This window comes from Lepisosteus platostomus, chromosome 15 (assembly GCF_059453375.1).
Source record: "Lepisosteus platostomus isolate fLepPlt1 chromosome 15, fLepPlt1.hap1, whole genome shotgun sequence".
NCBI lineage: Eukaryota > Metazoa > Chordata > Actinopteri > Semionotiformes > Lepisosteidae > Lepisosteus > Lepisosteus platostomus.
The window spans coordinates 27,673,294-27,745,382 of record NC_142625.1 but is presented as its reverse complement, the minus strand read 5'-3'; the positions used below and the strand labels follow the sequence as shown (position 1 = coordinate 27,745,382).

General features: G+C 39.5%; 3 protein-coding genes and 1 long non-coding RNA gene across 5 annotated transcripts; 2 read left to right on the top strand and 2 right to left on the bottom strand.

Annotated features, from left to right (window-relative positions):
- Window positions 1–17,231: 17,231 nt before the first annotated feature.
- Window positions 17,232–26,370, top strand: anxa13l (annexin A13, like). The gene is made up of 11 exons (XM_088608016.1): window positions 17,232–17,388; window positions 20,378–20,453; window positions 20,780–20,874; window positions 20,989–21,159; window positions 21,923–21,956; window positions 22,604–22,683; window positions 23,080–23,148; window positions 23,399–23,500; window positions 23,751–23,826; window positions 24,538–24,650; window positions 25,135–26,370. The coding sequence occupies exons 1-11, from the start codon at window positions 17,374–17,376 to the stop codon at window positions 25,252–25,254; spliced, it is 951 nt and encodes a 316-aa protein (XP_088464142.1). The 5' UTR covers window positions 17,232–17,373; the 3' UTR covers window positions 25,255–26,370.
- Window positions 26,371–29,076: 2,706 nt separating this feature from the next.
- sack1c (scaffolding CK1 anchoring protein C) lies at window positions 29,077–41,883 on the bottom strand. The gene is made up of 5 exons (XM_088608015.1): window positions 39,544–41,883; window positions 38,896–39,419; window positions 37,576–37,743; window positions 36,626–36,750; window positions 29,077–31,971 (listed from the first exon to the last, which is right to left on the bottom strand). The coding sequence occupies exons 2-5, from the start codon at window positions 39,412–39,414 to the stop codon at window positions 31,002–31,004; spliced, it is 1,782 nt and encodes a 593-aa protein (XP_088464141.1). The 5' UTR covers window positions 39,415–39,419; window positions 39,544–41,883; the 3' UTR covers window positions 29,077–31,001.
- A 4,644-nt stretch (window positions 41,884–46,527) lies between these two features.
- LOC148648463 (uncharacterized) lies at window positions 46,528–54,754 on the top strand. The gene is made up of 3 exons (XR_015926761.1): window positions 46,528–46,767; window positions 47,776–47,916; window positions 53,438–54,754. It is a non-coding gene; the product is annotated as an uncharacterized LOC148648463 (long non-coding RNA).
- Window positions 50,288–67,327, bottom strand: uqcc1 (ubiquinol-cytochrome c reductase complex assembly factor 1). Of its 2 annotated transcripts, none has more exons than XM_088608013.1 (9): window positions 67,099–67,327; window positions 65,879–65,992; window positions 65,595–65,702; window positions 64,447–64,519; window positions 63,761–63,818; window positions 60,940–61,048; window positions 54,281–54,358; window positions 53,500–53,613; window positions 50,288–50,823 (listed from the first exon to the last, which is right to left on the bottom strand). In XM_088608013.1, exons 1-9 carry the CDS (start codon window positions 67,171–67,173, stop codon window positions 50,689–50,691), a joined length of 864 nt encoding a protein of 287 aa, XP_088464139.1. In that variant the 5' UTR covers window positions 67,174–67,327; the 3' UTR covers window positions 50,288–50,688. The 2 variants fall into 2 exon arrangements, with proteins under 2 accessions (XP_088464139.1, XP_088464140.1); XM_088608014.1 differs by having other exon boundaries at window positions 65,885–65,992; window positions 67,099–67,326.
- Window positions 67,328–72,089: the final 4,762 nt, after the last annotated feature.

Below are 72,089 nucleotides of genomic sequence, written 5' to 3'. Positions count from 1 at the left end.
CAGCAGGCTCAAAGTTTCTCCTTATTAAAGTCATTTATAAGTTATCATACTCAAACAGGCAAGAATCAACAATATCCTTAAACTATGAAGATTCAAATGCCACAACAATTAATGAGCTATCGTGCTGAAGAGAAGGTATCATGCTACCTCAAATGAGCTCATTACAGCTAAATGAAGTGGCTTTGCCTACTGCTCACAGAAAATAACATGAGAACAAATTTAAATACACTACATAATCATACAAATAATCCGAGAACTGCCTTGCTCACAGAGATCATCCGCCTGGCTGGAAGAAACCTTGAGATCTATAAAACATTAGTGTTAGTGGTTTAGCTTATCAATTAAGTGGAATCTAGACATCTTAATATGAGCTTTTAATATGTCTGGTACTTTTTCAGTGATGCTTTCTTCTTTCTACTAAAATACTGTTGAAATATAGATTGTAACGTCTGGAGGTCTGTACATTTGAATGGAGTAGTAATAACAATAATAAACGTTATTTTATATAGAACCTTTAAAGGTGGCTTCTCAAAGCACTTTACAGAACAAGAACCACAATAAAAATACACAAGATATGCACAATATAGTAGTAAGTTCAAAATTGGACTGGTCTGAATAAGGGAAAAAATGAATGAAATGAAATGAAAAGGGCTGATGAATTGAATTAGAAAACATCTGTCTCTAAAGTTCAATGATATGTACATCTGATCTGGTGTAGGCTGGGGACTCAAAAGCGGGGGTCAGCGATCTGGTTCATTAAACGTCAAGCTTGTCAAACAATGTGAGTCATCTTTTCTATAAGAACAACACACAGATTTACACTAATTAAATGTTGTCTTTAATCAAAATGAAAAGCCAATTTCATATTCTTTTTGTCTTTTATTTGAAGAAAGGTCACTGGCCTGAAGTATGATGAGGAAAAATGTCTCTCTGCGTTAAGAACCCAAAGCCCTTTCTAAGCAGAAGCAAATCCCCTGAACTTGAAAGGCAATCAGTGGGAGTGAGTCATCAATTTACTCTGAACACTGTCTGCTGCATGCGTATTCCTCTGGCCTTCATGTTACTCCTCTATTTCACATCTAGGTATATTAGCTCAAATATATCTAATTAGCACTCCAATCCATTGACAATGCAGAGGTTTAATAGATATATACAAGCAAGGTAACAATATTTGTCTCTGTGTTAAAATGTCTGTAAGTACTTGGCTCAGAGGTCTTCAGTTCAAAACTTCAGTCGGTGAGAATACCTCTCATGTACTGTATATACTGTAGCACATATTAAATTCCTTGAATGGTGCTTTACAGGTGAGTTAAAACCTTTTCCCTAGTGAGATGTGTACAGATTTGTCCATGGTTTTACCTGACAATCACTTAATATACACTCACTAAAGTAACCTTAGACAATATCTCTTATTGCAAAATCCTATGTATTTTAATATGCAGTGGCATGTTTCTGATTCATTTTTCACTAATGATGAGCTGACACTGCCATGGCCCCCAGCACTGGAAGGCCATGGTAAATGGCAGAGATGTTTAAATAATGTGACAAAGCTTCACGAAAATGAAATTGAAAAACACAGAAATGAGTGTAGTCTGAAGCAAGTTCCAGAAGCAATATCTGCAGCATATACTAGAACTACTGCATATAGTCTTTTAAATACTGTTTGAGTATTACAGACCAGTACATAAAAGCTGAAATTAATGCAGAGGAAAACTGCACATCTGATGTACACATTTAATTGTAGAAACTTCTCTTATTTTTGCACTTCTCTAATTTTTTAGGTAAAGACCTCTGCAGCACAATGTGCACAACTGTTGTGTTTGGCTAGCAAAACATTGTGTATATAAAAAGTATTTCTATTCTATTTCACACTTTCCCGCATGTTTCTTTTATTTCCATCTACCTACAGTGTGGTGAGTCATCATGTTGTGATGCTGATGAAGCCTGAATACTGTTAATACAGCCGGACATTGTCTGTCTTGGTTCTTTCGAAGAGTGATCTGTTCTCCTGCTTCTCTGTGATGTTCTGTCTGTATTTCTCTTTTGGGCTGTGGGATGGTGGCGGAATGTGTGGGCGGAGATAATCATATTAAACTGCATATGCAGTTTTCTGGCTCAAGTAGCATGTAGGAAGCAGAAAAAAATATGTTGTAAGCATTCGTTAAGCACTTTGGGATACTTTGGGATGAAAGCTCTATACAAATGCAAGCAATTTAATAAAACTGGAAACATAATGATCTGTCATTCACATTTGCACAAAGTATTGTTAATTTTTTTAATGTAATTTGTCCAGATAAATGCAAAGCCATAGAAGTCTGTAGTGATAAAAGCAAAATCAGCATATGGTACAAAAATACACTTTTAAGAACATATAAAAAATTAAACCTTTTTTGTGTGTGCTAAAAAAAGCTGTTTTACTTTTAAACAATCTAGTTCAGACATTAAACTACTGGTAAATTTGACTGTGACTTCCGCCTGAAACCTGGAAAAAGACAGGTTTCTGACAACTACATACAATGCTGCTTTCCAATGAGACGTCTGTTTTTTCAATTTTAAAAATTCAATATAACAGCATCTCCTTATTTTCTGGAGGGAACATCAACAATTATGCTGAAGTACACAGTACGTTAATATTAATTGAGTATAGTCATTAAAACCGCTAGTTCTGATTTCAAGTCCCTTGAGAGATGACATACAACAGTATGATCTCATTTTGCACAGAGAGAATTTTCATGATTCAATTAATTAAAGTTGAATCTTGATGCAAAAATAAAAAATCATTAGGTGGCATCATCGCAATAATTGGCATTTCCTCCTACAAATGCAATAGTACAATGACAACACTGTAGTTTCATAGACATTATTCATCAATAAAATAATACTTCAGGAATGCGGTGTTGTACAAAAATCCCATTCTGAAGGTATGATGATATTGAGTGGGAAAAAAAGCTCTTAACATACTGTAATTTACAATGTCTAATTTTCCTACTATAATTATATTCCTGAATTGTTCTAAAAAATAATTTAATCTTAAAACTCCAGACTGTAAAACTATGCATTTTACATTGTAAAGACTCAAGACTCATTGTGCATTTCGTATTTCTAGATAAACCTTTTGATTATTTGGAAAAATTTGTGTTTATAATGACAATTTGTACCACATTCTGCAATATTTTGTGAGTATGAGAAACGACCTGTATGTGGGAGGATAGTTAATTATTCAGAATTATTAAAAATAAATTAAAATAAATCTTCATTCAACCATTTCACAATCCTATCCCAATCAACGCTGCCTTTGGTCAAAATAACTGGTGTCAAAAAACCAAAACAGACCTGGTGTCAGACAACCTTATTAATTTAATTGGAATATTAGAGGCAGCATTTAACCAGCATTACTAGGTCCATTTTAATAGCACAACAGTTTAAGATGACTCTTTTGTAATCATGGGAATTAAAATTCTAAAACATTACACTTCTGAGGCTGGGATTAACATGATTAATTACAGTGCAGATATTTGTCATTAGAAAAAAATAACTTTCAAGTGCACCTATCTAAGGTCCCATTTATGATTTATAGAACAACAAGTAAGACACACCCATACTTTCTCAGATCACTGTTTCACAGCTCTCACTCCGCAGGCCCATCTGCAATTTTCAGAGCAAAGTGTTCACAGGCCACAATTTTATATGCAATACAATGCAGAAAGGGACACACATGTAAGATCTAGCCAGTACAAACTGATAGATTTTGTAAACTGAAGATAGAGCAAAGTATTTTTTTTCTTGGTTTAACTCTTTCGTAAATCTCTTCTCAGTTTTACTCTTTGAAAATAAGAAAGGGAAAACGTGTTTCCTAAGAATGCGTATAGAATATTGCCTGTCACTTCACATTTTAAATGGCCTTCAAAGCTTGTTAGGAGAGAATATGCTTCCAGGATGTTTTGTGTTGTAGCCTCAATACTTCTTCAGCTGGATAGTGATGTTTCCAGGATGCTGGCAATGTTGTTTGCATAATTTCTGTTAATTTGGACAGTTTCTTCTGATTGGTTTAATCCTGATGTGGCTCTTTTTAGTTTTGTTCATTTTCTTTCACATGCTGTGAATTTTGGGCATGGCCCTGATATTTCAGGAATAGATACATAATCTTTTTCCAAGTTCTTGGTTTGATATATCTAATCTAAATTTCCACTTTTATAAAAATGACCAAATCACACTTTGATTTTTTGTATGGATCAGTGTAGTCACAGTAAAACAAGCCCCCCAGAATAAAAGGGAATAGCATGACCCTGTGCAATAGTAACTGCATTTGATATGGTCGAGATTTAGAAATGCCTATATAATAACTCTTCTATAACAATGCCTGTATAATAACTCTTCTTATTTCAACCAAAAAATGATAAATACCGACTTAAAAAAGAATAAAAATATAAAATACCTTTTCAGTTTATCATTGATTTTCTCTAAAGGTTATACTGTTTGCAAGCACAGTGAGCCCTTGTATTCCAATTGCAGTGCTTTGCATCCTCTTAAATCATTCCCATTGTCCTAGTGTCTGTCACTGAATTCCAGCTGTTCATGTGCTGGACTGTATTGCTGCAGCACTCCTCCCAGTCTCTTGTAATCTTTACCTGAACAAACTGACAGCTAAGACAGTTCTGGATCAGCCACTTTCTTTCTAATTACTCTGAAACACCTTGGGATTTTCTTCTTTGCATAAATACAAACTGAGCTTGTACTCAGTTTGTTCTTTTACATTCTGCTTGTTTGTAAAATGACAACCCACAATCAACCAAAAGCCCTGTTCTCATTAAGACAAGTAGACTGAAAATACACACTACCCAGCAGATGCAGGCTGAGTCATGTATAAGCTTCTTTTAGTATTGGGAAGCAATGAATTGGCAAACAGAATGTTAGGATGTATTACTAGAAGTGTACGTTTAAATCAAGATATGTTATGTTAAAAATTTACAACACACTAGTAGAACTAAAAATCTCATTTAGAATATTGTGTACATTTGGTTCCAAAAATACATTGCTGCTCTGGAATCAAACTAGGTAAATTCACAGACTTAAAGGAATGTCCTTTAACATCCACAGCATTCTTTAACAGATGAAATGACTAGGGAATATGACTTATTTATATTTCTTCCAAATCTGCAATGAAATACAAACCAAAGGGTGGAAATAGAAATGACAGGGAGAGGCATTTAAAATTTATATTAGGATGTACTTTACACGATGGGTTATGGAGTCAGGAGCAAGGTACCCCACCATGTCGTGAAGCTGATTTTTTTAAAGAAAATGACTAAATGACTATATGAAATCTTCTGGTCAACAACTACTAATGCTAAACATGCTAATTTACTGTCTTGGTTGGAAACAGGGTAAAATCTTCCAAAGCCAGAACTCAAAGAATGTTCCACTAGGATGATATCTTAGAATTTACTGAACTGTAGAAAAATCAAGCACAGTTAAATTGTGTTCACAATCATAAAGATGTTACTTTTTCATAAAAAGTAATACTTTATTCTCTATAAATCTTACAATTCCAACATTACTTACAATATGGATTAGCATTTTCTTTTATCATGAGAATGGCTTCTGTGAAAGTAAATGTTACACACACCAGCAGGTGAGACACAAGCCTGTGTGCAGTGTTTCTGAACTAATGGATACAATGACACTGGCAGGAGTCTGTGTTTGTACCACACCCAGAGGTCATGAATCACATTCACACAACACATATAGTTTATCTGATGGTATTTTTTGCATGAGTCGGGTCAAACACTGGCATTGTGCTTCTCATTGAAGAATGCCTTAAAGCTCCAATTTGGGAGGACAGATATCCCTTAGCCTGGCTTTTCATTGTACACTACTTTCTGCCACAGGACTGCATGAATTCAGTGTACAGTATGTATACAAAATATGCCATAACAAAAATCTGTATTTTGTAAATACTGGGATACAATATTATATACTTTATATGTCAAGATTACATACCATAAAGTCTACACTTACTGTATATCAAAGTGACATATATAAAAGTAAATGTAAACTCGCAAAGTCAAAAATAAAACACTCAGGTTTGGGGAATTTTTACGACGCGTCCCATGTGACTGTTTTATTTTTTCCACTGCAGCGCTATCGTTTTTAATTAAGTGTCCTTGAAAGCAAGTCTGCACAGAGGCTCTTTAGATAATTCCACGTGCAAGGTTACTTATATAATATGCGTATTGATAATATTAGTACAAATTTTCAAAATAAGGAGACCTTAATGGATTTTTGTCTTTGTTTAATTAGAAATTGTGTCAATTAAGTACTGTGTGTTTGCTTTCTCCTAACATTGGCAGTTTTAGTAGTGATATGGGGTGTCTTCACACACCACCTCGGCTCTAGGCTACTGCCAGACTGAAATTGCAGAATTCTTTCAACAGTAGTAAATTGGATGACTGGATTACCTTTTTACATAAACATATTTCAGTTTTGTTAAAATGGGTGTTTTAACCTGAAAGAAGGACAAAAATCTAAAATCTCTGCATATTTAATAGGAGTTTAAGAAGGATTTTCCTTGTTCACAAAACAGTCTCAGTAGACAGCAAAAAAATGAATTAGGTTAAAAAATGGACTTCAGAGTTCTGTCTTGTAATGAGTACTTATAATAAATATGTGTGGTTTGATATCTTTTATGTGATGTTATATTTATTTTTAATGTTTATCTGTGTGGTTTGTGCGTTTTTTGCAAAGCTCTGTGTGTGTGGAACTTAGCGACTTGGATGGCAAAACTATTTTCTGAGACATCAGACGATAAAGCGTTATCATATCATCCTGAATTGTACAGGTCATCTCCACCTGTAAGCTACCCCTGTGCTCTGTATACAGTATATATCTTCAGAAAGCCTTTTTTACAATATATTGATCAGGATCATGATTCATCTTCAGTAAACTGCAGTCTGACAGGCTTTGAGGGGGATGGTGGGGCATACTGGAGAAGAGAAGACTACTGCTAACCCAGCCTTCCTCAGCTTACTGGCAAGATACTCCTCAGGGTACAACACTTCTTATGCAACTCAGGCTGCCAAGAATAGCTTTCCCTGCAATCCACAGAAACTAAACCAGCACACCTTCATTTATCATCTCAGTGTGCTTGGGGGAAATGCTGAGGTGCAAATTTCAATATTTCTTCCCCTGCATTTTTTCCTCTTGGACTAGGCTCTACTGCTAAGTCTCAGCCTCTTGCTTTTACTCCTGGAAACAATTCAGGAATGTGTCATTCAATAGTGCATGTGAGTGTCCTGTCTGAGCTTACTCACTTGAACTTTGTATCCTACATCTATTTATCCCATGTTTTGCTGTCACAGCTCATCACTCACACACACTAGCTCTTGCAAGCACAGACCTTGTGATAGTTTCATCATGCACGGTCATTAAAAATTTAGTAGGGCTGTGCTTTGAAGGCTCTAATAGCTTCCAAGTTGGAAGTATCATATTTGTTCATGTTTGCCTTTTTGATTGAGTAAGTGATTTATTTAGTTTAGTGTACAGGTATGCCAGCTATATTACTTTAATTTCCTTCAGTTTTTCTCTTTCTTGTGTGGATTACTATTGGCATGTACAGTATTATGACACAGATCCAATTTGAATGAATGAATGACTAGTGTGTTTATAATGTCATATATTGTATTTTACAGTATTATCCTTTTTGCAATATTGTTGTTTTGCATAAGAACGATATTACTAATAAACATTTTGCTCTTCAGTTAAAATATTGAATCTGCCAAATATAAGAATTAATGGTCTGTAATGAGCTTTTTAACAACAATGAGGCCAACTGGAAGTGAAATGCTGACTCAGATGACTTCATGTAAACTATGAATACCTATTCCAAATAAATATTATTATTCACGTTCCAAGTAAAATTTAAATCTGATTTTTGCGATCTGTTGCTGAAGTAACTGACAGCCATATTACTTTGTGAACCTAGAATAAAGACAAAAAGGAAAATTTAATATTTCACATTTCAGAGTCTCCAGGTTTAATAATTCAGCAGCTGTGTACACAGTATATCTAAAGCACTTCTATGGATAGGGTCAAATCTCCAAAGAATTGAAGAAATGAGGAATGAGCCAGTCCTATGTATACACGTACAGTATATTTCCAGTGGAGTTCTGTTAGTGGTAGGGTTTTCTCTTCTGCAGGTGTCAGTTCTATAGTGCACCAAAGATTGTATATTACTGAAATGTGCAAAATGTTTTGGAAATTGTTATATCAAAGTGGTCAATCCACAGATAACAGGTGTATTTGTTTTAAACCCCAAGGGTCACGGATTTGTTGAGAAATGTGCACAGGACAACTTGAAGCAATGCATTCTTGAATGAAAATATGAACAGAATAAAACTTGCTTCCAGGTGTTTAGCGAAACATTAGGCTTTAAACCATTTTAAAGCCACCGGGTTGACATTTTACAGAAATGTTTCGGTGAAGATCAACCCTTGCAGCCTGCCTACTGTAGTTTTAGCTCACTACACCCCTGCAGCTCCTCCTCACACCTGCTCCACTGCAGCAGCTCCTCACACCTGCTCCACTGCAGCTCCTCCTCACACCTGCGCCCCTGCAGCGGCTCCTCACATCTGCGCCCCTGCAGCTCCTCCTCACACCTGTGCCCCTGCAGCTCCTCCTCACACCTGCGCCCCTGCAGCTCCTCCTCACACCTGCTCCACTGCAGCGGCTCCTCACACCTGCGCCCATGCAGCTCCTCCTCACACCTGCGCCCCTGCAGTTCCTCCTCACACCTGCTCCACTTCAGCAGCTCCTCACACCTGCGCCCCTGCAGCTCCTCCTCACACCTGTGCCCCTGCAGCTCCTCCTCACACCTGTGCCCCTGCAGCTCCTCCTCACACCTGTGCCCTTGCAGCTCCTCCTCACACCTGCGCCCCTGCAGCTCCTCCTCACACCTGTGCCCCTGCAGCTCCTCCTCACACCTGTGCCCCTGCAGCTCCTCCTCACACCTGTGCCCCTGCAGCTCCTCCTCACACCTGTGCTCTTGCAGCTCCTCCGCACACCTGCGCCCCTGCAGCTCCTCCTCACACCTGCTCCACTGCAGCGGCTCCTCACACCTGCGCCCCTGCAGCGGCTCCTCACACCTGCGCCCCTGCAGCGGCTCCTCACACCTGCTCCACTGCAGCGGCTCCTCACACCTGCTCCACTGCAGCGGCTCCTCACACCTGCACCCCTGCAGCTCCTCCTCACACCTGCGCCCCTGCAGCGGCTCCTCACACCTGCACCCATGCAGCCTGGAAATAAGAGGGTTCAACACCCTCAACCTCTCCAACAACTTGTTCTGTTTGGTGACAGGTGAGTGGAAACAGTAAAGCATTGAATCCAATTACATCTCTACATTAAATTAGGATTTGAAACTACTAAAAAATATCTAAACACTACACTTTCAACAACTTGTGTCAGATGTGTCACATGGCCTCTGTGAATTTCATAATGGCATTCCCTCTTGTTTTTGTCCTTTGTCTATCTTAACCACCTTTTCTGGACCTTTCCTGCACAATGAGAATTGTACACGTCTGCTTTGTATATCAGCCCCATCTTTCCCTTTCGATAGAATGACATCAGATGAAAAAGGGAACTTGGGTTAATCAAACTGCTACAATAGAAACAAAACATGGTAAAGGAGCAATTTTTATTTGGCTTTGCTTTCTGCAGTAATGTTATAATACATAGAATTGTGTTAATACACCTCAATTCAGTCACATGCAGTAGGAAGTACTGCTCTCTGCTGGTCATTGTTAATAAATTACAGTAGTAAAGGCCAATAGCTTGAGTATTAAGCTCCATTTCCTGGAGTGCACGTTGCTCCAAATTCTTTGGCAAAACAAACATCCTAGAAAATAGGAAACCAATATTAGGTAATAAACTTTAAACTTTTTGTAAAGTCAACAACATTGAGCTAAACAAACATCACATGAATACATGACTTATATAGAACTCTTTCTATAAATATACATAGAATAATGGACTAAAGGAATTTACTACTTCTTCTACTGTCTATTTTTTACCATTGTAAAGCAGACAGTGCTTAACATTCTCTGTCACAGGTGGTAGTGTGGCACCTACCAAACAAAGCACCTTTACTCCATCTCATCCCTCTTAATGTCCAGGCAAAGTGGTCAACTCATCCAGCAGAAAGAAGGGGCTGTTCAACTTGTACAGAGCCTGGGCATTACTGCACTTATATATAAAAAGTGAAAAGAATGGATGTGAATTGCCTTGATGGACCAGCTTAGTGCTGTTTGCATTTCCTTCCCTACGGTCCTCTTAACATGAATGTGGGCAGCTGCCACACCATTCAGGATGATATGTGAGGTTGCAAACAGGCTTGACTGGACCTGTGATTGAGAGGGGGGCCTCAATCAGGAAGAGGTAAAGTGATGCATCAGCACACCTAGCCACTTCCTGAAGGAGCCACAGCTAGCGGGCTCTGCCAACACAACCTCCCCCCCAGCCTCAGTCAGGGGACAGCTGCGTCCTTTTGGAAGATTGAAATTCTTCGGGACAGTTTATAGCAGCTGGACCCAGGAGATGGCTCAGAAACCAGGGATTGTGAGCAAGCTCGTCTTTCTCACCCACCTACTGTACACCAAGCTGGACTCAGGGACAAACATGGCAGGACATGCATGGGACACTTTGTTTGGGATGGTTAGGACCAGAAAAGATACCTAAGAAACTTCATATTTGACAGAACTACCGGACTGAATTAACTTGGGACATTTGTTGGGTAACTGGGGTCCAATGGGGTGCATGTAGCCAGCCTAGATTGTGTGCCTTTTGGATTTGCATTGTAGAAAATGTGCCCTGGTTGTTGGGTAGACAGTATTAACTAATGGATTTCTAAAAAAAATTTAAAAAGGCATTTTCACTATACTGTTGTCTGTTGCTTTTCTGTAGCACTAGCAGCACTAGTGATTCTGGGAGATGATTAGGACCTGAAAAATGGAAGTAAGGGTCCTAACACTAGATGGTATAGAAATTATTTTAATTATACTTGCTAGATGGTATAGATGTGATGAAACTAGAATAATTCTTGTTTGAGGACTCCCTCTATCCATGACACATGGTTTAAATGTTGAATTCAAATTCAAACAGCTTTATTGGTATGACTGATGAATTACAGTGTTGCCAAAGCATATAAGATAAGATAAAAATGTATTGTCCCCTGAGGGAATTTTTTATGGAAACCTAATACTCCTGTATATTTAAATAGAATGTAAACAAAAGAAAAACATTGCACATTATTCTATATGCAATGAAAACAATATCTACAGAAATATTGTATACAATCTAAACACTTAATGGGACACTTACATACAACATATAACACATTATTGAGAGACAGGCTCAGTGTCTGTTCCTCAGTCTGGGACAGGAGATCACACATTGGGCTACAGCTCTATTAAGTTCCCTGTTCCATGTAGGATTGGGAGCTCATCTGGGTCTGGCAGATTTAGATTTGTTATTTTAAGAAAGAATGTAGAATAAATATTTGCTTAAGATTAAGCAGTAGCCACAGGAAGAGTTCAGAAGCACATACCAAGACCTGTTCCTGGGATAGGGGACATGAGTTCCAGAGAAACACACCTGAACCCCTTTAGCACTGAACACAAACAACTTGAGAGACATTCTCCTGGGGTCTTTGTAGTCCTCTAGAGAGCCCAGTTACTTTTTCAAATAACAGAGATTATAGCCTTTACAATTATCTTTATGCAGACTTAAAACAACAAAAAATGGTGTTGATACTTTTCAAGACTAAGAGCTATGTGCATTGCTGCACTGGGCTCTCACAGTGTATTTCTGGTATGCTTAGATTGAGGGATTACTATTTATCAGTTAGGTAATAACTATCCCATCCTTTATATACTTTCACGGTTTCTTGCTGTAATTAAATTGGACCATTGTGTGCTCTCCATTAAAAAAATACAATTTAAGCATTCTCCCTAGTACACTACAACAGTACACTTGAAACTTTTGGTACTTGAAAAAAGGTGCTAAGGAACGAACCAATTATATATCAAAGAAATGTAGAGAAGAAAGGGTATAAACTATGAGGACTGATAGAGCCTTAGCTAAAAATGTAACTTTTTACCTTCAAAGTAGTAGTGCTGTTATACTAGCGGGAGAGGTGAAAAGGATGAAGTAGGAATGTAAAATAAAACTCCAAGGGATTGTACACAGAAGTTCACTGAACACTGCCAATAATACGAATATTTATAGTACATCAACAATGATCCTAGTGATACAGAATGAGTTTATACAATAAACTGCTCCATAACCATTTCAAGAATAAAGTGAAAAAGATATTAGGAGATAAGTTCTCAATACTGCTTTGACATATCATTATCTTGGAAATCTGTACACAAAATCTTCGATTCCTATCCTTTGGGTGGGCATGGATTACAATGTCTTAACAGACTAAAGTAACACAAGCAAATCATTGTTTTCTACTTTAAAACAAAGCTCCGTTTGAGTCTGATGTTCTACCACACTTCAGCCTACATGCAATGTTTAAATATTTATGGAGGTAAACAGACTTATTTTGTGCTGTGTAACATACTTCCTCTTGCATCTGAATAGAGCAGAGTGTACAAATATACAGCATGAAATATAGATCCTGCATGGTTGACTGTGAGTTCACATACAGTACATATCTGGCAAGCTGCACTGAGACAGTCTTCCACCTAAGTTAGGTAGCTCAAGGAGTTTGAGCACATTAAAACCTCACAACAACTCAGGAAGAGCCACAATAGACTCTCAACAACCATAGTCTCCATCAGCATCAACTCAACAAATGGTTATGGTGTCTTTTAAAAGCAAGTACTGTAGCTGATATGAATAGTGTGATTGCAAATATTAGTTATCTCCATTTCACAGTGCTAGAAGAAAACCATCTATACATAATCTCTGTTTTTGCTTCAGATAAATAAAGATAGCTGATACACACCTTTATAAAGGTTACTGGCCTTATTTAATAGCAGCTGTTAACTTTTACAACAAACTTTAATCTTTCAAGATGTTCCCTTATACACATGTATTAGATACACATGTAAACTAATTTCACTACTTGAAGTTAATTACCGTATATCATGCTGATTCATAAGTGCTATCCGTGGAGCCAACTTTGACTATGTATTTATACAGTATACACAGTATACAAATACTTAAATCACAGCATCAACAACTGTGCTGATCTTAATAAAATTATTATTCGCATTCCAGCAGTCCTGGAAACAGCTTCTAATTGCTGAAAAAAACAAACATCCTGTTCCCATCACTCCGACCCACTTTCGATGGCGTCTCCACGGCGAGAGGCAGTAATACACACCCCCACCCGGGCTCTGAAGGGAGGGGCTGCAGTGAGCAACACGCAGAGACACTGTTGCCATGGGAACTCCAGCTGTTATGAGCTACTGTAGGAAAGAGTCCTGTTCAAAACAGTTGGGAAATATTTAGACAAGGCAGGTGTTTTGTCATTTACTAAACAGTTTCATTAACTACAATGTGTTTAGGGTAAAGGTTCAGAAGAGTAAAGTTATGTGATTATTACACCAGACCGTGTAAAACTAAAATCTAAATGTCTTCATGCTTCATTTGTCTTTTTTATAAACAACCTTTTATCCACCTTTATGTCACCCTTTAATCCCAATTATTTGTTTAATTTCTGTTTCTATGTGTTCCAAATAGCAAGGCCTGTAGAGTCCGGCACTATTGTCCTACCCTTCTCAGATGAGAAAACTTCATCACAGTGCAGGAAAGGCAATACCTTCTAGGAACACATGAGTCCTTTCAGCGCACAGCAATTTATCATCATAGTGCTCCTGTCTGGAAAGGGGAGCTGCTTTGCAGTAAAGATTTATTCTTGGTTGGGAGACTCTATAATAAATCACCACATTGATTCTCCTTGAATTACTAGATCAAACTTATTAAAGAGAGCAGCCTGCGATGAAGCTTCTCTGTGACCAATGCCATAAAACTGACCTGATATAATTACAGCAAAAGAAGACATTTGCTCTGTAGAGCTATATTTACTGTCTACTATTTAATTCTTTTATACAGATGCCTGTTATCTTAATGAAACACTCCAGACTAAAATAGAATGGACAGGTTTTTCTAAAGCAACATTGTGAATTTTCTATATATCTTCATCTTCCATAATTTTATTTTTTGACACTTTGTATGAGTTGTATGAGTTCCAAAGCTCACTGATAAGACTGATGGTTTACACAAAAAATAACTTGTCTAGTTTACTATTACACCAGAATCTAGATCATTGATATAAAGGTATATACAGTATATATAAGGACAATCAGTGGTCCTGTGTTCCAAGAATGACTGTTAACAAACTGTAATAAGAGGGGTAAATTTAAACAAATACTGGAATTTTGAGCTCCCCTTTCACATGAAAGATGAACTGTTCATATCTGCCACAAATCTACTTGTTTTCCATACCTAAACTGCTAATTATTTAAATTACAAATTATAACTCTGATGTGTGCAACTATTTCCATAACAGCTTTAACTAATGCTGCACTAAATACCTAAGGTAGTCATGCCACATGGCAAACTGTAAATATACCAGGGGCCTGTGGCCTGTCCATATATTTTTATTTATGTTTGGTGCGTGTTAGTCTCAACAATTTTGAATGACAGATATTAGATCCATAAAAAGAAGAGGTCATTCATCCCATATCTAGTTTTGGTTCAGTTTTAGATAGTTCCCTTTTTTTTGTTGGGCACTACATTAGCAGTACTCCAGTCCCTGGTTTTTAGAGTCTGTAGGATATTATAGTAGCTTTAGAGTTTTGATAATGGCTCACAGGTAATAAATCTTGTTTCCTGAAGTACAGTTAGTAGAATACCATCAGACCCAGGATTTGTTTATCTTAGTGCTTCTAGTCCTTGTAACACTTTCCATCTTCTGTGGTAAGTCTGTTAAATATAGACGTCTGTCTTTCCTCAGCCTGAGGTAGATAGTGGATTTCTATCTTAGTGAACACCTAAATGAAAAATCCATTTAGCTTTTGAAATACTAAGAAAAACATATTTGTTTTACGCTTCACTACACACTTATTTTTTATTTATTTTTTTCTTACATTTGCAATCATTATGTTACTTTTACATGGTTTCTGGTATTTTTTGATCATTTTGTAAAGTAGTTTTCTTCTCCTTATACTGATTTATAAAACCACTTGAGCCACTGTTTTCTAGCCTTTGATTGACTTACTCCTATGGATCTGTATATCTGTTCTTTGCTAAAAATAAAATATCTTTTAAGTGTTGCCATCCAATCTCTAGTGCTGAGTACATGTCTAACTTATCCCTTTATACCTCTTGTAAGCTCTGGTTTGAGGACAGTCCTTCTTGATATGATAAAAGTTAAACATCTCTCACAAAAACCGTTTTGGCTTCTACAGTACATCCCTACATGATTCTAATTTCATTATATAATGTTAATTTACAACTAATATCTAAATTTGGAGGTATGTACTATACTTCTAAGTGTTTGAATAGTAATTAATAATAAACTTTATTTTATATGGTGCCTTAAAGATGTGCTGAATATAGAAGGACCAGAGGGGTAAGGAACAGAACCAGTTAAGTAAAGGCTCATCTAAAGAAGAAGGTTGCTCTTTATAGTGACTCTGCCCTTTTATAATTATAATTAATTATTAATAATAATAAATACTTATATAGCGCTTTTCTGGACACTCCACTAAAAGCACTTTACAGGTAATGGGGACTCCCCTCCAACTACCACCAATGTGTAGAATCCACCTTTTATGCGCTATAAAACACATAATTCTTACCCAGGGTTTCTAAACCTGGACCTGGGACGGTCACACCTGCTTGGTTTTGCTCTATCTGAGCCCTTACTTAAATAATTGAACCCTAATAGCACTAATAACCTTTTAACAGGTTTAATTTGACCTGGTTGCTATTTTAGTTCCTTAACATGTAGGAGATTGCCTTTTAACTATTGTGTATTTTAAGGTATATACAGTTCTTAAGGAGAAACAATCTAGTACTTTGAAAAGGAAAAAAAAACTTGCAAAGGTTCTAACCAAACAAAATATTGATTCAATTAAGGATTTATTTAAGCTCTGTTGCATTGATAACCAGCGGGTATGTGTGTCCCCAGGATCAAACCTTGTAGATTCTGAGATGCTTGAATGAACTTGGTTAATTTAATGTGCTTGAAGTTTCTTTTTGGTATATAGTGCTTTCCCCCTCTTACTATGTATCTATTCGATTTGTATTCGTTACTATCACAATTCTTCAGCCACGTTTCTATTATACCAGTCACATCGTAATTGCCAGGTGATGTAGCAGATTCTATCTCATACAGTTTGTCTCTAAGCTCATTTGCTGAGCGGAGGTAGGGTCTGTGTCGAGGTGAAAGTCTGGAGACTGCACTCTGGAAGGCAGGAGAGTGGGGGTGTCCTGTGGCGAGAGACACTGGTGGGAGTACATTGTCTCAGTTTGTGGAGACGAATCAAACCCAGGCTGGCCCGTCGGGTCAGGGTTCAGGAGTCGGAGTCAGGGGTCAGGGGGAGTCTCTTCCACGGTGAAGCTGTTGTGAAAGCAGGGAAGGACCTGCTCAGCTCTACAGGGGTTAATTAATCCGCCGTTCGGGGTGTTCAGGTAGTCTTATTTCAAGATGCACTTTGAAATGAGTTTCACCATTTTCCTTTTGAATGTCTTTTTGACATCAGAGTGCACCAGCTGTCTATCGGCTGCTGTATGAGCTTATCCACTGAAAATAGATTAATCCCCTTGTGTCCATGATCAATAGGCTTGCCTGGAGAGTGACTCACTGCCCTTTTCTGACACTTCCCTTATAATATTTTAAGGGCAAAGAAAAAAAACACGTCTGGGGAGGAGATTCGCTACCGAATAGAAACTAATGGCTCCTTGCTGTGCACTTTGGAGTAAGAATGAATGGTGTAGCCTGTGTTTATTGCCAAATATAATAATAAATAATTGAAATAAAAGACATTTGAAATCGACAGATAACTTTTCTGTAAAAAGAGACAGCGTCAGTGGTGAATCAACGTAACAAATCAAATTCCATCTGGAGAGTGAATCCCTTGGATTTTTTTAAAAGAACGATTTAATTTCTTCGTGCTGTGTGTCATTTGTTCGTGGTGCGGCCGCTGCAGTCAGTGTTGTTACCCTGTGAAGCTGCGCTCCAGTCCCACCCAGAGCACGTCATCTGCGCGCAGAGCTCTGGCCAGCGGAGGAGGAGACGGGCGCTCTGCAGTACTGACTGGCGGCCGGGCTGCAGCTTGTAGCGGAGGGACCAGCATCGCAAACATGGGCAACATCCAAGTGGGTATCATCACCTTTCTCTCCGCTCTCGTAAAGTGCTTCTGCACCGTCAGGGCAATGGTCCAAGAAAGGAGACAGGAGACAGCTCTGAAAAATTCATTCGAGAGCTGTTAACGTTTTTTAAAGTTTGTTTTCGGATATTTGGAACGCTTACATGTTACGAATCCTAGAATAGTCATTGAAGTATGTTGTGGTTGTTTATTAATATATAGTTATAAAATAACGCTGGCCTTACATCTGCTGTGAAATACTTTCTCTTAACCTTGTGAACAAAGTGATTCGGTTTCAAATGTAGTTTTGATTTAGGTTTGGCTCTGGTACCAGTTTACAGGCAGACATTTTCTGTTAAAGTTGTGTATACAATACATGAGGAGGCAAAATGTCTTAATCCTGTTGGGAATTGTTTTTTTCCTCATGCGGTATAACTAACTAGCATGGATTGTTTTGCAGTACGCTTGTTGTGTACACTTGAACAACGGTATTCTAGTTTTCTGTAGGCGAGGGAACGCACCAGTGAGGCAGTACACTGGCTGGGGGTCAGCAGCCCCTCGCTGGAATTCGGCTCAGTCCTGCTAGGGGCCCTGGGTAGACAAGGCGTGTTTGAGAGCTGTGGCAGAGAAGTGCGGACGGGAAGGAAACTGCAGTTCCTGTGATGAGGCTGAGCAGAGCCGGCCCTTCCTTTCTGGAAGCTATTCTGAGGGCGGGCGGAGGGGAGTTCTGCAGACACCCTGTCTGGCTCTCCAGGCTGATTAACAATGACCGTTGTCTGAAAATAAGCGACGTCTCTTTGCTAGTGCTGTTACAGCTTCTGGTGAAACAAAACCATCAGAACAATATGGGGCACCTGTTGCAGAGACTGTGGAGAATATGTGCTTCCAACCTTTTTTAAAATAAGCTTTTTTTATCACTTCAAAATTTAAGACATAAGATGTTTTATAAATCGATATTGAAAACATATTTTAAGTGCTGACTTTCTGCAACTTTAACATAGTTTGGAGCAGAAGAGAAGCCTGGTGTCCTCTTAAGAGTTCTGCCCTGCTTCCTGAGTTACAATAAGTATTTTTTGCCCTTAAAGTGTGTTCTTTACACACAGTGACACCGAAATACAGATTAAAATAACCCTGTCTCAGCTAAGACTGGCATACTCAATACAATAACACACATAGAAAATGTGAATAAAAGTACAAGTAACAATCATGCAAGTACAATAGAGTAAAGCTTTATAATAACAGCATCTCCTGTTGAAACTGGAAGGGCAATGCAGGTGCCATGCAGAGAAAATTAAACATTAAGAACTAAGTGTACAGACAGTGTGGATACATATATGCAATGCCAACACACTGTAGTTGTGTATACATTGATTATATTGTATTGAGTAAACGTAATTAACAACAAATATTACCAATCTGAGAATGAAAACTATTAGTGAGATACAGCATGAATGTTACTGAAGGATGTTGCTGAGCTCAGCGATCAACTGTGCTGTCTGAACATGTAAGTCTTGAGTAGCACTGACAGGTGGTCATGCACTGAGCACTGAGTCATCCCTTCATTGAGAGTAGAGTAGATAATGAGCTTATTGTGGTAGTGGGAGTACAGAGCTGGGGTAGTGTACAGAAGATCTTGTATAACAATAAGAAGTTAGTGTTCTAAATATTAAAAATGTTTTTGCTAATTGTTATTGTTTTGGCAATGCTGTAATTCATGCCACAAATCTGAATATGATATGCCCTTGAGTTTGAATGTGATAAGAGGCTGAAGACAGGCAAGAGCAGAGTGGCTGAGACAACAGGAGCTGAGAAATGTAGTTTTGAGAAAGAGGTGTGTAGCTACAGAGAGACGAAAGTAATGGGGAGCATGAGAGAAAAGACGAGGTGTGTTAAGAACTTCGGTCACTTGGAATGGGCAGCTTGCAGGGCAGCCCATGAAGAAAATCGGGGTCTGGACTAGGAGTTGTATAGACCAGGATTCTGTGAATGAAGTGGCAGGGATGTGCCAGAAATGTGTTGGCACTGAGAGGAGGAGCGGGTGTTGATGGATTCAAGAAGAAAACCAAAGAAGAGGAAGAGGTATGGAGAAAAGGAGGTCTTGCTTTGAGAAGCTGAGTTCAGGGTGATGGGAGAGCATCCAAAAGGAGAGAGCTGTGAGCCTCGCAGGTATACAGTAGGAATATCAGTGGGAAGCGATGAGAGGACTTGGGGAGCAGGAGGAAAGATGGGACAGCAGCTGACTCAGAACAAGACCTCAGGAATGGACAGGAGAGCAGTTTCTGTGCAGCAGGCCAGTGGAAAGCCAGGCTATGGAGTGTCAAGCACTGAGTGCTGCAAGAACAGAGAGAAAAGAAAGAGAAAGGGAAGACAGGGACTAGACATAACTGAAGGTATGAGGTGTAAAGGAAAAATACAGATATATTTTGTACCAGAATGTGTTATTTCTATACTCTATATTCTATATTTCTACACGGGACATAAATTCTATTTGTAAGGCGGGTAGATGAATGGGATAGGCTTGCATACAAACCTGAGTGAGAGCCAGCAGTGTATCTAACCGACCAGAGCTATATAACTGAAAGAGCTGGAGTTGTTCTGCTGGGCCTCAGCAATGCTCAGCAGAGACTGGGGAAGCCCACTTCTTCACACTGACCCTTTCTTACACACAGGAATGGGAGCAGAACAGAGGGAAAGTCTGACATTCACACTGCAGTTATACTATGATGTCTTAGTTGAAAAAGGCAGCTTTGACACTCAGGCATGTTGCTAATACACAGTGACTTTACCATCTCTTGTGCTATTTTGCAAACAGTGTTTCCAGTTCTGTGACTATTGTGCCTTCTATATTCTTGTAGGAGAGCTTAGAATAAGTAGCTGGACAACATGAGAGAGGTTATAGGGGGCTTTTCTAAACAGATTAGTGATCCTGGGTCCTTGTGGTAAAAAACTCCCTTAAAATTAGAACCAAATCTGGAATTTTGTCTGTTCTTTTTTCCCAGCCTACCATTGTGGACTATCCTGACTTTGAGGTAGTGGCTGACATTAAAGCAATTCGCAAAGCCTGCAAAGGACTAGGTAAGAACCTGCTATGCTTCTTCTAATCAAGTACCACAGCATAGATTCTCAGTTTCGCTGTCCGACTCACCCCACCACTGTCGAGATAATTCAAAACACAGGTTAGCAGACAGAAAAAGAATGGTGGCCAGATAAAAATCCCATGGTGTTGATTTACAGGGTAAAATGTGAAGTGACTCTATGAGGAAGCTTTTTATGTGCTGTGGTGGGGAATGGTGTGGCTGGTGTTTGTAAATCCAATTGCTTTATCTGTGTGCTTTGAGGGAAATTGTTTGACAAATATGCTCTTAATTTCTCTTCTCATTTGAATATTTGTTTTTCTTCAGGGACTGATGAGGAAGCGATTATTTACATTTTAGCCAACCGATCCAGTGCTCAGCGGCTGGAAATTAAGCAGGCATATTACGAGAAGTACGATGATGTGAGGAAATTTCTGGATTATCTTTACTCAGGATGAACAAACACATTAAATGCAATTGTAGTGGCGAAGCACTGAAAATAATTCTTTGCATAACTGAAAGAGCTGTATTTCCAGGAACTCGTGGAGGTCCTGAAGAAGGAGCTGTCAGGCAGCTTTGAAAAGGGGATCATCGCAATGCTCGACTCGCCCACTGTACTGGCTGCAAAACAGCTGCGGGCGGCGATGAAGGGCCCAGGAACTGACGAGGACGTTCTGGTTGAAATTCTGTGCACCAGAACCAATGAGGTTTGTCAAAGGGGCAGAGCAGAGCTGTACAGGAATGCACACATGTCTTTCACAATGTGTTACATCTCGTAGTACCACAAAGTTTGCAGAAAAAGCCAGTAAAAAATACAAGGTCTGAAGTCACTGTCCTGTATCTACTCTGTCTACTATATTTGGCTGTGTGGAGTCACCATGTAAAGACAAATGGGTTTAGCCTTTGGAATCAGCTAATATTTTCCTATTTCATCATGTTTCTGTCTGGCTCTTTTTCCTGTACTTTGACAGAAATTAATATAAGGGATTATAATATATCATTTATATACAAGATAAATATTTACTGTTCCATGTGACTGAGTTGAGAATTCAGAGAAGACAGGGCTGTTCTAGTGACTTTCTCCCCGCTGTTCAGATGTTTCTGTAGTGCAGATGAATGCTACAGGTAATATTTTTACCAGATTTCAAATTAGTTCACATTAACATCTCTTTTTATCCATTAGGTCTTCCTGGAATTAATTTACAGAAACAAATACAAAGTAAAAACAGAAATACAAATACAAGTTTTCAGATATATTCTTAAAATAAGTACCGCAAACTGCAGAGAAGGTACAAATAAAAAACAATAACAGAAATGACCACTACAGCAGGCAGATGTGGTATGGAGTCCTGGGCTGAAATGTGCCTGAAACAGTTTGATATCGAGATTGTTGTCCTCATCAAGTCAAATGTCTTTGAAGGTGTTCTGCTCACCAATAAACAAAAAAATATTTCCTATTGTTTCCAACAGGAGGTCAAAGCTGTAAACAATGCCTACAATGAATGTAAGTATTTTGTCAGTAGAAGTCTTGTCTGAAACTAGCATGCTGTCCTTAGTAAATCAATCCAGACTTGTCTGGTTCTCAGTTTTCTCACTGTGTTCCCAGCATAAACAGTTGAAAAAGAACTAGTTAAGAAACAAATCACATTATTGAAAGCATGTCTAAGGAGGTACAATTTAGATTGACCAAATATTCTGTTTCGGAGTTAGTACTAGAAACCCTTAATGACAAAAGGCAACTCTTTATTCACAGCAGCATTAACAATGGCAAAAGGACTAAAGGTGCCTGTTAGGATGTTTTCAAGTGGTTAATTAGCCTTTTTGGACAGGTAATGATTTAATATCCAGATGGGTAGAGAGCTGTCAGGGAGATTTGTTCTTTTTTTTCTCCAAAGGAACTGAGCTGAGCCAAGTTAAAGTCTCTGTTTAATCCCTGTGGTGCACATATAAGCTGTTCAGATCCAGTTGAGCCTCATCTCTAGTGTCTGCTAAGAAACAACCATGAGAATGGTGCTGTTATATCTCCTGACTGTATTCTGTTCTTTCCAGGCAAACAATGAAGAACAGCCCGCTCAGTGCAGCTCTTGTTGACATTTGCACACAGTTCAGCAGTGTTGCTGAGTGATTCTGTGATCTCTGTTGCTGTTGCAGTGTTTGAGAGGGACCTGCAGGAGGACATAGAGGGAGACACCAGTGGGGATGTGAGAAACTTGCTGTTGACTTTACTAGAGGTGAGTACACAGGGAGCCTGAGCAGATATTTTTCGATTGCAGGATCAGTATTAACTCATGTATGTTCTCATGAGGATGGGGTGCTTGACGGGTATTTGGGTGGAGCAGTAGCTCTGTGGCCAATGATCTGCGCCTGTGGCTGGAAGATTGCAAGTTCAAATCCCGCAGCCGGCAGAGAAGTCCTACTCCTTTGGGCCCCTGAGCAAGGCCCTTAACCCCAACTGCTCCAGGGGCGCTGTACAATGGCAGACCCTGTGCTCTGACCCCAGGCTTCTCTCCCTGTCTGTGTGTCTGTGTCTCATGGAGAGCAAGCTGGGGTATGTGAAAAGATGAAGTCCTAATGCAAGAAATTGTACAGGGCTAATAAAGTGATGTTATGTTATTTCTCACTGTTAGGCCGACAGGGATGAAGGCTTCGAGGTGGATGAGGCACTGGCTGAAGCAGATGCCACTCAACTTTTTGAGGTATGATTACTTGCCACTGCATTTATTTAAAGAATCAGAACAGATGTTCACACTCTGTAATCAGAGCTCTTGTGAACAAATATAGGCTCGGTAACATCCACTATTTAGCTCCAGTCCGTAAATATATAATCAATCTAAATGAAATTTCTTGCTGCACAAATTCTGTGTTGTGTAGATATGCATATTCATGCTGTGCCAGTTTCATGTGGCACCCTTATGCTTTTGAGTTTTTTCTTTTGATTTCTCTTAGGCTGGAGAGGGAAGGTTTGGGACAGATGAGTCAACCTTTACCAACATCCTGGCCAAGAGGAACTACCTGCAGCTGCAGGCCACCTTCAAAGTGTATGAGTCGGTATGTCCTGTTAGACTGCAGTGCATGCTGGTTTACTCTTCTATTTGATACATTTATTCTGCTCACTGATTTTTGCAAAAATGGTCTTTACAATTTTTGCAAGTTTTGTATAGAAAAATAAAGTCCTTTAATAATTCAAATCCATTACAGTTTTAAGATAAAAACAAGTGTTATTGAACAGTTGGAAATCTGACATCTGACCCTCATTGTTACTGTGCACAGTTCAAACAAACCTGACCTCTCTTTCTAGCTTTCAGGGAACGACATTAAGGATGCCATCAAGAGTGAAGCTTCAGGAACTTTGAAGGACTGTTACATCACTTTGGGTAAATATTCAGAGCCATATTTGTGTCTTGCCTTCCCACAAAATGCAATTAATTGTGCCCATCAGCTGGTGTAGGATGATTTTACTTTTTCCACTGTATATGCACCTCCAGATTACAAGTCAATTAAAAGAATCCTGTATTTTTAATACTACACACTATACTACTGCACGCGGAACTGTGACATTGTGCATGACTGTGTTTGTCCACTAGATGTCAGTGCAGCCTTGCAGACATAAAGGTGGGGTGTGGAATGATGTTTTTCAGGCGAAGTGAACAACATGTTTTATTCATGTTTAATTTACAGAAGGGTAGGTTTGGCTGGCAATGAAAATACAAAGGGTTAGGAGTGACACATGCTCCTAACACAAAGACAAACGAGGAGTTGCAATGAAGATGAACAACATATACAATGATTGATTCCGTAAACCTAATCTGTGACAATTTGTAATGCACAATAAACCAATTGACTGCGAATCACCTGTATGAAATACTGTTTATTTTATTTATTGGTTAACATGTTATTGAAATAAATTTCAATTTGGAAACAAATGAATGTTTAGACATGTTTTCATCAGTTCATGGTGTTAGTTTGCTTTTAATTATAGTTGATTTCAGAGAACATTCCTTACCCAAGTAGTTGACTCTTTGGCTGCAGAAATGTAGTGTTGGAATGGAAAGCAAAGAGCCTGACAGCAGCTGTTTTTGGTTCAGTCAGGTGTGCGAAAAATCTGCAGCTGTACTTTGCCCGGCGTCTACACCACGCCATGAACGGAGTGGGAACTGATGAGGACACACTCATCCGCATCATCGTGGGCCGTTCAGAGGTACTGCCAGTGTCCCCACTCTCTCTCCTATACTGCTACATCACTGCCCATGTCCCAGCTCTCTCTCTCCTACACTGCTACATCACTGCCAGCTCACTGTCCACGCCCCAGATCTCTCTCCTACACTGCCAGCTCACTGCCTGTGCCCCAGATCTCTCTCCTACACTGCTACATCACTGCCCACGCCCCAGATCTCTCTCCTACACTGCTACATCACGGCCCGCGCCCCAGATCTCTCTCTGACACTGCTACATCACTGCCTGTGCCCCAGATCTCTCTCCTACACTGCTACATCACTGCCCACGCCCCGGATCTCTCTCCTACACTGCTACATCACTGCCAGCTCACTTCCCCTGCCCCAGATCTCTCTCTTACACTTCCACAGCACTGTGGCCCGTAAATATGTTTCTTCTACTAACGTTTTAATAAAACATGATCTTTAAGTTGAGAAGGGTCTCAGAAAAATGAATTATGCCTGTTTCAGATCGATCTGGAGACAATAAAGGATATGTACTCTGAGAAGTATGACGTATCTCTGAAGGATGCCTTGTGCTCCGAGTGTGGGGGTGATTTTAAAAGGCTCCTTTTGAGAATCCTGCACTAAACGGCCAGGGGTTCTTGCACCTCCCAATGACCCACCTGCTGCCAAGTCTTCAAGGGATTTTAAGCGACAGCCAGTGACTGAAGTCCACTGTTAACTACTGTGCATACACCTTTTGTAAATTGTTTTTCTGTGCATGTCTCACATAACACATTCCTAATTTTAAATTAACAATTTAACAATTGCTGACAACTTGAAGTGATGTTAATGTGAACGCTTTTTATGAATGTCTGTCCTCTGCCCTATAAGGAACAGTTGCTAACTTTAACATGAATACTTAACAAATGAGGTTTTTTAGTAGAGTGTTGAATTCAAATAGATCATACTCTTTACAGCACCATCAGCTGGATAGTGGAATCAGTTATGACCAGGAAAGAGAGGACTTCTAAACTGAACTCCCACAGCTCGGAGCTAAATGCGACTCTCCTGTTGGTCCTTTCATTGGCTCTCTTCTGACTGACTGCTATGACAAATAATTGAATTCTACTCTACTCTGACCTGTTTTATGAGTAAAAATTAAAAAGTACTTAATTGCAAGACTGTAACATAAAATGAAGTACACAACAGATTTGTGAATAAACAAAAATGATCAGCTAGCTGTGCTTGACAGACCTGCAAGGTCTGTGAAGAATGACTCTGGGCAGTGCTGATGGTGTTGGGGTGTGGGAATCCCATCCTGTTTGTCAGATGTCAGTGAACCATGTGTACTGGATGTGCTGCTTTCCAGAACTGCACAAAGTCAGAATAATCATTAAAGTTATTTTTGCAGGAGTGGCAGCACAAGGAAAGTTTGTATTTATTGAAGTAAATTCACTGGTAGAAGAACTACTGGGGCTATATTAGTAGTCAGACTTCCATTTTCTGTTTCTCATCAAGTAAACATTTTTTAAAATAGCTCCTAGGTGTGTCCATTGTAATCTGTTGCACTGCTTTTGGAATAGGTGAAAACTATTAGAAGTAATCTTCTACTTTGCAGAAGTGTGGGTAACTACTGTAATGGCAGGAAGTTGGTCTACATTGTAAAGCACAGGCAGGGACCAAATACTAACCTCAGTCTCGCTACACATGAAACTTTCTACTTTCTGCTCTAAAGGCAGCATTAAACATTAGAACAAACAAGGTTTGTCTGTCTCTTTTATTAGTCTTTTTTGAAGCGAGTGCACAGTGGTCAGTGTCCAAGTTTGTCAGTGAACTGACATTTGTCAGTTAAGGAACAAGTAAAGTTTTATTCCATGCTGAAAAGGGAAGAAAATAAATTCAACATTTCAGCTGTAGACCCTTCTTCAGGTGGTAGAGTGGTGGAATAAACCTATATTTGTTCCTTTGCAGCCTTCCCATGCTGATGCAGCTACTTCCTTTAACTAGATTTGTCAGTTAAGCTGTCTTTAGCGCTCCTTTTTGGACAGTGGGTACACTCTTGTAACTTAAAAAAGCCATGTCAGGACAGTATTAAGAAAACATTGGCAAAGAGCTCTAAGACTATACATAATTATATTCAGTTTTCATATATTGAACGTTTATGTGTACTTTGCAAAGTGTACTTTGTGTACTTTGCAGCACTGATTTTGACACAGTGTTAAAAAGCTTTGTTTTCCCTTAAGGGCTCCAAATAATTTAGCAGTCTTCGGACAACCTGGTGGTTATATCAACACCAAATTGTTCTTTCTGTTTGACAGATACTGTACCATTTAATTCTGTCAATTGATTTAGATTGTACTATATAAAAGGAGTTTCATTCTGAGATACTGTTTGAACTTTTAAAAGAAAGATTTGAACTCCTCTACAGTTCAAGAATTTTAAACAGCTGAACAGTTTTTAAAAAGGCTGAGATTCTTCAAGAAATGAAACCTGTTTTCTCTCAGGGTTGGCTTGGTTTTTATTTGAAATATTGTAAAAAAGATGTATAAGTAAGCTTCATTCATCTGTAATGTGATGCAAAGATCCCTTAATGTCAGCTACAATTAATTCAGCTCTTTAGTTTTTTATAGAAACTGTTCGCCAATACTGAACTGGGTGTGTTTGGAATTTCTCCCCTTCTTTATGAAAAAGGGAACAGCATAGTTTTACTCAGAAAAACTGAAGTTAGTCTTTCCAAAATAAACTATTCAGTCAAGGCAAATGTGCTGTTTATGCCATTAGTATCATCCGGCTAAGATAAAAATACATTACAACCAGCACTCCCACAATGCATTCCCCATAGAGTACTGTCTGTACTAGTACAGCAGCTCATTCTATATCTGTGTGTAGGCAACTGGTTGCAATTAAAGCAGTAATCGATGCATTGCGAGTCCATGTGTGTGGTACCACGTACGTGGTGTGTGTCCGTGTGTGCATGTACGTAGTGTGCGTCCGTGTGTGGACGTATGCAGCGCGCGTCCGTGTGTGCATGTACGTAGTGCATGTCCGTGTGTGCATGTATGCAGCGTGCGTCTGTGTGGGGCCGCATGTTGTGCACGTCCGTGTGTGGATGTTGGTGAGTGTTATGTATTCAAAGGAACAAGTAACGGCTTGTGTAGCCTTCTTCAGGTGTGAAAAAGACAAGGCAGTCAGCAAAGGTAATGTAGCTGGAGAACAAAGGGTGGGAGAGAGGAGGAGTGAGAGGTGGGAGCAGGGGACAGACAGAGAGGTGTGAAGTCAGAATAGGTGGAGAGAGGTGTGAAATGAAACCTCCAATGAATGGAGAAAATTTAGAAGAAAAGTAGTCTCTTGTTAAGAGAAGGGGGAAGGTGTGATCCTAGCTGCAGGATAATTTTGGTTTCTGTAGTCTTTCTGATGTATGAGTTCATAAAACCGTCTTTGAGAACACAAATGGAGAGATTAGTGTGATCATGGCTGTCAGAGGTGAAATGGGAAACAATGGGCTTGGAGAGATCTTTAATCTTTACAGCCCTAACATGTTCTCTGAAGAGAACATGAGTGTTATGTATGCTGAGGTTCTCATTAGCTGTTAGGGGATTCATTTTGATTTGTAGCCTGAGACTATCCATTTGTTTTCTATCAGCAAACACTCTGTTAAAGAATGATTATGGCCTGATCTTATTCACAAATCTATTTTTTTTCAGCTCATAATGTATTTACATACAGTATTTACACTACAATTGAACCAGCTTACATTTTTTCCAATTTTTCCATCTACTATAAAAGCCAGGCCACCTATGCACAGCCACAGTGGAATGCACTGGGACAGGCTTTTAGCATAGCCAAAAGACAGTCTAATGTCTCGACACACAACAAAGACATCTGGAGGGCTGAACAAACAGCAGGCAAACTGCTGATGTATGGTCTCAGTCAAGATCTAAAAACATTTCTAGACGGTTAGTAGTGAACAACAGGAATAAAGAAGAGGATAGCCCTTGTCAGGAGTTTCTTTTGACACTATTTCTGCTGTAACCACCGGTTCCACATCTTGTTTAGGATTAAGGACCATTACAGGTTTTACCAGGGTGGTTATTTGCTCAGAAGGTTACCTCTAGAATAAGACAGAACCAAAGAGAATTTGTGATTGAAACCAACTTCAATGAGTAGTTTTGGGCATTGCAGGTGTTGAAACAATGAGGAATCTTAAACTTCAAAAATGAAACAAAATTTATCCAATAACAATGCATTGTTAAAAGGTGACTTTCAGATAAACCGGAATATTTGAATATTTTAAATACAGCTAAGAAGACTGTAAGGAGGACTTGAGGTCAATCTCATTTGTTTTTGCACACAGGAACCATAGTCAGTCCCTAATCTCTTATTTGTTCTGAAATCTATTCGTATTACAGCATTTATACTTCAATGCAAAACGGTTTGCAATGAAAATAAAATAAAACAGAAGTCAAATTCTTACAACAAACTTTATTTTTTTACATTGTTACAATCTAGGTGTATTTTTAACTGCAACTGAAAGAACAAGACAGTATGTCCTGTTTTTTTTTCCAGTTTAGCTACTTCTACCCTTAATCAAGACAGAATCAATCATACTTCAGGACTTTTAAATTTACAGGAACCCTATAATACATAAAATTACAGGCCTTTGTTGAATTTGTTACTCAAGACAACTGAATTTACTTTTGTATAACTATCGGCCTTAAACAATACAATCTACTGACATTTTTGTAACACTGTCAAATAAATCCTGCATCCTGCACATAAGAACATTTATTTGAAAAATGTAAATAAAAACTAAAAGTAAACAAAACATCACATCAACCCATTTTTATGTACATTGCTCAATGCGTTTGTAGAAAATTCACATTGTAATGGAAAGACTGAATCGTAAACCACCAGCTCCACCACAATGGAGCTCAGCTAGAAAATAACTATTTTCCAGTAAAAAAACTGGGAATGACACCAACCATACATTCCAGAAAAATTGTCCTACTACCCAGGATTACATTATGTGTTGTTGTCTCTCAAAGTATGAATATTTACAGCAGCCCAATAAACGCTCCCAGTGAAATGTGAAGAATGTATGAACGACAAAGTGCGGCTGTAAGCTCCAATGTACTGTATATGAGCAGCTGGACAGCAGTTAGTGACACCACAGGGCCCAAGTGCAGCAAAACTTCTGTACGTCACTGAACCCTCTACGTTTCAGGGAGCCTGAAGTCAATTTTTCAACTCAGATATTTCTACAGAATTACTGTCTCTTCCCTCCTGGGTTCTGTAAATTGACAATTTTGCACCAAAAACACCATTAAAACATCATGAAAGAGCACTGTTCCTGTAGACACTTCACTTTATACCACAATGAAGAACAAATATAGTAAAGCCAAGTAGCAAATTACACTGTGTTCTACACTGCAGATTTACAGTAGTGTACAGTATGTTACAGTAAACATTTATACTGTGATGCATTTCTTACTAGGACTAGTAGAGGTAAATCTTTTTTGCCTTTCATGCTGACCCAGGTTTACAAATGTGTATTTTTAAAAGAAGTGCCTTACAATTATTTTGTTAAAAATGTATTTAAATGAATATTTCTTTACATACAAAACAATAAATACAACAATCAATACTCATTAAAAACTCGTTTTGGAAGACACCACATTTAAAGATGTTCCTTTTCTTAAAAAATACCAAGTTCAGATAATACCAAACATTTTAAAGAGAGAACTTGCCCAAACAGAACTGAAAATACAGGTTTGTCATGCTCACAGTTTAAGTTTATTAAAAATTATGATACCAGTTAAACATCATATAGTACAAAATAACTGTACAGGCTTTTTACCATTAAAAAAGTATAAATATGCTGTACAGATTTCAGCACCATCTCCTTTCAGGAAACAATGCTTCCTTTGGAAATTGTGGAAAATTGACCTTTTCCACATCAGTAAAGCTTTATATTAGTTCACTGTTTAAAGGTACCAGTTTGCCACTTCCGCAGCCATCAGACCATGAATTAAGGCTTTGCTACGTTTAAAGAAGCCACATGACCTCTGTTATATCTATGAGGGACACTGATGATACAGTGAGCTCTTTATATAAACCTCTGTTTCTATTCTTACCAATCACAGTGGTAAGGTGCACAGCTTCAAATAAGTATAAGGTGTATAAAAAATTGTAAGAAACAGTCACACTTCTCTAAATTTTAATTTAGATTTAGAGATTAAAGTGCCATTTTGGTATGCACAGCCACAGTGCCCTAACCAAAGGAGGGAATGCAACTTTGTTAATGGTTGACAATAGCGACAAATAAGGTACGGGATGTGCAAGGACACTATTTAAGCACCAGCACAGCTCTGTGGAAAACATCTCACTGGTGTTCAGTTGTTGCTGTTCTTCACGAGCTCAAACCTGCTGTAGACCTGCTTTGACTTCATCTTGTTGTACTGGTTGACAAGGTCCAGCTTGCTGTGCCCCAGCGTCATTCTCTTCTCATCGTGGCGGCTCAGCCGGGGCTGCCTCTCCGCAGGCAGCGCCTCAACAGCAGGGGGCACAGGGGGGAACGGGGGCTTGCACTCTGGCTCCATCTGGGAAAGGTCTGGCCCGCCAAAGGCCATGCTGTGGGGGGGGGACTTTCTAAACGCAAAGGTTTCTCTGTCCTTTGCAGAAGAAATGAAGAAATCTGAGATTTTACTGAGAATAGGAGCAGTGATGGTCTTCTGCTTGCCTGTAGGGTGTGGATCATGTGGAGGGGGGCTCTTAGCTGCATTCTGAGGGATGTTTTGCTTTGGTTCGTACAGACCCAGACCATGAATCTTTGAAGACAACCCACCCATGTTTCTGCCCAGGTGATCAGGTCCAGCTTTGGACCACTCTATTCCAGGGGAATGGCCAGGCCCAGAGCGCTCTCCAGTGAGGCCAAGGCCATTGGCAGAGCCTCTCCTGCCCTGGCTGTTCTGATTGTACGGTACTAGGTTCTGACCTCTCCTCTCAGGACTCAAGTAGCCACTGTTGGGCTCTTTCTTCTCATGGTTGACTTTGTAAGTGGGGATGGGCATGCCTGGGGCTTTCTTGATACTATCGAAACTGTTGCCAGACAGACTGCTGGAGTTCTCAGAGGATACCCTCTCCAACTGCTGCGGTTTCTCCTGCCTGATGTTCATCTCCCAGTTAGCAGGCGATAACCCAGAACAATACCTGGGCAGGCCTTCCTCATCCGGATTATGGAAGCAGTCAATGATCTCGGAGTCAGCATAGAGGCAACGGAACTCATGGTCAAACAGCTCGGCTATCCTGCCAGAGAAGTGCAGTACCATGTTGCTGTGGACTTGTGCTGACAGCCATGTGAAGCTAAAACAGTGAGGAGCAGATGAGTGAAGTCAGTCCATTGTAGCAATATCAGGAGGACACAGACTAAATGAGAGCAGTCTACAGCAGGAAAGAAAAAGCAGAGGGACAAACAGTGCTAAAACAATTATGCCACAGGAACCATCTCCTTTACTTCCTTTGCTCCATGGTATACTGACTAGTTGCATTGTCTCTTTTGGTAATTTCAGTTCTGAAGTTGGATTAATTAACACTGGTGTGCCTCAGGAGTTGATATCGGACCCCCTGCTATTTTCATTATTTACATATTCCCACTTGGTCAGCTATTAAGATCATATGGTCTAAATAATCATTTCAATGCTAATGATACTCAAATCTACATCCGTACTAAACCCGATACTGAAGTGGCTTTCTCCGCTCTAATTGCATCTCTGACGTAGACACTGTATGTATGACTCACAATTTCCTTCATGTAAGCAGCAACAAGACTGAAATCATGCTTCTTGGCACCTCCCATCAACTAAGAAAACCCAATGCCATAATCCTATCTGTGATTGGAACTGTACTTGAATTTAAATTGAAAAACTTTGGGGTGATAGTGGATCCAGGCTTGACATTTGACATGTGCAATATATTGTAAAAACATCCTTCTTCTTCAACTGTTGCTGAAAAGCTGGTCAACACTTTGATCTTCTCTTTAATTGATTTCTGTAATGGCCTACATGCTGCAGTATATAAATCAACATTGAACAGTTCAGTATGTCCAGAATTCAGCAGCCTGACCAGGTCTTGTATAAGCGATCACATTACTCCTATCCTGGAGTCTATGCATTGGCTTCTTATCAGGTTTCGTGTCGACTTCACAATCCTCATGCTCACCTATAAGACTCTACACCAACTTGGCATTTCAGTATCTGTCTTACTTTCATCCTACTTCCCACCTCAGAAACTTTGATCATCCAATTCTGGTCTCCTGTCTGTCCCACAAGCCCATCTACATAGTATGGGAGATAGGGCTTTCTCCTGCCATGCCTATCCCCAAGGACATTAGAGAGTCACCTTTCCTTAACACGTTTCAAATCAAGATCCAACACCCAAATCAAGTTAATTATTATTTATTAAAGAAATTATTTGATAATATATACTATAGAATATTACAAGGTAAAATTATGTAATTTGAAAACAGAGCACAATACATACTAAACCTTTTAAATTACCCACACAAAAGTCTTATTGATTTACTTATGGCCTGATATGTCAATAATACAAAAACCCGCCATGTCCAACACACAGAAACATTCTACACTAGCACAGCCACAGAACAATTATCAATAAAATTATGAGGATTCCTGCACAGCTTTGCAAAGTAATATATTATTGTTATTGAAAATCACATAATGCAGTCACTGAAAGTACATTAAATCTGTTCTGCAACACTGAGTGAACCTCCCATTTTGAAAAAGTATTAACGTACTCACACAGCATGTAATTCCAGACACCTATAATTGTGTTGCATGTTTGATTTTGAATTTTTACTTTTCTTTTCACTGATCATCAGTAACATTCCAATTTTGTTATAAAGCATATTTGCAGATTTATAAAAAAAGGTGACAGTCTGAATACTTGCAATGTGTATAGTCTATAATGTCTACACCGACCAATTGTCTCAAAAACCATGAAACGTTCTTAGGTTTGCTTCGGGCATGCTATGAATCCCAATTCTCAAATCAACTCAGTGAACATCTCTCAGGTGACCAAGACAACTTTGAATTTCATTTGAATACTGAACCTGAGTCACATCACCCATTTTCCTTACCTGCATGTACATTTTCCAGTTCTTGGTAGCTGAGGGAAAATCCCTTTAAAACACAGCACAAATCAAGCTCAAAAGTAGAACAATAACTTGTATTTGCTATTTGCCAAAGCTGTAAACAACTGTATCCTACATTGTGTTACATTTGTAACAAGTCCATCTTGTAAAACAGATAGTTGCCTTGTCATTTTGTTCCTGTTTGATCAATCACTGGTCACAACCTTCACCACAAAGTGCATGGTTTCTGAGATAATAATTACAATTAAAAAAAAATACAATCCATTAAGTAGATTAAGCACATATGCTTTTATTACTAACCAGCATCATAAAAAGGCTCCCTATTAGGGAGAGTGAGTTACAGAATTACTGTATTACTATTCCAGGAATAGATTATCTCTGGGACACTTTTCCTTGTAAAGAATTGGGTGCATAAGGACATTTAAGGATCAGTCCCTCTACCCAGTTGCTCTCTTAATTTTTTCAAGTGCTGTAATGTCTGGGATAATACAGTACAGACTACCTCCTGCCTCTGAAAACCGCACCTACTACCACCTTCTCCTCTTCCATGTAGAATACTCTAATTAGTTCAAGGCTGTTGCCCAAAACAGTTGAAGATATATACACTGTATGCCAATGCTCAACTTAGTCTCCATAAGTACTTAAGAAAATTAATTCCAAGTGTTTTATGGAGACAGGTTTACTCTCCATGTAAAGATAACCAACTTGAAATAATAATGTGAAATAGTAAGAATATTATTTTTTGTTCATCTTTCACTTTTGTTTCCAATGCTTTAATCATTCATACAACAGTATGAACCTTTACAGTTACTATGGTGTTAGCAACTTCCCTGTGCACTGTTCCACATTTTTTCTAGCTTGATCATGAATGTCAAAACCAAACACTACAAACAGGTTTTGCTTGTATTTTGGGGTTACTGAAAATGCCTTTGGCAATTTCATTACAAATGACTATGTGGATCTCAAGTCAAGCAAAACATGTCTGTGTGACAGGCACATCTTTAACATGCATGTGCTATATCGCTTACATGCACAAACCAGCCTTCCCTGCCCAGAGCACACAAGAATGTTTGCACAATCACACTGAAGGTAAAACCACAGCCACTTCATTCATCCCCTCCCTGAAACAAAACAAAGTTCAGAAAAAAACAGCTGTCTTGCGTTCAGTTTGATTAAACTTGGAGTAGTACACTCTAGGGGCCAAAACAAAGACGCTGCTGAGTTACACTGCTCAGCCCTTGAAGCTTTGAAGGCCAGTGCCTGGAAACTGCATTTGTTCTGAAGCTCAGCTCAGCCCCTACGTAACCCAGTCACATACTGTACTGTAAATACTGCAAAATCATCTTACTACACATAACAGCAATTCCAAAGAGGAGCAACACACACAGTGTAGTGTAAAATGAATACTGACTATGGAGAAAAACTCAACTAAGGAGAGATAACATGGTTGGTGCTAGATATTTCTTTAGAGCTACAAATAATAATAATAATAATAATAATAATAATAATAATAATAATAATAATAATAGTTTTAACTTGACTTGAAAGGTAAGAAATCAGTATTTTTTGAAGTTTTAATCTTAAAACTATGTTGCCTTTCAAGATCATGCAATCACTGAATTAGACATATTAATATTAATTAGCCCTTTTCACTTTTATCTTGAAAGATGTTCCTTCTATGACACATTTATTAATCTTTATCACCGGTCAAAGTTAGCTATATCACTCTGATGACCCCTATTAAGGAAAAGCAGCAGTTCTTGGCTGTTATGATTGTCTCTATAAGCATCTCTTTGGATCAGGAATGTCAAATTCAATTCCTGGAGGGCCTGGTGTCATCTGCTTTTTGTTTCAGCAGAATTCTTAGATACATAGTTGGTCTAATTATTTACTTCATAACTGAAATACATTTAACCCAGCTCATAATTGTTTTAAACTAAACTTATTTTAATTAAGTGACATTGTTTTGGGTTATTAACTGTAAAAGACCTTAACATATAGAAAAATCTTGTAATAAATTTAAGAAGTAATTAGATCAATTGTTTAATTGACAACTCAGATTGGGCCAAAGTTTAAAAACTCCAGGACCTCCGTGAACCAAGTTAGATATCCTTTATTTAAATAGCTCTGCCCCTCAGTGTTGGAGCATAGTAGACAAAACTATATTTTCACATATTCAAAAAAGATCACCTTAAAGGACTGGAAAAAAAAGATAAAAAACACAGAAAATACAAATAATGATTGTAAAAGAGGAAAAAGTGGAAGTTAAAAGATACTGAAAGTAATACGTGTGTAAACAATATATAACAAAACCCACAAGTATTATGGGAGCAACAATAGAAATGCTAGGTCATTAAAGTATTTTTTACTCTTTAAAAATAACAACAGGGAGATCCTTTGTCATGGGGATAAATCATTCCACATTAGGATCTTTAAGGCAGTGCTCTTCAGTTAGCAGACTTGTATTGTATGGCCTGTCATAAGGCTTACATGCTAAAATATGGTTTTAAAATCAGTCCTGAACTGATGTAAGCCACTGTAAGTATGACAGCACAGGAAAAATAAGTTCATATTTCTTGTTAAGACTTTGGAAATACCAAGAAAAGTTCATTACAAAATTTAAGCTTGATTCTACAAATGTACTCTAGTAGTCTTTCAGATTCTGACACACAAAAATGTCTGAATTTGCCAATTTCTCACAGACGGAAAAGTGACATTCCTGATAAGTTGCTCAAAGGAAAGATCTCGATAAAAAAATAACAAAGTAACTGAAACCAACAGGGATTATCTGTCAGAAAACAAGCATAAGACGTTCATTTTAACAGTCCTATAAGGTATGTCTCTTACCTGTAAGAACCAGCAATCACTTCTTCGCAATCTATAATTAAAAACTTCTCCTGGACCTGCCCAGTGAACTTCTTCCCAGACTTAGTGCAGTATGTATCTCCGCACACACTACGGATTCTCATGTTCTGAAAAAATTGAGAAAATCCCATTTAAAAAACAAAAAATATGCTCATCATATAATCATAATGAATATCACACAGTTTTTTTAACCAGTTAATTGCTAACTTGAAACGTATGACATCTTTCAAATCAGTTTGATGTTTTATCTCCTCAAATAGTCACTTAATTACAAATATGACCATAGGAAAAATACAAACATTGTTTCAGACACGTGAGAATGTGTAACCATTATTTTTTTTCAGAATTCATATCCAATATGCCAGACCTCATAGATGATAACAATCTATATATATGCACAGCATAGTTGACCAGGAGTGAGAAGTACAGCCTGAATACTTTTTTGTGGTTTAATATTTATCTTGAGTTCCCAACTCTTTCTGGGAGAATTATGTAGTTGTATCATAATGGAAAATAACTATTACTTTTTATTAAAAATTGTAAAAAGGATCTTATCTTTCAAAATGTAGCCAATATTTAACTACACTAGTTTCTTTAGTACTTTTAAGTGCCTCACTTGCAGCAGTGATGTCACATGAGAATTTTCTATATTGTGTTCTGTATGGAGTTTAGTATTAAGTGTCAAAAATGATTGTTGTTTAAATCATTAAAAAGTATAAATCCTAAACCACTTTATAAAGGATGACAAATGAATGTCACCAGACCTTGCTTTAAATGAGATGGCACCTGGATAAAAACAGGAATTTGCAAAGTAATTAGGTGAACAAATATTTTACAGGGACATGTAAAGAACTACTTGAATGACAGTTGTCTTATTTTCCTCTTTGCTCTTGGAATGAATTTTCCATGCTTTAGTTCGGTCGCATGCTTACACCGAGGTGTGTGTTGCGGACGTCCAGAGCCTGGCACATATTAATGAAATACTGCAGGTTCCTCTCGTCCAGCAGAATGTACACTGGAACCTTGCGCTTGTTGGAGGCTTCCATTAAGTCACAGAACAAGTCGACATCGGTGAAGAGATCCATCACTAATGCAATCACCTGGAACAGAAATAAAGATGCATACATACTGTATGTTTCCCTAGTCTTCACAAGGAGAGGCAGAAAAATAAATCATACCACCCACTGAAATTTTGGACAGGAATGCATTAGACACTGTATATTAAATAAATATTAACTCAAAGCACATTATAACAAACACACCCCACATAAAAGTTTGTTGGTTCTCTGTCTCACATCTATTGTTTAAATGCTGAGTCACTTTATACCAGTACAGACATCTTTTTCATGTCAGTGGCTACTGCCCAAGTCAATCCACCAGACTCCACCAGAACTCAAAAAGAAACATTTGGTTCAGAAGGTGTAGAAATCTGACCCTGAACACTGCTAAATGTAATCTCAAAAATCAGATTGAGTCCTACTGAGTCTGGGGAAAAAAAAATCTGTGAAGGATATTTTACATTATATTAATACAAGAACTACAGTTTGCAGTGTTCATAAACTTGTTTTTGAAAAGCATTATTTAGACATTTCATTTGAAATTTTGAAATGATTTCAGTGCCTGGTGAACATCGAAAAAAAACTGTACAGCATGCACTACAGCATTTCAACAAGTGCTGACATTTCATTCATAGCAAAACACAGAAGTTTGTATTAAAAGGTTTCATTTGTTATTTGCAAAAAAAAAGATAACTATAAAAACGGTAAAGTATAGAGGACTGCAATTATGTATCACATGAGGTAAAACACGTGTTTTTTCTTGACACGAGGCGTGTCAGCGTGTGGGGATCCCACGACCCCACGAGTGTAACCGCGATCTCCGGAGCATCTGGTCCTCAGAATCGATCCACAGAGAACACGACTCGGACGCCCTTTCGCGTCAGCTATCGAGCTTGTTATACCGGCAAGGACAGATGCCATTTGTCATTTTCTCACTTGCGGCCTATCAAATTTGTTGAAGTTACATTATAGTTCATAGATAGACAGAAAATATACAAGATTAAAAAATACATATATTCCTAAAAATTAGTGGTTAAGAAACTGTTGCGTCTACTTTAAAATCAATGTTTTCAAATACATATCATGAAACTCTTCTGCCTGTTGAGTACGTTTATATTCCTGCCTGTTCGGGGTTCGATTAAATCTGGATATGTACAGTAGCTGGGCATAAATCAAGACCTGTTCCTTCCTTACCGTTTTGGCTTTGCTAATAAGGGAACGAATATGATCTTTCAAGTTGTGCGATCTGTCTCTCTGGAAGTAGACCTGGGTCTCTGAAGGGCCGTGGCGGGTCTGCATTTCGGGCCAGCCCAGTTCCAGGGCAGGAGGCTCTTCATCGGACATCATGGGGAAATAGGTCCCGGAGGTGAGCATTGACACCGCGTCTCCTTCCAGGAGGGAGTCCCTGTCAGAGCCATTGGCGTTGCTGTTGTCTGAGCTGATGTTCTTGGCTGCGGTCTCCGTGATATACTTGATCTCCAGCGGCGACAGGAAAGACACTTCTCTCTCCTCCGACAGAACTCGCCTGTACTCCGTCTCTCCGGACTCTAGCAGGGCGTCTGTGGCCAGCCTGGCGGCTTCATTGTGGCTGAACTCCAGAGGGGAGCCCTGTCGCCACGGGTTTTTCACGTCTTCCACCCGAGACGACAGCTTTCCCAAGGGCTTCCGTCCTGTGTTGGAGGAGCTCGGCCGCAGAGCCTCTGAGTTCATCATCTTGTCTGTGAAAAGAGTGGCTTCGTGAGCTTGGAGGTGCCTAAATCTTTGTGCAAACTAGCTATAGTCCGACCAATGTATCGATGAAAATAAAACAGAATTATTGAATAGAACAGCACACCTACTTACCGAAAGTGATCCAGCCGTTGCGACCTCCAGTCCTCGCAATGACAGCTTTCCCGAGGGGATGGTGTGTTGTTCGCGTCTGATGGGAGGGACACGCCTCTTTCACCTGGATCCACCTGTCAGGGCCGTGAACGCGCAGTGACTCCGCCCTCAGTCGCACACGGGAGCCCGCGGGAGCGCGCTCAGAGCTGCTGGCATAGAGCCCGGCATAGATCCGTCAACAGGTGATTCCAGAGAAATTCATGAGAAAGTGGACATTCTTTCTCACTGCTGTTTAATTGTTACAGTATATCTGCTTTCCTAGCAAAGCGAAGCAAGATGTTTAGAAACAAACAAACTGTATTTGTATAATAGTCATGTGAGTATGATGAACTATTGCTTTGTTACTGGGAACCGTCCTATTTCCATAGTGCCACGTTCTTCTTGTGCCCTGGAGTGCTATTTGTGGTACAGGAAATATGACTAGCACTTGCAAAGTATATTGTAAAAAATGCCGTATTAAAAAATACTTGAATTGCAGCTTTTCATAATGCAGAAAAATGAAGAGAAATGTTACAATTTATATGCCGGTATTTCTTTCAGTAAATGATGTAATTTTACACAGAGAAGTATTTACATACAGTATATCATTATGAATAACCCATTTAAGGGTAGAAAGCGCACTGTCTGACATGAGAGGTGACGAGTATAACTCCCGCTTTCCCTCTTATTTGCATCCCCCCCGGGACCGGCAGCGGCCACAGAGCACCGAGTCTCCTCCGCCTCAGCTCGGAAGAAGCTGCGTGTCTCCGCACAGGCCTCACACCTAGTGCATTCACGTTTCCTGCTCCACGCCCCTGAACTTTCACCTGCAGGAGGGACCAGCAAGTATTACTTATCATTCAGGTAACCAGCATAAGTATTACAATACACTGGAGCTAAGGCTTATTGGGGAAAGACATCTTTAATCCCCGAGACCCCGAGAAATGAGCTCAGATTTCAAGTTTAAGTTTAATATTTTACCATATCACTAATTCGTGTATTTTTTAGTCAATTTACATTTTGCAAACTTTTCATACATTTGCTTACAGTGACTTTATTTCTTAGATTAAGGAATTGTTGTTTATTTGACAACAGTGTCCCCTCAAACTGCAAACAAAGCATGTTCAATGAATGCAAAACTATGGACTAATAATCCTCCAAAGTTTATGTTTATGTCATTTGTATCATTAAAATGGCAATAGGGAAGTAAAAAAGAGCCACAAGAAGGAGGTTAAAGATTAAAAAGAGCAAATGGGTTTACAAGCATCCAGGGAGCAACATTAGCATTAACTCCCTTAGAAGGTTAAACTGTCCTTAAAAATAATTCGTAAGTTATATAATTCACAACCAAACTGTTCTTTGTTAACGGGCTTCAAAGGCTTCTCAGTTCTGCTGATTGTTCAGAACAGGGCTGATTTTGCATATTATCAAATAAAGAAGCAGAGATCACTTTTACGGGAATAATTTACCCTGTGTGCTGGAAAGGTCATAAGAAGTGTAAACGAGAAAAATAGATTTTTTATTTCTGTCTTGCTGATGTACTGGATTCTTCCAAAGTCCAAATGGCAGAACTTGCCTAGTGGAATGTTTTGAACAGTGAGCAATTGACTTTAATCCCTTGTTTAGGTTTTCTTGCAATCTTAGCATTATACTATTCACAATTATATTCCCATTTCCTTGTACAGTGGTTAGTTTAAATTGGGATGAAAGAAATTTCTTGCAATCAATTCTGTTGGTGACTGATAGTGAGAGATGTCAGGGGATTCGAGTGGGAGTCAGGAAGTCAGACCCTTCAGCCACCCTGTGAGAGTCTGACTCCAGACAATGGCAGGCAACCAGACAGAAAAAAAAACAAATAAACAGAAGGACACACCTGTAAGAAACTATTCTTAAGCACAGAGACACCAGAAATTTACAATAAACCACTAAGTATGTGTTGGGTAGTATCGATTCAGCTAGTCCCTGCTATGTTTGCACATGGTTTTTCGCTCTCGCTTGAGTCGAGAGACTGAAGTCTTTTGAGCATAAGAGTCTCTCAGCCACAAAACCTTCACCTCCCCAGGCCTGCGCCTTGCTTAATCTGGTTCATGTGTGAACCTTTGAACTGGGACTCCTGTCAGTTCTGAACTTTGTCAATTACATCTATTGCTACATTAAGTGTTCCAGTATTGCACCTGATTTTGTAGTAGCAGACTCAAATTTATTACAGATAGTAATAATAAAATTCTATTTTATTGCACCATTTATGGCTCCTGACTTGCACACAATTTCTTTAACAGACAGACACAAGCAAAATAGTGTAATGCAAGGTTTCCTCTTAAGTATGTTAAGTTTCAATCTATAACATTCTGGCTTAACATTCGACCCACATGTACAGCATACTGTCAAAACATCTTTTTTTCACCTTAGAAATATCGCAAGACTACGCCCTATGCTATCATTAACTGTGGCTGAAAAGCTGATCAACATATTTGTATTCTCTCGAATTGACTACTGCAATGCTCTGCTCCCTGGGGTATCTAAATCTACTCTGAACAAGCTGCAGTATGTCCAAAATTCAGCAGCCAGAATCCTGACCAGATCTAGTGCAAGTGTTCACATTACTCCTATCCTGGAGTCCTTGCACTGGCTTCCGGTCAAATTCCGCGTAGACTTTAAAATCCTCATGCTCACCTACAAGGCTTTACATGGCTTGGCACCTCAATACCTGTCTGAACTTTTATCGCCCTACTCCCCACCTCGCAACCTCCGCTCTTCAAATTCTGCCCTCCTTACTGTCCCCCAAGCCCGTCTACATTGTATGGGCGACAGGGCCTTCTCCTGCTATGCCCCCAAGCTCTGGAACTCCTTGCCCAAGGATATTAGAGAGTCACCTTCTCTAAACTCCTTCAAATCCAGACTCAAAACCCTCCTTTTCAGAAAAGCCTTTACTTAACTGGTTCCATTCTTCACCCCTCTGCTCTTCTTAATACCATCTTCCACGGTCTCCTCTATTGTTATTGTTGTATTGCTGTAATTATAATTGTGTCCTGTCTTGTGAAATTTTTCTTATTTATTGTTGTAGTCTTCTTATTTATTGTTATTGTCATCCTGTAAAGCGCTTTGAGAAGCCACCTTTAAAGGCGCTATATAAAATAAAGTTTATTATTATTATTATTATTATTATAAACAACAAGGAGATGGAATATTGAATACTGTCCCATCAGGTTTAACAACTATCTCTTGCTGGTATTTATTTAATTTAATAATAATTTTGCATTTAGAAGGATCCTTCGTTTAGAAGAACTTTTCTCGAAGGATACAAAACTTTGTTGTAGAGGTCCAGACAAGTTTTGAAAAGATTTCTGTTGATTGATGCACAAATGAAATTATAATGTCAAATATTATTATTATGTTTCTTATGTCTAATGGATTTATTCAAATTTTTTAATCAGATATCAAACTCAATCACAAAATCCATGAACAAAAATAATGTGTGAAATTTGAAACATTTTGTCCATATGAAACCATAACTTAAGTTAATATTGGATAAGACCTCTGTGAACGCTGCTGTATTTCTGCCAGTGTTTACACACGGACCTGATCAGTCTATGCAAAAACTGATATGTGATGATCATTCCCCACGTTCCAGCTGGCGAGAGGGGGCTGGTGGTAGTTGTCTCTTATTAATGTCAACTTGGCGAGTTATTAATGTCATTTGGCATGTTATACTGGAGATGTTGTATTAGACTCAGCTCAGAAGAGAAAGCTGGCCACGGCAAGACCACAATGTTGTGTTCTTGAAGTTGTGTCATTGTAGTCCTGCATCGTATGATCCTGCACTGCCCTGCTAGAAAATGGACTCTTGTGGATTAGCATGCAGGAATGAAAAGGGCTAAATCAAATGTGACTGGACAGTAGGGCTGCTCTCAATCTATACCAAAGGTGTTCTAGTGTTAAAGGGGATGCCCCTCCACATCAGCTCATGACATGAAGCAACATCTCATCAGTTTGCTTGAATAAAGCAAGAGATCACATTATCTCTACATACATTATCTTCTGTCAAAGCACAACAGTATCCATGTATAAAACACTCCACCTCTTTTTTTCTGCCACTGCTCCAGATGTTCTCTGGCTCACAGAAGATGATCATATTGTCTTTTAGTTGTCAACGTGTTGCTCTCCAAAGGCCTCCAAGGAGATCAGTTTCATATAGACTGTGAGCTGTGATTGTTCTATTGATGGACAGGTTATTGCTTTCAGGAATTTTTCATGCTGTAGTAACTGCTGTCAGAAAACAATTGCATGGGTGGATAAGATAGACAAGACAGTTCTAGGCCAGTGTGGTGACCCTGTTCTTCAAAGACCCAGTTTCATGGTTTCTTTGGACTTTGGCTGTTGACCATTGAGACAGACATTTCATTTGCTGGGCAATGTCTCTCATGATGAAACTAACTTAAATTATGGTAATAACAACCAGACAATCTGCATTAGTCAAGTTGGATATGGGCACATCTTCTGTTGTTCTTACTCCATTTGTCTTTTTGATTGGATGTTTATACAAAGTCTTATTGAACTAATGTTGGTAATTTTAACTCAATTATCTAGCAAAGTACCTGGCAGTTTAATGAAATCACTTTACTTGGGCTCAGAGTATTTTATCCCAATGAGTGATACTACACAAGCAATGAAACAATCTGATCTCTGATCTCTATTTATGTATCTGAACTCTATTTAAATAACATTATGCATGACCCCAACAATCTATTGATTTGAAATGGAGGATGCAGCACTTTCATTGTTCAAATTCCTTCAATGCACATGGCAGAAAGAATGCTTGATGAATGTGCAGAAAGCACAGCTCAAACTTTATGAAGCACACGTCCTGACAAGCAGGGCAAAATCTCATTCACACTGGGTTAGTGCCCCCAGGGAGTTGCTATAAACTTCAATTCACAATCTTTATATGCAAAGAAAAACCAAGCCTGATAGAATTACCCATTCATCCATTTTCTTCAAATGCAAGGTCTTGGGGGTGCAGGAGCTATTGGAAGGGCAGACAAACAGACGTGCACACACTGACCTCTAGTGCCAATTTACCCAGAATCACATTAACCTACCACTATGTTTTTGAACTGTGGAAGGAAACCAGACCACCCAGAGGAATCCCACATGAATCTGGGAAGAACGTACAAACTCCATGCAGATAGCACCACAAGTCCAGAATTCAAACAATGCTAACCACTGCATCCCAGTGCCGCCCTTTTTAGAATTAGGGAAATGTTCAGTTATTGCACACACCACACTATGGGAGGACCTGAAATAAGTATTCAAAATTGTGAAACACATCAATAAACTCAACCCAACATATCCTCTGACTGAACAGTGAAACACAAAATTCAAGAACAGGAGTCACTTCTTTGCCCAAAGGGTTGTGGGAGTGTTGAACAAGCTAACCAGCCATGTGGTCAAAGATAATACTCTGGTTTCTTTCAAGAAACGGCTGGATCAGATCCTTGGTTCAGTTAACTACTAACTACAGACGGGCTGGATGATCTCCTAACATTTGTAACTTTTCTTATGTTCTCAGGAATACCAGTTATGTTGCAACATGGGTGGAAAAAAAGTTGTATTTTTCCCTTGGCTCAGACTAATGGATGTTGTCTAAATATGTGATATGAGGCGTTCACATATGTCATGAACCAAACGTATTTACTTCAAGTGGTCAACAGTTTCTGTGCAAATTTATTTTTAGAGCAGACTGGAATGTGGTTGGAAAAATGAAACATTGCTATTTAGTTCTGTTTTTAGTTTCGCTCTCTAGAACAATGGTAATACTGGTTTCCCCTATTAGTCAGCTACTCGAGTTTGTTATTGTCTTATTAGCTGTCAAGCTCAACATGTGACATGTGAGGCTGACTGACTCAGACATCTTAATCTCTTTACTGCTGATTGCAAAAGCAGGTACCTTTCAGTTTAGTCCTTACAGGAATATCTGCCTATTGACTGTCAGTCAGGAACAAGGAACTGCCACTCATTAACTTAGTGCTTTCATGCTATAGTATGATGTTATATACTGTGTATATATATATCTGTTGTATGAAATATAACTGTACTATGTATTACACCATTAATCAAATGCCTTTCTATAGTTGTCAGCCAAGTAACAGATACCATTTAATGAGTTGCTATAAAGAAATATAGTAGCAATATAGGAGGATATTAATATTCAGAGCTATGAAGTGAAATAATTGTTATTGCTTGTTGCCACAGTATTATCCTTCTACCTGTGATAATAAAATTAGGATAAAGTAATCCCTTCTGCATCAATTATGAATAAATAAAAATGAATATACTGTACATTTTACTGCAAATGTACCTAGATATCAAATAAATCATGCCAAGTCTACAGTATGAAGCGTTATCTACTGTTAAAATGAAAATATTCCAAAATATCAGGTTCTTGTGTTAAAGGAGAGTCTTCCACGCACATTGTCTTCTGTCAGAGCAAAATAAAATGCATCAGTGCCTAAAACTGTGTTTTCCACTTTATGTACTACTTTCTCTGCAACTTAGTCATATGTTCTTTAACCCACAGAAACTGATGATTTCATCTGTCAGCTGTCAAAATGTTAATCGTGAATGTGCACTAAGCATGCAGGTAATTTTCATGCAGAGAGCAAAACTGCTGATTATTCCTTCCTGGAATCTCTCATGTTGTAGCTGCTGCAGCCTGAAAACAGGTACACAGTGATATCAGCTGGGCATGACAGTCCTGGGACAAAGTGGTGACCCTCTGCCTTCCAGAATGTGGCTTTTTCCTCATAGAGCTTGTTTCCTGGTTTCATGCTCTGGCTAACGTTTTTCACCGACAGCCTAACATTAACTATCCCAATAGCATCTCAGCAATCATTATTCAGGAACAAACATAGTCAAATATCTTCATGTTGTATTTTCATTGTGTAGCAGTACTGTATACTGTATACCTAGTTTTAAATTTAACATAGCTACAGTACAAGGTAAGCTCAAACATGTCTGCACAGAATTAGAAAGAATATGACAAGTTTTCTCACCTTCTGTTTCAAAGGCATCTTTTGCAAGGCACCTTAATCTTTTTCAAGCTTTTCTAAAAACATTCTTTGTGCATTGCAGGTAAATCAGGAATTGTGTGGGCTCCTTTCAAAACAGGCATAAAACTTTGAAAAACAAAATGCATGCATACATACTGTAAGTATATGCTATTTGTTAAGTTTAAATATAGTATTATACAGTATAAAATACACTCTAATAGGTGATTTGTCATTGTACATTGTCTTATGATATAGCTACAAGAATATTTTAAGGTCTAAACATTTCCAGTCTGTTCATATGGTATTTGTATCAAGCTGCTTTCCTTAAAGAATTAAATGTAATTCAAGTAACACACCCTAGCTAGCATTATCTTGTTAAATAAGCCTTTGACAATTATGCTCCAGAGCATGTGATTTATAGCAGAGGGAGAATGGCTGTCACTGGCAGAAAAAAACATTGAACCACAACTTACCATTGCACTGGTCACAGCCCTGAAACCAGCCAGATCATCTTTCTTCTTGCCATCTGTTTCCTGAAAACTCAGGTCTGAGATTAATTGTGGCCTCATGGACAACAAACACACCTCCTCCTTTCCAAACATAGCTCACACATGAGCAGTCAAATCCCCAGAATATTTCACTGCCGAATGTAGCAGGACACATACCATCTTCCTTGTTTCCTAAAATATTTTACAGGCTTTGTAGAGACAAAAAAAAGAACTATAACTAAACAAAGGCAATACATAGCTCTGATGTGACACAGAAAATATGCCACCAGCATCAATCACTGATGGGTAATCATGTTAATTATCAGAACCTAATTTTGACACTTCACATGCATGTACCACTCCAATGTGTTTAATAACCAAACAGTGTTATCCACTCTCTTCAAAGTGGATTGAGAGGAAAATTAGTGCAAAAAAGCCTCACTGAGAAATGTGATAAAATGAAATGAGTAAGAAGTCCTCTAAGGACTGCAGTGAAATCATTTCAGTTACCTAATTATGCAAGTTTCATTTTCATCTTTTACAATGCAGGGAACCAAGTAGCAAATTGATTAACTAGTATATTAACAAGCAAAATAAAGATTAAGAATTGCACAGTTGCACTATGTACCATGTCAACAGAAAGGTGAGGCCCGTTTGGCAGAGACTTTTTTCTTTAGGGGGGGGCACAGCTTGCAGCTACAGGACAGCCAGGGGAACAGCACACAAGCTGAGAATGAAGCCCCCCTGACCATGACCCGTTCAGCCCGACAGCACACAGCTCAGCCAGCCCATGGGCCCAGGCGGTACCTCAGAACCAGGTCAGTATGGATTGGCCAGTCTTTTACCAGACTAAATCCCCACTGTTTGGTTCTTCTAATGAAAGTTACACCATGTTTTCTGTGTAATTAGGGCAGGACTTAATTTTACCACCAGAGAAAAAAGGCTGCTGACCTAGATAACAGCTGTGTGTCACTTTCAGAACACAAAGAAAAAGTTGTGACTCTCCTGTTTTTTTGCTGGTGCTTTTTGTAGAGTCAGACAAAGTCGAAAACAGCACTCTGTGGAATCACATCGCCCAAGACGAATTATCACAGTAATTTTCAGCTTCTGGGTGTGTTGAGGATACACCTCCCCAAACTGTCTTTTGAGTCATATTTCTTGAGGACATTTGTAAAATACATCCTGCTGACAAAACCAGTGACAGCCTCTGGCTGTAGGTACAGTAAAGGGAAAAATCAAGTCATGACACAGTGATCTGCCGCTATCCCTTTCTGAATATGCTCTTATCAACAGGATGCCCTCTGCTGTGCACTTGGTCACACTGCATCCCTAGAACCCTCAATCATTTGCTCCAGCAGAGGACAGTTCAGCTCTGTTCTGCACACTTTTCTAAAAAAGCAATATTTTGCACAGGTGCCAAATAGAGTTGCTTTTATTAACATAGTTAGTTAGTCCTCTTAGGCAGGAAAACCAAACTGAAAATCTTCCACTTTCAACACTCCATTTGTACCTGTCCACACGAGGAACAACTGCAGGGCTAAACGTCCCCAGGGTAAATTTCAGGTGATGTGCCGGGTAATATTACAAAATCCTACAATCTTTAAATTGTACCAATACTTAATGCACTTTAATGCAACGTTTTTCACTTTCCACCATTTACAACTTTATTAACCTTACAGGGAACTACACATTTAAGTTTTTGTACCTTAACTAAGTCTCAGCATCTTGTGATTATGATAGAGACACACTGGAAACACAGGTGAATGAGTGATGGTGCACTATATGGAAAAAAAATGTTCTTTAGATCACCAAGCACACAAACAGATCCATGCAGAAAACCTTAACATGTAAAACAACAAACTGCTGATTAACTGATAAGTAAACCATAAGTTTCAAGCACTTGGCAATGTGCTTAAAGCCACTCCATGACATTTCAATACAGCGTGTAAGCTTTTGTGAACAAACTTATGCAATTTCTTGGACACCTGCACTTCCCATAATCTACTGACTGACTGTCCTACCAGGAAAAGCAAGGGTCTCTGGAACCACGCAAATTAGAAAGTGAATGCGATACCCTCTAGCACAACCAGAACAAAATGAATCAATCTTGACCTTATTACAAACTTTAGAATTAGGCTTGTGCTCTTCCAACAATAAACTGCAGCTGCTGCCACAGACAACAAACGTACAGTAGGTGACATATCGGTTTCTGATTCATTGGGATTCTGCAGCAATTCATCTGTCAAGCAAAAAACAGATTTTTTTTACAATACAAATTGTTCAATAAGAAAAATATATTAATTTTTGCAATTTATCTTTGGTATCTAAATGATGCTATATAATTCAAAATTATAATCTTTTTTTTTCCCCCAAGTGTGTGGAGAAGAATGTATTATAGGTTACTCCATATTATGTCATGAAAATACATATCACAGGCTTCTTCGACACACCCAAAGAAGGTTCCACAGCCAAAACAATGTGTTTCTTTTCTTCTCTTTTCAGCATGGAATAAACCTTTACTTTTACTCCTACTGTATATCATAGGTTACATAACCAAAATATGTATCATAAATATATCATATGTTATTGCCAGCTCTTGGGATGTAATATTTTAAGAGTTGTCATCTGCACATGATTTCCTCACAAGACATGGGGGGAATATTTACTACAGTAGGGACATCCACTTCCACTTTGCCCAGGGCAGACCATATGCAATGAGCCCTATCGTCTAGTGTTCGGCCATTTCAGAGTATTGGCTGCTTTTAGGCCAAAACATATCTCCCAGGCCACAGGTGGCAGTGGGGAGGTGGGACATAGAAAAAAAAAAGAAAAATCAGCTTAATGTCCAGTGGTGGACAAAATATAATATCAAAAAGTATCAGTGTTTCAAGGCTCAGAGCAGGCAGCACTAAACTGTGCTCTTCAGCTGACTGGCGGGGGGTCATGGCTGCAGTGAGTTGTAACCCAGTACCAGTCTCTATCCTGGAGACCTGAGCATCACATACAGCTGGACAGCTCAACAAAGACAAGGAGAGGGAAGGTGAAAACAACACAGGCTTCAGGCTTCATAGTTCATTCACGCATCACAGAGCAGAACAGTGTAATGAAACAATTCTCCAGAACTGCTTGGCATGGCACAAAGAATTCCTCACAAGACTTGTGTAGTGATTCCTTTCAGTAAATTAATCATTACAGTTAGACAAAATCTTTTATTTCAAAAAAGCCTGCTTCCATAGAAAAGAAAGCTCTTCCATCTTGAAAGGCCTTAAATTTTCCCAGAAAAACACTGAATGCATAAAGTGCTGTGACAACCTTGCAGCAGAAGGTAAATACGAAGGTTTATACTTATAACTTTCTAATGTTACAACTGTAAAATCACATCCCTTCAGCAAAAATGATTGTGCAACATCTCACAAATATATCCACTGACTGTCCATACCTTTAGAGTTCTCTCAAACTGCTCTCCCTGCTTTTTTGGGAAAGGGGAGGTCAGGGGTTAAGTGGGTCTCAGAGAGGGAGTCTGTCTAGTGTATATCCTATCAACAGAGACCTGCACTGTCCTCAGAGTGGCAACAAGGGGGAAACAAGTGTTAGAGACCAGCGTCATTGTAAGTGGGGCTGGTGGGCTTCAGGATGCTCTGTGCATTCTCTTCTACTAGGGGGCGCCATTTGACCTCCCCAGTCAGCAACAGGTCCTCACCATCCAGTGAATCAATGTACTGCATCTAAAAACAACAGAAATCACAGCAAAATTGTCACTCAGGAACAGAGAACAGTGGAGTTAAAATACAGTGCAGTGCTGTCTTGTATGTTCAACAGGCTTACAGAGGAAGCTTTGAAGCATTCTATATAAAATTCACAGTTTCTTAATATAATCTTTAAGAATACATTCTAAATGCCAAAGTATCCAGAGGCTACTGCAAGGGGAAATCCTATAGCAAGAGCAATGTGTACAGTTACCCCTACAACAAATTGTAATAAATAATACAAAATGTAGATTTACACAGCTCAAGCTCTTGCTATTGACAGCACTCTACCTTGGAAGCTAAGCTGGAACTGGTCAGCACTGGGATGAGACACCCTTAAGGAAAATCATGTCGATGCTGTAAGTTTTGTTAGTACTTTCTAACCCTTGTACAGCATGGTGACCACAGATACTGTGGCATCTTTTGAACAAAACATTAAACTGAGGTCCTTACTACTTGGTCATTAAAGATCTCACAGCACTGTCCTGGCTAAATTGCACTTTGGGTTTTCACAATCTGACCCTCCTAACGTTCCCCCTTTATTCATTTAGTGAAGGGATTTCTTAGTCCTCTGCCTGAACTGCTGTAAATAGGATTGCTGGTGCAGGATTACTGTACATCAACCAGTGGAGAGCTGTTCTTCAGAGATTGATAAAGTGCACCTTGTCCTGTATGTCAAAAACTTTAGGGTAGCTCAGGATTCAAAGCTCTATATAAATGCAAGGAAATAAAATAGTAATAAACAGTTACATGCTAGTATGAGTTAAGTTTAACAAGCCTCTAGGAGTCACTACTTTCCTGCTGAATCACCAGTCAGGGACAATGTCTAGGTTATATCATTCTCCTCCTGGAATTAAGTTGACCAAAAAGATTTGGTCAGATCTATAGGAGTCCTTAAGTTTTAATTAAAGAAGCTGCATTAGCTCATGGAAGGAGTGTTTGATGAACGTAATTAGTGTGAGTAATGATGCAGGCTGGTGCCAGCATACAGGCCTCTGTACGTGATTTCATTACTATGGCCAGGGCTGTGATTTCCTCTCCTGTAGTCTGTCATCAGGCACTGCTATATTTTATGTGGTGCACCTGCAGTGAAACCACTCAGAATGTGATTAAATGCTTGTTTTGCACTCAGTTTTCTTCCTCTGTCTTTTTTTAATTAAGCCTCTTGAAAATGCTGGAAAAGGCATTTTCTCCTCTGCTTTCACAAAGCCTGCAATCCATGCACATCTCATAAATTATAACAGCCACTTGTAATGTGAGCCCAGATGGCTGGTACCTGTGAAGCCCTGAGCTTCAGGACTGAGAGGCAGAACAAAAAGCCCAGACTGGCAGCTCTGCTCCTGCATCTTTCACTGCACTACCCTGCTCAGCTTTTCACCCTTCAGAGTACAAACAACCACTGCCCACAGCCAATTTTAATAAAATATTGATGCATTTTTAGCATAAAAGAAGAAAAAAAAGAAGAATCTTGAGGGTTGAGGGACACAAGAGTGACAGTAAAAAGCATCCAATTTTCCTCCTCCTTAATGAGCCAATTACAAACCACCCTCTTGCAGTGCGTGCTCACCAGCAGTCCAGTACTGCGGCTTTCCCCATTCTGACAAGCTGCCACACAGCCCTCACTGCTTGTTAAACTCTGGTTGGTCTGGTTGGTTAAACTTCCCAAGATTAAATTCATATTGAGTTTAAAACGTTAGACTTTTCCTTGCTGGTCTGGCATTGTTTTGGAAGGCTTGTAATGAACGCGTACAATGCTCTGAGAATTAATCACGACTGTCGTATGCTGCTGCCATCAAGGCCTGAGCAGCCAATCCTTTGTGATGTGTTTTGGTTACGTTTGCCTTTCTGGAAGCCTGGGGGACAGCAGGAGAACAGCTCCAGGAAAGCTTTCCTGTGGAATCTTTAGGAACATATGGCACAGGCTTACACAGCCTGCAGGTGTTTCTGTACCACTGATGTTTTCAATCAAAGAGAACATGAAAATATACAACATAAAGGGAACTTCTTCTACGGGCGGTGGAAATTAGAAGAGATCTGGCTCTGGGGAGGCAGGTTCAGCCAGTGAGGGCTCTCATATTACCATTTCCTGGGTATGAGGCTGGAATCCCGAGTCTGAAGCTGGGCCAGGCATGCGATACCGCCTTAAAAACACACTAGGACCAGGAATAAACACTGGAGTGCCAGACGAAAATAAATCGTTAAAATGCTAAAATGCTGTTTCCCCTCCCAGCACTGTGACCTGCTGACCCCACACTGCCTCTTGCCCTGCTCTCCTCCATTCTGGTGTCCGCAGAGGAGCCCACTGCAGAAAGCAGTGCTGCGAAATGGCCTAATAACAAGTGCCGAGCTTCTCTATGGAAAAGAACAAGACTGCTTCTGAGCATTTTCTTAGCATTTTCTTGCTCTGTGTATCCCTTAGCAACTGAAGCAACAAACAGCACAGCTGGTCACTTTGTTCATATTTAAAACATTTAATAAGCCAGCTTTATTCCTTTGTATGTGATGATACAAAAACAGTGCTGCGCGTGAGCGGCTTGGTGCCACTGCCCACTAATAAAGTTTTTTTTTCTGGTGCCCATTCCCTGCTGGTCAGGGCAGTGTGCGGAACCCAGGGCCGCTGGTGGCGAGTCTGGGGTCAGCGTCGGTGGCCGCTACCTGTTTTCGGACGTATTCCACCATCAGCTCCAGCTGCCGCGGGTCCTCGCACTGCCTGTTGAACAGGTTCCTCCAGAGCGCGGCGGCCAGGACTCGGTCATCAGACAGGACTCCCTGCCGCATAGAGCCAAACTTCACAGGTTGCACACAGACTGTGAGCAAATACGCCTGGACTGACCATCTTCTTTACTCTCAAACCTGCTAGCGGAGACCCTGTTCTACTTCCTTAAGAGTGCACAGAAATGTGTAACATTTACCATACCTAGTCAAGGTGTGAGCAATATTGTCAAGGTTACTGTCTTCACAGACCTCAGACAAGGTAAAACTGAAATTCTGGCCACAATCATGAAAGGAGCATGAGTGTCATACCTCCCTATTCCACAATGACGCAGTGAATTTTTTTTACTCATAATAAATACTAACTCATAATCAGCACAATTAGCAATGATTTGAATTTTATTAACAGTGATGATATTGCCAAACACAGGCAGGGCTATCCACCTAATTGGGACACATAGACAAAGACCAGTCTTCAATCAGCAGAGCAAGGAAGAAAGAAAACAAATCAGAAGCACAAGTGAAAAAGTGTGAAACTAGCCAGGACAAGACATAAACACGAGGAGATTTTGCTTGTTTCCCAGGACTCATAGCTCTTCCATTCAAATGCTCAGAACATGAGATATTAATGGTCTAACCCTCTAGGATGTGCAATGTTGATTGCTTTTTCTATTCTCCTTCAAGAAGGTCACCACGCACAATGCTGGGATATAAACATGCTTACCTCATCATAGCCAAAAATAGCAGCGTAGAAGTTCTGTGTCATGGCCCTCATGCTCGCCTTCAGGGCGACGGAGTCGATCTGGAACACGGGAGAGAGCCGTCACGCGAGCACAGCGCCACGCAGCTCAGCCAGGCCGGGCTGCAGCCGCAGCGGGGGGCGCGTGCTGGTTACACCACTGTTTTGAATAAACAGAAGACGACTTCTGCTTTGCTGCGCTCTTTAAATCACATTTTCCACGTCAAACTTAGGCTTATTTTTTAGTAAAATAAACATCATTCCCCCAGGCTGGTGCTTAGCATCATTTCCTGTGAGTGAAATGCCTGGTTGGGCAGGTCAAATACGACAGCAGTGCATGTCTTAATGTGACTGTTTATTGTGCTTGGCACAGCCAGAGTGATTAGCATGTCAGGGTGATGATTATTTCTCACTGTTGTATTCTTCTTGTGAATATTATAATTAAAATATTAAAATTCAGGTTGCATGCATTCTTTCTCTGTTTGCAGACAGATACAAGCAGAAGGCTGATCCAGCATTGCCACTGAAAAAGAACAGCAGTTGTTCAGCTTTTCCATGATATCAATTAAGCCTCATGGTTAATGGGTAAAGGAAAAGAGATAAGAAATTACTATTTTGCTTGCTAAAATACCTGTAGTTCGATGAGGCGAGATTGCAAATAGCAAAACAATCAAATCCATTGCCACAGAAATATTATGAAATTTACAAAAATACTAATCAAGTTTAAAAGGTCACAATATCACTTCAGATGTGAAAATCATAAGAGCCAAGCACCGTGGCCTGGAGAGAGCTATATAATATATCACATCACCAGCAGGGGCAGAAACTGCTCTGGCATTAATATATAATTTACCATGAGGATATCATCCAGCTGTTTCTTGAAAGAAGAGTAGGTTTTGATCTCAAGAACATGACTGGGTATTTGTTTCCAGACTCCCACAACCTTCTGCATAAAAAGTGCCTCCTGCTCTTGGTTTTAAATGTGCATCCACATAGTTTCCACTACAGTGCTCCTTGGATAATGTTTCACTATTGACGTCTACTGGGGTGACTTTGTCTAAACCTTTGAGGGGATTTTGAATATTACAAATCCCCTCAAAGTCGTCTCTGTTCAAAACTGAAAAGGTTCTGTTACTTCATCCTGTCAGTGTTTGGACATTCTCAGATGAAACAAATCCATAAAAAGCTATTAACTACCACTTTCTATTGTAGTGTCCATCATTAAGATGTTCAAGGCCACAGGAAGAGCCAGTACCATGATGGGAAGTGAACAGATAAATGATGACAAACTTTCAAGGCCTGAAGTTCCAGATCTCCCCAGTCTAGCATCATAGTGATACCACATCTCAAACACTACCATTCAACATCAACTGCATGAATACGCTATTCACTGTTGCAAAGACACAATTCCTTAGGATCAACACAAAAGCGTAGTATGGATTTACCAAACTATATCTCAATGACAGCAGGGATCATGTCTAAGGGTCAGATGAAAAGGAAATTGAGCATTACAGACATTCTCACCAGCATTATGTCTGGACCACTGTGAAATATGGAGGTGGCTCTATTTTGCTTTGGGAGAGTTTTGCATCTTATTGTCCAGGTGTCATACAGTAGCTAGAATTGAGGAAACGATGAAATCAAGAACTCACCAGAACTCTCTGCTAGGATGCTCAAGCTGGGTTAAAAATAGACATGCCAGCATTTTAATGGTCCCAAGCAAGACCAACAAAGAAATGGTTAAATTAATACAAATTCTCACACCTGAAGAAGGCTCTAAAGCCAAAAGATTGTTTCCTTTCTTTTCTTTTCAGCATGGAAGAAACCTATTACCGGTTCCTAAATTAAAACAATATCAACATACTTGACTAGCCATCTTAATCTCCACACATCAAATACATTTCAATTTTTGTGGTCTGAATTCAAGAAAGCAGTTAACAAAAAAAAAATGAAATCTTACAGAGCTCGAGAAAATATGGATTTTTGAGCAAAAGTCGAAAAATCTTTTAGGAGACACAACCTTCTAAAATATTACTGGAAGCACTTTGTGGTGTGATTAAAGTAAAAACTGGATGCACAAAGTACTGACTGCAAAGGTTTGAAAAACTGAGGTCTGAGTATTTTTAAAACAATACACCATTCTGTGGAAAATAAATGATGTTGCTTCTTTCTGAGCTGTCTTAAAAAAGCTTATTTGCAATTTATTCCAAAAAAGAAAAAAATTTCTTCCTACAGAACCATTTTTCAGTAACTTACAACAAAAATATGAATACATACTGTAGGATACACGATGCCTTCTGTAACATTGTGTGTCTCTTTTATCACATTCCCATGTAAATTATGTCAACCTAAACACTTCCACCTTTTTCAGAGCAGCTTCCTCTAACTCTGCCTTTCCCATTTTTTAATTATAGATTATGGTTTTGCTTCCCGGTTTACCAATATGCACTTGTCTACATAAAACACCTTCTTTCAGGTGTTTGACCGCCTTGAATTTTACCTAAATCATTTTTAATTTAATTCACTGTCTTTTGGTACAGGAACACACAACCTTGTTGCTATTCCACTACTCCCCAGTGCCCTGCTGACAGCCATCGCAGGAGTGAAGGAAGTAGCAGGGGACAGAGGGAGAGCCCCCCGTGACAGACGGAAGTCAGCTTCTCATGGTGGACAGACCATGTGAGGCCCAGGCAAAGCAGGTGGATGAGTGACAATAGCATGTGATCACAGACACCACTCCTGCTTTCCATCTGTTTGGAAATGACTTCAAAGTTCCTCGAAGCAAGCACTCTGGCAAGTGAAGCAAGTACTAATGAGTATCTCCTGCCTGTGAGAGACTCCTCATAACACAATGAGCTCCCTCTGGGAGGTCCGGGCAATGGTGAGCTTTGCTATAACTGGGGCTGGCAGTAAAACTTTATAAAACTGTAAAATATTTTACAGATTGGCCCTGGACCTCTTGTGTTCTTTGCACAGTGAAGCATTGTGGAGCCATCACACAACACGAGGCCCTTTTACATGTTCTGTGGCTGTGTGTGTGTTTGTGCTATGTGAACGTGTTCCAACACATGACAGACTTAGTTCCGGCCTAAGGGTTTACTACATGCTGAAGGTCTTGGTTACTCAACAACTCTACTCAAATTTTTACTCATCTTCTCTTTATCAGATAAAAAAGTCTCTTTTTCAGCCGATTAATGTACAGTTTCAGCAGCATCCTGGGTTTTGATAACTTCAGGCAAATGCAAACCAGAAAGATACGACAACTATGGTTCTAATAATTAAAAAAGAGCCAGAGAAGATAGCTGAGCAAACGTGATTACACTTGAAAGCTTAATCCCTAATGAAAACAGAAGTGGGACAAACAGAATTGAACCCCCTCAGTCTTTTGATTATTTTTGAAAATCAGTTTGTTTATTCAAAATCATTTAGGGTCTCTAACACCCAACTGCATTCAATATCTCCTGAAGCACCTGTACGTAATTAGAAACCTGTTCATAATTACCAACATGTGGTACAGTTTCGCCCCAAGCATGGCAGGCACAGCTCTATCCAACAAAATATTTACTATGCTTCACAGATCAAACAGAAATGGTATGGAAGACAGAATATTGCCCTTTCACTAGTAATTAGTGTCATATCTCACTTAAGTTATTGCACAAACAGAATAGCCCCACTGTGCACATTACCTGGCACAGCTTTCCCACGCCACTGAATCCTCTCACGTGAAAAACATCAGTAAAATTGGAAGAAGTGACCAATGTTTTATTTTTCTGCACAACCAAATAAAACTATTATTTCACAAGTACCATTACTATGGTCCTATGCTTTCTCATTTAGTAAGGAGAACCTTGGAACTGAAGACAGAGCTGCTGTAGAGAAATTTAAAACACAAGACATGTAAGACTGGTACTCAGTGAAGAAAGACAACATCTTTAACAACCAACAGGAATGTGATCCTGAAAGTGTTCGAAAGAAAACTGACCACTACCAACTGAAGAGTGCTTAGTTAGTGTGTCCCGTGATTAATATTGTGGTTTAAGCATTTTGATTTCTTGTAAGTAGTCACCACAAGTTAATGAAAGAAAGTGTTTTATTATAGGCCAGAGATCTGTTTTTTCTCTTTAAACTGTACAACACAGCTACAATGTCAGTTCTCAAATGGCCACTTCTCAAGTAGGGAGACAAAGTTTCATGTACCATTCTTAATAAACAACTTTTCCTTTCCAAAGGTAAATTCATATCTAAAACCAATTCTTCACAAGCTTTTACACATAGTGAGCCGTGTCTTTCGGTTTGAGGGAAAGGGCATTATTTTTAAAAATCTTAATCTGAACTCAGTCTCCAGCCTATTTATAGTAAAAATTTAAACTTGAAACAAAACAGCACAGTGCAGTCATAAATTGTAATCTGAAGGTAAGAAATGTTTCAAAACAATTAATTTTCTTACAAACTGTACATATTCCAAAATGTTTTTTTAGTTACCAAGCATTTGTGATGTCCAAATTTAATAAAAATATAAAAAAGAGGCCATATACTAAATATTTGCCATGACACAAAAACATATTACTTCTTTCAACCCGGGAGAAATAGAAGTATTTATCAACAACAACAACCAGAATAATAACAATAATAAAAGGACATGCTAGAGAACTGATGGCTAAGTTTTTTAAGTGCCAAAGTCTTAGTAGCTCTGGAGGCTCTAAATTACGGGTAATATAAACAATGGTGGTGCTATGAAAACCTCTGCCTGCCATGTCCTGTTACGCTAACAAGGGTCTCTTTATAACAGTAACCTCTCCTAAGTCAGGGAAATTACAGACTTGCCCTCATTGTGCCCTCAGGCAAAACGGGTGGAGAGCTGGAAAATGAGGCAAGCTGTGGAGCTCAGCAACCAGCAGGCGCTGCCAAGCCCTTGGCTGTTGTGCGCAGGCTTCACTCCAGCTGGTGGAGGACATCAGCCACAGTGGGCTGCAGGCTCCACTCCTGACGGCAAGAGGACTCTGCACTGAGCAACACTTCCCCCTATTCCAGAAGGAGCTTCTCACTGTCTTTTTGAGATAATGTCTTCGGATACAGTGCAGGCAGGAGGCAGAGTGGATAGCAAACATTCAAAAGTCAGTTTAAGGAAATAATTTACAAGGTGCACATTGTCCTGCTTCCATCGAAGCAATTTTTTGAAAGTCCTGACAGCAACATGAGGCCAAGCCGTCAGCAGACCCTAGCTGTGACAGAACACGTTTAGCGAAAAAGCTCTGCACCACATGACAATGCACATCTGCTGCTCCCAGGGTGAGAGAGATTAACATATTCAGAGCTACATCTGGACTGTGCCATCCTCTCTCCCTTGCCCACAGAGCATTACTCTTAATGCCAGGCTTCAATAAATAAACGAGTAAACATATGAACCAAGAAAATCATGGCTTTTTGAATAATTTCTTTTAATTCCAATTTATCGTCCCCAGGAGATCATCGATTTGGCTTTGGCAAATATTACAGCATGGAAAAGAGACAGACAACAGCACAGAAACACTGGTGATTTCACTGCTCAGCTCCTTCTCTCTCCACTCTTTGAAATTGTCATGAATCCAATTAAAACGAAAATCAGAAAATAACTACAGTGTAGCTGCCCATCTCTTCCATACGTATGTATGAGTACTTCAATGCTGTACAGTAATGATTTCAGGCAAAAATCCTTTCAGGGAAAAAAAAGTTATAAGATACTAATAAAGACAAATGCAAGAAATGCAGAAAAGCTGTTCATGATGATTTTATCACTCACTGTCAGTCAAGTTACAAACAAATATTATTTTACAATTTTGATATACAGCCTATAATATCCCGCCATGTGATATACTCTGGTTAGGTTTTGATTTAGAGGGAGTTGGAAAATAAGCATGATTCTCTCTCTCTCTCTCTCTCTCTCTCTCTCTCTCTCTCTCTCTCTCTCTCTCTCTCTCTCGAGAACTCTTTGCAGCATTATTAACTATTAGCACAAAACATGGAACACATGGAAACATAACTTTGAGAACTTTATAGTTCTTTGTAGTGCCTTGTCACCTTGGCAGGAGAACATGATAAACATGCTTTAGGACCCTTCTTGCCCTATAGATATCTAGCATGAGCACAAAAGACATGCTGAGCAGGCTGGCTTTGGCTTAGAAAGAGCACAACAAAAGAGAAATGGCACGCCTGAGACCCCACACGCACTAAAGAATTCTGAGGTGTTTCTTGGGAAGCTAGGCCCATCATTCCTAATTTTATCCCGAGGCTTGGGTCAGGAAAGGTGACCGGTCCTTGTGAAAATCATGCGGGACCTTGGAGATGGAGGAGGCTGGGAGATGCATGGCCTGTTTTTACAGCTGTGTCAATGCCACCATCCTCACTAACTCAGTCAGCCCACTCAGGTCCTCACCAAGCTCTCTGTTCATAAAGCAGCCACGTAATGAAAAAAAACAGACTATTCTTTTATGCCCGATATAAACATACCCAGATGTAAATGTACCCAGAAACGTGTATTTTTGAACTGCAGGATCGAAACCTGCTGCTCACAAACACAAATGCACAATGTGGATACCTAGTTATCTGAGCTCTTGCTGGTCTTCTGTCAGAGTCTCTGTACAAGCCGACCAGGTGCTGCAACTCACCCCCATTATCTTCCCGCGCTGCTCCACATCCTCCCACATGGAGTGCACGATGTAGCGGCACATGTACTTCCCTGCACGGCCCTCCTGTCTCATTCGCACGAGGCACATCCTGCAGGAGGACAGAGCACAGTTGCCTGAGCATCACAGCACTCCACACTGCAAGGGAGCTGCCTTTCCACTGGGATTCACCTCAGGCTGTTGCTGCAGGATATATAAGAGCACACAGCAGGACCTGGTACACGTGTGGTGTGAGCAAGATTCAGCCATCATTTTTCTAAGGGGCTACTACTAAAATAATCTATTTTGTGAGCGTAATTCGTAAGATGAAGTCAATACATCATAGTGTGTTCCAATCACCAGATTGTAAGGTTAACAATTAAGCTCTATTTTACAGTTTGCCAGTGAGATTAATATTACTATTAAGGAATAAAATTAAAGGGACAGGTTCTGTTCAAGGAGATGATATATGTAGTATATTATGTATTCTAGGGTGCAAGGCTCCCCACCACTGTCATCCAATTAATCAGCTAAAGACAAAGCACTTCATCTGACCGTGGTTTGACACAGTGAAGAAACACGGCAAGCAGGAGAAGACAACAGTTAGTCAGGGAACCTTGTGCTCTTGCTTCTTTCTTGTTCCTCTTTCTCAAACAACTCTCTCCCGCAGCGCACCTCAGCAAGCCTGAAGAACAGCACTGTGTTTGACATATTTGTCAACTAATGTCATGAGGTAATGGACTTACGTTTTCCTACTAAACCTAATAAAGAAAAAAAAGGTTACATTACGGAAGCCTGAATCTTACCATAAATTACCAAATAACAAAAATGAAGACAACTGTTGGAGCAAACCACAATCAAAGGTACTAAAAATAATATAATTAAAAAGTGATTATTACTTCTAGGGTCCAACAATACAGTACACCCTTACTTATACAATACAAATTAATCTGTTTCAATTACACTATATATTCATATATACACATACTGGATCTGCCATACTGCTAAGTGACTAACAAATATTTCAGAAAATAAGAGTAAAACAAAACCACTTACGAATTAAATGTTATATACCTGAACCTCAACAGACTGTTTCCACAGGGAGGAGCAAGAGGTTAGAATTGTGACAGTGACGTGGACCCTGGTATAGACTGCAGAAGCTGTTTATCCCATAACTGTTAAGACTGCAGAACAGGAGTACAACCAGGTAGAGTGCACAAACAATCTGCGATGAACAAGAACTGGTGCATATCTTTCTGATCATAACATATTAAATAATTAATAACTGCTTAATTGTTACCGATAGCAGTCTTACTGATTAACAGGGGCATTATTTGGAATGTTCTCCAAGATGATTTTCTACATGTAAGTAGCCATGACTGCAAAATTCCTAATACAGTATTATTTAATAAATTATTATCCTGTGTTTTGTTTTTGCAATAAAATCACTGCAAACAATAAATTCTTTGAAACGTATTTTCTTTGAAATTAAGCAAATATTAAGTAAAAAGTAAAATGGAACTGTGCTATTCATTCCACTCAATGCGGTTATTGAGATGTAAGTGTACGAATGGGGGTTTTCTGCCAGAGCAAAAGGCATTAAGGACCTGCGTCTGTTGATGATAGAGAGTTCTAAAAGGGAACCTGTAAGGTGTTTGGCAAGAAAATAGCTATAATTTAAAGGCCTGCTCACAGGGCTGGGCATGACTGGTGCTGTCCTGGAGCCTGAAGTGTCCAAGCCCAGAGCAGAACAGGAGTGCATTGAGGTTTGTCCTGTCTCTGGATCACTCACTGGGAGGTGGGAGAATGTAAATATCACAGCTGGGATTAAAGATTACTACAGCTGTCAGCTAAAATCACTCAAACCTTGCTTTACGTAAATGTGGAACTTTTCCTGTCATGCAAATGAAAAGCAAACTTTCTGCTCTGAAAGCTGTGAAATCCAGTAACAAACCTGTCCCCAGGTGTTTGGACTGAGTTTGCTGGGGAGTGACATACATTCTCAAGAATTAAAAGCAACAAGAAATGTCATGAAAATACAAGAATGTCACTCCAACAGCACTGCGGTTTTAGATTTTTCCAACCTCACTTAATATTTATTTCATCAGTGATGCCAAACTATCTAATAGATCAAACTAATGCCTCAGTTTTAAAACAGTGAAAAATATCCAGACAGGTCACTAAGACAGTAGGAAACTGTTTCAGCATTTGAATCAATGTAGTTAAAAAAAGCTGAAAAAAACAGACTCACCTCAGAAAATAACTTACAAACCAAGCTCAGTAAAAATAAAAAGAAAGGTCTATAATTGCAAAGATTAGAAAGTAAAAACTATTACTGTGTTAGCTGTAGTAGTTCAGGTGGGTAGCTGCGTTAGCATGCGTAGGCTGCAAAGGAAGAAGTAATAAGTTTATTCCATGCTTGAAAAAAATTTTCAATTTCAGCATGGAATAAACCTATTACTTATTACTGTGTTAGTTTGAAACAATATTAACTGCATATTATTGTTTCACTGGTTCTTATTCTGCTATGGATCCTACTTAAAGAATACTATAGCTACTTATTTTACATACTACCCATCCATTTTCTAAAAGGTCTATATAATACAGGGCTGTGCGAGAGCCAGGCGTATCGGGACAAGCAGCAGGCACAAGGCGGGAAACACCCTAGACAGGAAAACCGTCCATCGCAGGCATATTTCAAATGCTAATGAAGATTAACAAGAATCACATTAATAAGACCAATGAATCTTGTTTCGAAAGAAACATGTATGAAGCAAATTATGTATAAATGCCACTGTTAAAGATGTCCGAGCTCTGCACTCACCAGACATGGAGCTGGGCCACAAGAAACCAGGAGTTGAGTGTGTCTGGGAGGGAACACTCTGCACACAGAAAACCAGGGGTCAGTCAACTTCCTCTTCACCTCGGACTCAACACAGGCCACATCCTCTAACACACAACGTACCACTCAGCACTAATACTCTAAGCTTGATGAGATGGAAAGTCACTAATTTATTTATACATCAAAAAGCTGCAGGAGTTAAATGCATTCTGCTAAACCACATCTGAGAAATGCTGCAAGGTCCTCATTTCAGTACTGAGGAAGTTCAAAGTTTGCTTGGGCTGGTCTTACCTGCATACTGATGCTGACTTGCCCTGGTCTAGAACAGACAGGGTTTCCACAGTTCAGTCCACCTGTGTACAGGCATGGACTTGCCCTGGTCAAAATGTGTAAGAATTTCTGACATGCCTGGACCAGAAGATGCAAGCAGACGTACTTTCTACAGAGTTCAAGCTACTTTATGTGTCCTGTGAAAACCTCTGTACAGGCTTTCCAACAATCTCAGCAGGATCCCATCTCTCATTTTAATTCACTTTTAGGAGAATACTATTTTTTCACCATTAATCATGCCTTTTATCATGTAAAAGTTGATTCTCTCCTATTTAATAATGACTACATTTTAAAATCATGATGATCACCCACTGATCATAACGTTGGTGAACACTTACTTTCAAAAAAGTCATCATAGTTAATTCTTTCCACACAGCAGGTGTACATGCGCAATGCAGCAATCTTAATTTTCTGTTGAAAAACAATGAAAAAACAAACAAAACTTCAATTTATTACTGTGAGTATTAATCACCAATAGCTGGAACAGATGAGGCCTGGAATGGGCCTCTGAATCTTGAGTAATAAATATGCTGACACACTGCGGTTACTGGATGAAAAGCAGCTTAAGCTTAACCTTCAAGAGAATTTGGTCTTTTTTATGTCACCTTTGCTACACTTTGAGCATTATGAACACATAATTCAAATTCACACGTTATAAAAAGCAGAGGGTTTGGCTTGCACCAACAATGCCATAATGAGGGAGGAATGTGCATCATGGATAAATTACACTCTAAGCCAATGAGCAAATAACTGACTTGGCTGCTCCTCTCTGAGCTCAGCCACAGCTGCTCTGTATAACGTTATTTCATGAGCTTGTGCAACTCTGAATCTGTAACTCTACTACCATCTCCGCCTGCACAGCTGTGCGCCTGCTGTTGTGGCTCGAGCTGGGGACACTGAGTATGGAGCGTCGGTCAGAGGGAGGCAAGCAGTGCAAGCCTAAAAGGTACAAGGTTTCCACTATAAACTGGCAACTACCAAACCCTCGCAGGACTTCAAGCATTAATGTGAAATTCCAAGACATCATGTGTCCCCTTCCACTGTAAATCAATCTCTTGCTACCACACATTTTCCCATCATATCCCTCTATTGACTTGTCTTTTTATATATGAGCCCTTTTAAAAGAAGAGTTGAACCACTGGAGCACAACCTGGCTCACTCACAAAAGATTTTCATAGACGTAGAAGTATGCAGCATGCATCCCCAGAACTGTAAACACTGATTTCCACTGCCAGAGTAAGGCTACAATGCATAATCATGAAGTCTGGAAAGTAGGAAGCAATGAAAAAGGGAACAACTCTATATCAGTTGGCATTTGAGTGAAGATCCCTCTTAGCCTACTGATGCGACAGGCTCAGCTCAAGTATGGCTGCTGGCATGTGACTGAAGACAAGACCAGAAGGGCAGGTAGCATGACCCAGAGGAATGAGAAGGCACACACCTACTGAGTCAGACAGTCTAGCAGAGGGGATGCAAGATCATTTACCCATTTATTATATTTGAGAGGACCAGTGAATCCCATGGCTTCTATGACTTTGGTGAAAGCTCCCACTTCTTCTTCTGACGCCTGTGGTGTCTGTTTTACTGAGAAGAGCTGTGCGGGGGAAAAAAAAGTGCATTTAGTGAGTGAAACAACCAAAGCACAGCAGCAGTGCAATGCTACAGGAACTTATGACCCACAAAATACCACTTGCTGCACTCAATGGAAATCATGACCTTCTAACATCTTTTCCTGCAGACTGTATCTTACAACATCTTACAATATTGTACCTGTACCTGTGCAGTGCTGTGAAATGTCCTGCTCTGAGACAGTGGCCAGGAACACAGCTCCATTCTCCTGTGAACTTCAAGGGTTCTGGATAAACAAGCTCCCATCTGCCGAGTCTAAAACATAACGAAAACAATAATAAATGTTTCCCAAAAGTGCAGCAAGTATAATACAGCAGTAGCCCATTTTGTGCAGAACATGTTCAAGAAAACACCTATCTGATTTTAGAGTACTCATCCCCAAATGAGTACTGTCACTTAAACGTGGTTCGGACTGCTCCCTCAAGCACATGGCTGCTACAACATGAAGGAAACCTAACAAAACACAGAGCACAATGCATGTTGGGTGTTGTAGTTTCTCGGTAAAGTATGTCAGGCATTGTTATGTTAACTTGAATTAAATATGAGTACTGCAATACCACATACTGTAGGAAAGTGTCATATTAGTAAGAAGCTGCATCAAAGTCGATTACATTAGTAACAATTAATCCACAAGCAAGAATATATACAGCTACTGTAAAATCTACTATCAGTCATGACTGTACCAGAATAAGGAGATCAACACCCATACCGGATAAGAACCAACACAGAAAGCAGAGGAGAATTTCTTCAGACAATGCGGTGCAAATCAGTCATAATCGTCTACTTGCTGTTACAGAATGACAACACGTGAATCCCTTCTACCACAGTAATGGATACAGCATGCAACTGAGCTTAGATCATTAAATTTCTAAACATTTAAGCTTCAGAATACAGCACTACGAAAACAACCCATAGAAAGGAGACCAGGGAATCAGCCTTAACAACATAATTAAGCACCCTATTTCAGACTCCCAAAACCTTGTGTTTTAAGAGCGCGTCTTGAATGATATGGGAAATTGCACACGATATTAAACGTCTACTCCTTATTTTGTGATGATTGGAATGCTGTCGGTAGACAATAACCTTGCACGCAAGGATTCGCGAGATACAAATCTTGCCACAAAACTTCACTAACAAACTCGTATTAAATTTAGGGGACTGAACACTACGTCACAAATGGGCTACTTTAGTCTCCACAAATTGAGAAATTTTCGTCATTTTAGAGAAAGTTTCATTGTGGAGCCGGCAGGTAAAATGCACTTAATAAGCGCAACCTTCAAAGACAACATATTCAATTAAATATATCCTGTCACAAGGCAAACTCATGGCTGCAATGTCTTTCCTACAGCTAAGGTATTTACCTTGACAAGCGTCCCGCAGTGTGAAGTTAAAGAGACGCCGCTCCTTACAGCAGATTGCATAACTCGCCGATACATTTTCCTCTATTGAAAAATAATCTTGCCAGATGAAAAAAAAATACTTGAAAGTCGAAATATTATTTTGGATCCAATCTGCACGTTTTGTAATCCTCCTGTCACCGCCCCTCCTCCTGCAATGTCAAAGGAACCCGTCCTACCGCGATATCCGCCCGGACAGGAATCTGTGTCTATAGCAACGGGTCCGCCTGCAGATTGAGAGCACTCGGAGGACTGCAGTAACCTCGTCAAAACAGCATCGTTCTGCCAACAAAATTAATATCAGATCGTAAAATGCAATGGTTCAAAATAAATACATTCTGGATTTTCAACGTCAATATACAATATAAAACTCAGCAGTGAAACTGCATTACTGTAGACACTAAGCATTAGACTTAATCATTAATCATCCATTTGTTCATTTTTAAGTAGACATCTTTGCATTGCAAACATGAAAGAAACACAGATATTATCCTTTAAACCCAGTGAGGTTATCAATATATTTAGCTTGCAGGGGGCATTGACTCCTCAGCCAAACACGTGCACCAAATGTCTGAGCCTGCGGTTCCTCTTGTACTGAGCAGGATTATCAATATATATAACTGCTTATCAATAATCTTAAATATAATTTCACATTTTAATGTTCCAGTTTCCTCAGGAAGCGGAGAGACTCACAGCCCAGAAGGGCGATGCTGATTCTACAGGGCAGCAGAAAGACACAGCTGGCTTAGCTGATACAGTATGTCCCATCTTCTTCGCTGCTGTCTGTCTTTTCCCAGGTGAACAAAAAAGGTAGAAGAAAACGTGCTGGTCATTTGCCACCCAAGGCATCCGAATGAGGTGCCAATGTGAGGGTGCTGAACAGAGCTCACCATGACAGTGCTGTGCAGCACATGACCAGATATCTTGCAAGACAACAGCTGCTGAACCGGCCAGGGAGTGGGCTCATCCTGTACTGGGATTTTCCACCAATTTCAGGGTTAACTACAAGGGATAGCCATTGACTGATTTAGCCCATTCTTGAACAGAGATATAACCTAACCCCAAATTCAAAATGTGGGCAAAGTTTCCTTCATTAAAATGTTTCAAGAATATATTTTGACAATATCCTAGTCAACAAAGACAATTGTTCATTACTCATAATGAAAGTGTATTGTGCTAGGATAGTTTCCCTGACTATACCAGAGATTTACTTTGCTCTGCTGTGATCCAAGTATTGCACAATGCTTTAAAAATCCCAGGACACACGGCGAAGGGGTGCAAAGGGCTGATAACTCCAGCGGTGGTGAAATGTCACTCTGGGCTTGCAAATCTTAATTCAATAAGTGAAGTGTCAAACATGTCCACTTGCTGTGCTGTGCACTGGGGCAGGTGGCCCAGAATGGCTGCCAAGTGTCACCCAGATGCACTTCCCCACTGGAAGAAGGGTCCCCTCCTGGATGTAACGCACCGAGGGACCCTTTGTCCTGAAGGGTGCGGCAAAGGGATACTAATATAATATTCTGCTTTTACCCTGATTTACCTTTTGCTTTACTACACCAGCAGCCATATCACCCTGCAACTTACAACAGGCAACCCACTGAAGCTAAGCAGGTGTGAGCCTGGTCAGTACCTGGATGGGAGACCTCCTGGGAAAAACTAAGGTTGCTGCTGGAAGAGGTTTTAGTGGGGCCAGCAGGGGGTGCTCACTCTGCAGTCCATGTGGGTCCTAATACCCCAGTATAGTGACGGGGACACTATACTGTAAACAGGTGCTGTCCTTTGGATGAGATGTAAAACTGATGTCCTCTTTGTGGTCATTAAAAATCCCAAGGGTGTCTCTCGTAAAGAGTAGGGGTGTAACCCTGGCATCCTGGCCAAATTTCCCATTGGTCCTTACCAATCATGGCCTCCTAATAATCCCCATCTCTGAACTGGCTTCATTACTCTGCTCTCCTCCCCACTAATAGCTGGTGTGTGGGGAGTGTTCTGGTGAACTATGGCTGCGGTCGCATCATCCAGGTGGAGGCTGCACATTGGTGGTGGTGGAGGGGATCCCCATTACCTGTAAAGCGCTTTGAGTGGAGTGTCCAGAAAAGTGCTATATAAGTGTAGGCAATTATTATTATTATTATTATTATACCCTACTGTGCTTTTAGCATGGAGCATCATAATGAGCATTTACAGAGGATTCCAGTCAACACAAAATCATTGACAAGGCAGGCTAAATCAGAATGCTTATTCCTTCCTGTAGCCAGTTGTTTGTGTGTTGAGTCTCTATGTCCATTCCCTCCTGGACAGTGGCAGCTGGATTGTATGGGGCCGTGGAACTGGACTCTGCATTCAGCGTGGCCAGAGCTTTGGCCCTCAATAGCTCTCGTCTGTGTGCTGATTACACAGTGGAAATACGTCTGCATGCTTCACCTGGGATTTAAACATAAACTCTCCTGACCACTTCATTATTGACAGGCCTGCTTGGTATGGGGAGTAATTGGAGATTCAGTTCTGTTTGCAAATGGTGAGTGACAGGGCAGGTAACAAAGTACCATGCTACTGAAAAGGTGACGTAGTGCAGAAACCTTCCCTTACTGTCTGACTGAGCAGTTCGGTGTGGAAAATGTGAGAAACAGCACCAACAGGGTACAGTCTTACAGCATGAATATGAGCAAACTCTGTAATTCTATAATGTGGGTTTGAGTGACTTTGTGATTGTAGATTCAAATGGCTTCTCTTTGCTACCTGAGAGCTAGTACCAACCAATATTTCTACTTCTTTCTACTTCGTCAGAAAGTAAGAAAAATTAGTTCAAGATGAAATAATAATTTTAATTTCTATAATTTGTGCTTCACAGATTTCTTTTAAAACTGTACATAGAATTTAAAATTTACACTCCACACCACTGGACTTTTGAAATTCCTTCAGCAGGTCCGGTGGAGTGCTGTGGATTCCCCTTTCTTTCTTGAACACACAGGAATCTCAGAACATAAGAGATCCAAAGAAAGCATATAGTAGGCCAGGAAAGCCCTTGATCTTGGAATGATGGAGAGATAAGCCTAACTCAACCAATCTGCCTCTCTTTTGGGATGATATGTACTGTAAGTACATACAGGGTACTGGCACCCTGTTGTTATTGAGTAAATTCTCTCCAGAAACTTTACTACCTCTTGTTAGGATAAATGAATGCCAAATAAAATCAGGACCATTATATCTTAACAAAAATATTTATTGCACTTATTAAATCATTGAATTACTTTATTTTGTTTTAGTGTCCTGCAACTCTATGCACCAATGCGTCTCCTTTCCTTATGGATTTTCTGTTTTTTTTTACTGTACCCCTGTGGCCTCTCAACCCAGACTTGGTGCTGGGCCCTAATGGGACCCTGTTCCTGGCTCCATCCTAAGTGGTCCTGGAAACATTTCTGATGCATTGTCACTTGCTGCAAATTAGGCACCTGAAAAAGCAAAGTACTTAACTGTCTTCACAGATAGGAGGGTGTTAAATACATGATGTCATGTTTCCATACCCCTCAAAGACCCCCCCCCACACACACACACAGCCCCACCCCCAAGGAAGCCAGACCACTACAGCACTTTGATTTAACAGTGTTTATTTTCTCTTTCTCTTAAACTCCTAAATCACTGTATTCCCTACATAATCATTAGACTTTTCTCCTCAGAAATTCTGCAAGCTTACTTCATTTCGTTTTTAGTTACCGTCTGTCTTCATGTTCTCTGCTTTTAAAACAAACACAGTTTCCGTTTCACATGGCTGAGCACAGCAACTTTTAACGATTGCTTTTGCTTCATAAGACGTCTGAAGACCTTTGGTTTAATACAATAAGTAAAATAGACGTTATGTTAAATGTTAAAACTCCAAGGTAAAAAAAACAGTTGGAAGATATTTTTCATCAGTTTCTTCAGAACTGTCTTTGTCTCTGTGGTGTTCACTTTGTTCACTGTATGGTGTAAAATCATGCTGTTTGACTGCAGTTCTTTCTCTTCATTCACTATAAATTTACCATATATTCACTAAGCTGGAAAACAAGAATATTGCTTCTCTTCTACCAAATCCACACTGTGGATATTATTGGAGGTTCATTCTATCATCCTTTCTTTTCTCTGTTAGAGAGAGAAAAACAATTTATTAAAGCTGCGCACCAGTTTTTTAAAGTTCTTCAAAAGCAAAAAAGATTTATCTTTAAGGACATTAATCAGTATCTTTATTTAGCGTTACGATATTAAAAGCTTTTCATTTCTACAAGTCCTTGAGGGGGTTCAGCTCTGTGTTCCCACTGAAACACCAACACTGATGAGTTGGTCCCTGTTCCAGATGTGACTTCAGCTGGTCCAACAAAAGCAAAACCTTTACAGCACAAAGACACATAGATTCTATGTGCTTGGAAAGAAATAATTCTTTTTATCCTGTTAAACTACCAATACTTTGAAATTAGAGAAAAACAGAAAACAAAGCATGAGTTTTGCATCCATGTGAAAGATTATCTATAGCATTAAATAATTATGATTATTTTGCTGTTGTTAAAAGGATTTTCAAAGGTACCAGTCATTCCTGTGCCCCAGCACAGTGCCATGAGTAACCACTGAGTCTGCCTCCTGCTGACTCTCTGGATCTTCTCTGATTGGGCTACTCAAAACCGATGCATGCCTGACTGCAGGGCTGCAGCAGACCTCATGGCTGGCCCATTACTAAATCTGTCATTTTGGTTATGATCATTTGCAAATTCCTGTGTTCAAGGTCCATTAACAATGACACTCACTTCACAAACAACCAACCAGTAAGTGGAACCATTTTTCATTCAGATTGTGGTCTGTTTGAGTTTCACCAGCTGTAAAACAGAACTGTTAAAGATCGCTATGCCAAAATGCATGCTAATATGCAAATTAAAAACTAAAAATCTGCACCTGACAACTTGCTGGCAGGGCCCTGGTATGAGATTAAT

Coding starts and splice junctions, on each gene's coding strand:
- anxa13l (XM_088608016.1), top strand. Junction 20,454..20,779: donor CAAAGCCTGCAAAGGACTAG/GTAAGAACCTGC, acceptor GTTTTTCTTCAG/GGACTGATGAGGAAGCGATT. Junction 23,501..23,750: donor CCTTCAAAGTGTATGAGTCG/GTATGTCCTGTT, acceptor CTCTCTTTCTAG/CTTTCAGGGAACGACATTAA.
- sack1c (XM_088608015.1), bottom strand. CDS start 39,414: ATGATGAACTCAGAGGCTCTGCGGCCGAGCTCCTCCAACACAGGACGG. Junction 37,744..38,895: donor TTATTAGCAAAGCCAAAACG/GTAAGGAAGGAA, acceptor TTTCTGTTCCAG/GTGATTGCATTAGTGATGGA. Junction 36,751..37,575: donor TCCGCAACACACACCTCGGT/GTAAGCATGCGA, acceptor CAATTTTTTCAG/AACATGAGAATCCGTAGTGT.
- uqcc1 (XM_088608013.1), bottom strand. CDS start 67,173: ATGTATCGGCGAGTTATGCAATCTGCTGTAAGGAGCGGCGTCTCTTTA. Junction 61,049..63,760: donor GTGGCCCAGCTCCATGTCTG/GTGAGTGCAGAG, acceptor GTCCTCCTGCAG/GATGTGCCTCGTGCGAATGA. Junction 53,614..54,280: donor CTATTTTTGGCTATGATGAG/GTAAGCATGTTT, acceptor TCTATGCGGCAG/GGAGTCCTGTCTGATGACCG.